The sequence below is a fragment of the Phyllostomus hastatus genome, unplaced genomic scaffold (assembly GCF_019186645.2).
Source record: "Phyllostomus hastatus isolate PE091 unplaced genomic scaffold, TTU_PhHast_1.1 phas_contig_17, whole genome shotgun sequence".
NCBI classification, from domain to species: Eukaryota; Metazoa; Chordata; class Mammalia; order Chiroptera; family Phyllostomidae; genus Phyllostomus; species Phyllostomus hastatus.
The window spans coordinates 15,291,257-15,363,345 of NW_025333664.1; positions in this window are offsets into that span (position 1 = coordinate 15,291,257).

Consider the following 72,089-nt stretch of genomic DNA (forward strand, 5'->3'; position numbering starts at 1 on the left):
AAAAGGGTTTTCTTTGATGTGGCAGCTACTTGAGTCCTAGGTCTTCCCAATGTCCCTGGATTCAGAAGCTTCTGATCTTTGTCAGTGTCACCAACCAGGGGAGCTTCCCTCACCTTCAACATTTCCAACTCCTAATTAGGAAAACTTAATGATTTCCCCAGGGTATCCTCAAGTTTTTTCCATAATGCACAAGTCCTCATCCTTTTCTTCTTTGTGTGGCCACCAGGCTAATCCTGGACTCTTGAAGTGCTGCTGTCACCATGCTGATCCTTGAAGTTCAAACAAAGCTCAAATTATGAGGTCAGTACCTGCCACATGGCCTATTCATGCACCTGGTTCTCACTTCTCCAGCTAAATGCATAGACCCCACTAGAACCCAGTGTTTTATTCCTGATGATAATATACTTTCTTAGGAAAGAGTTGTAAGTTGAACCCTTAATGTCTTCCTGAGTCTCACCATTTCTGCACTATGTCTACCAAAACGTTCCCAGTCTCTCACAGTTTTATTAGATTGGTCCCTAGTTTTCAGTTCTCCCCTGCCTACCCTTTCCCTTTGTGATTTTGCCAATGGGGTTTTATCTAGGGGTGGAGTAAAGAGTTTAAAAAGAGCTTAAGAAGAGATATATGCCTGTGCTCACACTGGCTTCTAATGCAAACATGTGGCACTTGGGTTGCTGTGATACATTTTGCTGTACCTTTGCTTGCATCACACCTGTTTTAAGGTGACAGGACTTGCAGGTGAGCACCTGTGCAAGCTGTATGGACTAACACATCATTCAGTGTGGTCAGATGAACATATGGAAGATCTCCCCTCCAATATGCAGACTTACTGAACAAACACAAAAACTACCAAACTTAAGAAAAATAATCCCACTTGGAGCCCATGTAAGCAATTAAATTTTCTTTTTCACTGTACATTTACATAGCATATGAATCAAATATTTAAGGATTTGAAAGTACATAGAGAAACTAGGGATGACTTCAAAAAGGTTTAAAACTACCAAAGGACTCTTTAGAGACTATTGAAATGTATGCCAAAGTAAAAACTTAAATAGCACATTTTAAAGATCTTTATTCTCCTCCTGTGTTGTTCTTTTTCACCAAGTAGGGGTGTCAGAGGCAGAAAAGTTAAACAGATTTTTATTGTTTCTGTGGTTTAAGTTTTTTCTACAATAAGCAAGCATATATAATTGTAATAAGTATAAAACAGGAAGAAAAAATAAGAATGAGAGACCTTAGTGCCCACCCAATAGGATAACTGAATTACTGATCAAATAAAAAGAAACCATATTTTCACCTATTTCAAGGCTAAATACTCAAAATGTTCTTACCCCACCTCCTCCTCTGTTGTGTTCTGGAAACATGTAATAAGAAAATTGGGGCCCATGGATTAGTCCATGATGAATCCCCGGTCAATGTGACCATGAACCTGGAAGAACAGCCAATTTGACTCAACAACAGAGAAGTAATAATTAATGTGTAACATCTGTAAAAGAGTCATGGTGACATTCACAAGTGGCAGAGCCACACTGGGCCCTCCATGTGTTATTTTATCAAGGGACATGCCGTTTGCTGTCACAACGAGTTTCCATCATTCTTTCAGATCCCAGCTCTTACAAAATATTGAGTATAGAAGTGTAGACAATATTCTAGGACAGAGATGTACACTGCAGAATGAGGGCAGTGATAAATATCTGATGGAGTTGTGTTTTCATGTGATTGATAAAACCTGACTCTTGGTGCAGAGATGAGTCGGTGGTGGAAGTCTTAGTTTTATTTTCTCTAAAGTAGGAATATGAAATGTTTCCCACTTGATTATCTTATCCAGGAAGCAGGCATGCAATGGACACACTATCTTGATGTTTTGACTGAAAAACAAACATTAAAAAATAAACTATTATAGCCCTGGCTGTCGTAGCTCAGTGGATTGAGCGTGGGCTGCGAACCAGGCATCGCAGGTTCGATTCCCAGTCAGGGCACATGCCTGGGTTGCAAACCATGGCCCCCAGCAACCGCACATTGATGTTTCTCTCCCTCTCCCTCCCTCCCTCTCTCCCTCCCTCTCTCTCTCTCTCTCTCTCCCTTTCCTCTCTAAAAATAAATAAATAAAATCTTTAAATAAATAAATACATAAATAAACTAGTACAAACAAACAAAAAAATCAGTTTTGCCTTCTCCCACACCAAAATGGGTAGTTGTCAAAATGGTGGTTTAGTTTCTGCTGAAACATTTGAGTTCCTCATTGTCGCTCCATTGAAAACCCTCCTTCTTCCAGAAAGCGACTGCTTCTGTGCTGTGTGGGAAACTGTGATCATCTTTTCCATCCTCCATGGGCTGGGCTGTGGGAAGTTAGTGCTCAGAAGGAGCGGGGTCCTGCCCACCTCCAGTCATTCATTCAGCTCGGGTAATGATTATTTATTTACAAGAGCTAATACAATTGGTAGTGAGGACTTCATAGGCAACCTCTAAGTGCAGGCAAGATGAAAAATTTACTAAATTGGAGAATAAAAATGCATAAGAAAATGTACAGAATCAATATTTCATGGCCTTGGCGTTACCTTGCTGTTCACAAATCTATTCCGGAGTTCGCATTAAAATTTAAAGCAACGTCAAGCGACAAGTTCAAGCCCTGGGTTATTTCGCGTTAGTTTAGCTTTAGAGGAGCTTTGCTGTTGCTTGTTTCATAAAGTCAGGAGGATCCAAGAAGAGAGGACATGTAGGAAATCATTTTTTCCAGGTGACTCTGGTTTTACTTTTTTTTTTTTAATACAGGAAGGCAGGATTGTGCCTGACATACATAGAAAGGTTGAGTCATTTCATTTCTGAATGACTTTAGCTGTCGTCTTGCCCAAACTTGTACCAGATTACAAAGATCGTTTTTAAAAATCTTTAAAAGCCAAACTACTATTTTTTAAGAAGTCAAGCATTTACTGAATAGCCACTATGGGCTAACCACTAAGTAAGACATATAAAACTTGATTGCACTGAAGGAGGGTTATAATTCTTAAATTCTCCATGTTTTCCTGAATTTATGAAATGACACCACAAAAGAATGAACAGCTAAAGGGACAGGTACATAATATCTGCTCTTTTCTCTATGCTTTACTGATATTTAAAGAGATATTAGATAACAGGATACAAGTTTATAAAATCTATAAAAAAGTATAACTATACCCAATATTTCTTCTAGTTGGTTTATTTGTTTTGTTTGGGACAGTACACAAGGAATTTGGAATTTATTAGTATAACATCCATCATTTCAACTACTTAGTGCTATTCTGAGGTTCCTAAACTATCTCAGTTTATTACTTTGTTGAGATATGGGTTTGGATTGCCACTAGGAACAACTAGAATGAGAGACAGAGGTAGTTTCTGCTGCTAGCAAGATCATCTTGATGACTACCCAGGAACTGCTTCTCGATGAAGCTTTATTTTTCAGAGCATCGGCATGGGGCAAAAGTATGTTTACAGTTGTTTGTGTGGAAAGTAATACAATAATCAATAGTAATACAACAATAAACTGTTTTTCACACTCACTACTGTAAAGCTACTTTTGTCTCACCCTGTAGGTGAAGGATTTGGGTCAATATGAAGGGATTATCTTATGCATGAATCCCTTGCATCCTGTAGAGGAACCCAAGTTTGACCAGTGCATTAAGCAAGAGCACGCAATGGTCATCAACTTTTCTGTTTGGTCCTGAGTTATTTCTAATCCCCATGGGTCAAAAAGTATTCATTATGTTGCGTCAATACTTCCCACCCCATATTTTCATTGTATTCTAATCATACCTGAAATGGATGTTTTAGACAAAGGTGAGAATCTGTTCAAAGACTTAGAGTAATAGTATGATAACCTCAGTGCAGTGTTGATACTTGTCCCGTGTGCTTCCGACTAAAGCTCAAGGCAGTGTCATAACAAAGAGGTGAGAGGGTGTGACTTTTAAAGTATTTTACTCTACATATATCCATGTCATTGCTCATATTCTGGAGACAGGTATTGGAGGAAGTTCCCTATTGAAGATCTTTATTTTCTTGTTTCTTTTTGGCCAACATTAGTAGGAATAACACTGTTATCATCTATTGAGTATGTTCTGTTCCACACACAGTGCTGAGTACTTTACATGCATTATTTCACTGAGCATTTAAACAATCCCATGAGGTGGTATTTTATGAGGTAGTATTTTTGTTTACAAATGAGCACATTGTGGTTCAGAGAGATGAAATAAGTTTCTTTTTTATTAATTTTTTAAAAGATTTTATTTATTTATATTTAGGGAGGGGAAGGAGGGAGAAAGAGAGAGAGAGAGACATCAATGTGTGGTTGTTGGGGGCCGTGGCCTGCAACCCAGGCATATGCTCTGACTGGGAATCGAACCTGCGACATTTTGGTTCGCAGCCCGCGCTCAATCCACTGAGCTACGCCAGCCAGGGTGAAATAAGTTTCTTTAGATGGCACTATAAGAAGGACCATATTTGGGAATCAAGTGTTTCTGATTCCAAAAACTGAGGTTCAATCTTTGTTAAATCCCTCAATTCCAGAGCATTTTTAGCTTTCAATTACCTGACCAAATTAGAGCAATAGCTTTAGTTCTCAGTTTCTTCTTATCTTGATATAGGTTTAACATTTGAAGAAAATGATTTATTTCCATAATAACAAAAGACATTTGCTTAGTACTTAGTTTTTAAATTCCTGTCCTTCATTTGTTTTCACTGATTTTTAACGTCCACCCCTCAAGGTGATATGCAGAGAAGCTGAGCCCCACACCACCGACATCAGATTTGGAAACCCTGGGGAGGTCGTTCAAAATGCAGATTTCTGGGTCCTGTGGACTGGAATGAGAATCTGGATGGTAGGATGGGACTGGAGAAATTACCTTTTCTCTTAATTTTTATTGAATTTATTGGGGTGACATCAGTTAACAAAATTAGGTAAGTTTCAGGTACACAATTATATATATTGTATTGTGTGTTCACCACCACAAGTCACATCTGCTGTCACCATTTGTCCCACCTTCACCCTCCTCTACTTCCACCACCTCCCTTTCTCTGGGGTAATCACCATACCGTTGTCTGTGTCATTTCTTCTTCTTCTCCCCCTCCTTCTCCTTCTCTTTTTCCTTTACTTAACCCTTCAACTTTCACCCAGCCCCCGCAACACCCCGCTTTCTGACAGCTGTCAGTCTGTTCTATGTATCTATGAGTCTGTTTCTATTTTATTTGTTAATTTTGTTCATTAGATTCCATGTATGAGTGAAATCACATGGTATTTGTCTTTCTCTGTCTGGTTTATTTCACTTAGCATTATACTCTCCAGGTCCATCCCCACTGTCACAAAAGTAAGATTTTCTTCTTTTTTTTACAGCCACGTAATATACTATTGTGTAAAGATACCACAGCTTTGAAGATCTTTATTTTCTTAGCAAAAAAGGAACCAAATCTGCCTGCTGCAAATGGAGGAGGTAAAGAGGGGATAACTTAGAGCCTTCCTCCTCAAAATGTAATCCTCCAACCAGAGGCTTTGCAGCAACTGGGAGCTGATTAGGAATGTAGGCTTGCCTGCCCAACCCAGACTTGTGAATCAGAATCTGCTTTTTATCCTTTTATCAACTTAACTGAGGAATGATTTATATATAACAAACTACATCCATTGGAAGTGCAAAATCAGATGAATTGTGGTGGTCATCTACACACATGAGACCACCATGACAATCAAAATGCCGAGGGTTCTGTCACCCCAAAAGATATGCTGTGCCCCCTGGCTGTCCACCCCTCCCTCTGCCCCGGTGCAGGTAACCACTGATCTGCTTTCTGTCCCTATAGATTAGGTTACACTCTATGTAAATGGAATCCTGTAGTATATTCTCCACTGGGTTTGTCTTCTTTCACTCAGAGTAATGCTTTTGAGATTCATTCACATTGAGGTGAGTTTCATAGACACTGAGTATATCCATAGGTCATTCCTTTTAGTTGCTGGGTTCTACTCCATCACGTTGGCCAGTCAATGACTATTTAGGTAGTTTCTAGATTTTGACCACTGTGAATAAAGCTTCTATAAACATTCCTATTTAAGTTGTTGTGAGGACATACCCTTTGATTTCTTTAGGATAAATATCTGGGAGTGGAATGGTCCCATCGTATGATATCTGTATGTCTAACTTTTTAAGAAAATGCTGGTTCCATTAGGTGACTTTACCATTCCCCACTCCTACTCACAGTGGATGTGAGTTCACGTTGAACCACATCTTCAGTAGCCCTTGGTATTATTAGTCTTTGTAACTGCAATTATTCCAACAGGGTTTTAGCTTGCACTTTCCTGATGACTAACGATGTTGAGAGAATTGCATTTAAACAAGATGCCCCATGTTTTATGTGCTTTGTAAAGTTTGAGAAGCATTCATGTAGAGCACTTGAGCAGACACAGAGGGGCTGGCCAGGCCATGGTAGAGCCGGGATCCATGGTAAACTCAGTGATGGGGAATGACCACGCATTAGTGGTGACTTCAATCCACATGGCTCGGGTTTTCTACAACAGTGCAGGAACAGAACTGGCATGTGGTGAGCATCTGCAGTTGATCACTTATTTTTTAAACTCACATTTTCCTTCTTAATTTGGAAAACAGAGACAGTTTAGAGAAGAGAACCAAAACTTCCTGTAAGTTCATGAGAGACAGACTCTTTTTAAGCTATAGCTTTGAAGCCATATTCATGTCTTATTGCTGCTATAACAACTTACCACACATTCATTCTGGAGTTCAGAAACCTGAAAGTGAGCCTCATCAGGCTAAAATTAAGATGCTGGGAAGGCTGTATTGCTTTTGGAAGCTCCAGGGGAAAATCCCTACCTTGCCTTTTCCAGCTTCAAGAAGCTGTCCACATTCCTTAGCTCACGGCGTCACCCCGACCTCTACTTCCTTCTCTGCCACACCCTCTCCTCTGACTCTGAGAGGCCTACCTTTCCCTTTCACTTACACGGACCCTCTGAGTACACGGGGCCACCTGGACAATCCAGGATAACAACCCATCTCAGAAATCTTAGCTTAATCCCACCTGCAATGCCCCTTTTGCCACATAAGGTAGCATATTCCCAGGCTCCAGGAACTAGAATATGGACATTTGTGGGGAGAGCCTTATTCTGCTTACCACACATGCATTTCTTTCCAGGCATTTTTTTCTGTCTTACATAACAATATTTAAGTAGATGTTAAATTAGAATGATTTGCAAATCCTCTCTCCCCTCCTTTGTAAGAAGAGAAGCAACCCTTTTTATGGCTAGAAAGAGAGTTTGAAGAAGTTGAGGGAAGGTCAATTAATCCACATGACAACAGTAACTAACAACAATAATAGAAATAATGATGATGATGATGGTTAACTTTTATTCACTTCTTAAACCAACTGATGTTCTATGTAATTCATATATACTCACATATTTACCCTTTAAAGTAACCTTGCCATGGTCTGAAGTTTGTGTTACCCCAAACTTTGTATGTTGAAATCCTACCCCCAAATTTGATGGCATTAGTCAGTAGCACCTTTGGGAGGTGTTTGGGTCTTGAGAGTGGGTAATTTATGAATGAGATTAGTGCCCTCAGAAGAAGAGACCTCACAGAACTCCCTAGTTCATTCCACAATATGAGGACACAGCAAGAAGGTGGTGTCTGTGAACCAGGAAGTGGGTCCTCACCAGACACTAAATCTGCCAGTGTCTTTATCTTGGACTTCTAGCTTCTAGAACTGTGAGAAATAAATTCTTATTGTTTATAAACCACCCAGTCTGTGATATTTTGTTAGAGCAGCCCACACAGACTAAGACAAACCTCATGTGCCTGTGTGTTACTGTCTTCACTCTCATCTACAGGTGTGGAACTGAGGCACAGAGAGATTAAGAAACTCACCCAGGCCCTGGCTGGTGTGGTTCATGGATTGAGTGCTGGTCTGTGAACCCAAAGGTTACTGGTTTGATTCCCAGTCAAAGTATATGCCTGGGTTGTGGGCCAAGTCCCCAGTTGGTGGTGTGTGAGAAGCAACAGATTGAATTATCTCTCACACATTGATATATCTCTCCCCATCTTTCTTCTTTCCTTTTTCTCTAAAAATAAATAAATAAAATCTTTAAAAAAGATGTAGTGATGAACCTGTAGCCCCAATTATTATATGGAGCTGCTGTACCATCCCTGGACAGCCAATCTGTGAAAAAGGAAGGAAGGAAGGAAGGAAGGAAGGAAGGAAGGGAGGGAGGAAGAAAGGGAGAGGAAGAAACTCATCCAAGATTGTACAGCTAGGCAATCTCAGAAGCAGAATTCAAACTCAGTCTCTGCGGCTCAAATGTACATTTTTTGTGCACTGGGCTAGTCAAGGTTCTCCAGAGAAACAGATCTCTCTTTCACACACTCACACACACACACTCACACACACAGGGATTCATCATGAGGAACTGGCTCACGTGATTACGGAGGCTGGGAAGTCCTATGATTTACCTCTGTAAGCTGGTGGCCCAGGAAAGCCTGGGAAACTGGCATAAATCCCAGTCTGCAGGCTGGAGAAGACAAGATGAGATGTCCTGACTCAAGCAGGCAGGCAGGAAGCAAAAAGGGACAAATTCCTCTTTTTTCCACCTTTTTGGTGGATCAGATGAACTCACCCACAATAGAGAGACCCATCTGCTTTTTATGGAGTCCATGGATTCAAATGCTAATCTCATGTGGAAAAACCCTCACACACACACACACCCAGAAACAATATTTAACCTGGGCACCTTTTGTTTTACCCTGACTGGTAACACAAAAATTAACCATCATAGCTAGATGTGAAGATAACCAAAAGAAAAAGGGAAAGGGTGAATGTCAGGAAAGAAGAAAGAGGTTAGCAGGAGAGTAAATGCAGTCATGGACAGAGAAGCTAATACAAATCAGAATAGTTTAGAGGCAAAAAGAAAGAGAGAAGAGGGGGAGAGAGAGAGAGAATAAATAAGTACAAGTGAATTACATAACAGATTGTTTGGTTTAAGAACGGAATAAAAGGTAACCATTATTATTCTTATTGCTAGTATTAGTAGTAGTAGTAGTAGTAGTAGTAGTAGTAGTTATAATTTTGTCATGTGCTGTTTAGCCAGTGACTGGAGGCCATCAGACTTGGGGAGGAAGCTATTAAAAAGGAGGGCTTTAGGAATTTTTCCCATGTCATGAGCAGTGGAACTCTCTTCTTTGTACCCAAAGAAACCATCACAAAGACCCATATTGCCTGTCAAGTCAGTGCGTTTGGAGTCAGCTGGATCTGTCTCTTTTTTCCCCTTTCTTTGATATTTTGCTGAGGCGAGCCTTAGGAAGGCCTCGTTTAACTCAAGAATCTACACCAGTTATTGTCTCTGCTGCTTTTGATTTACCTCCTGGGATTTTTTTCTTCTTTTTTAATGCTACATCATGAGCATTTTCCTGTAATAAAAATATTTTTCAAGAACGTGACTTGAATGGTTGCCTAAGACTTGTCATTTGAATGTCTCATCACTGTTAGTGTTAGCGACAGTAATTGTGTAGGGTGGGGTTGCATGGTCTCACTGAGGAGCGGGGATGTCCTTGGGAACTGGGGTGGTGCTTGCACCCCTGTGCCCCAGGGAGGGGATCCTCTCCTGTCTTGCATTATGTATTTGGAACAAGGTGTTTCCGGACCAGGATGTTGGAGAAGTATCAATTGTCATACAGCAGTCACTTCTTGTCCCCTGGATTTTCTGGGGGAACAGACTGGACTTTGTCTTTCTCGGGGTCTTAATGTGAATGTTGTTCACAGTGTCCCTGTCATCATGAAAGGCACACGGGCCCTTTTCATGGGACTTGTACAAGCTTCAGGACAATTATGACTGCACTGACTGCCATTAGTCCCCAAACCTGACACCTTCTCAGAAACAGAAATAAGGTGACCTTGTCACCATTTATATTTTAATGATCGTTATCACTTACCCTAACTAAAAATAATGGCACTTACTGAATGTGTGCCATTTGGCAAGCATCATATTGCATGTTTTAAATAAATCCTCTTTTTCAGTCTTTGTAAGAAACGCCTGGGGGAGATACTATCCCTATAATGCAAATAAGGAAACTGACACTCAGAAGTTGTGGCTTACGTTTGCTCACAGGACAAAGATATAACAAGTTGGGTCTCAAACTCAGGACTGTTTGATCCCAAATTCCATGCTCTTGACCTTGGGTCCAGTGCTGCTGGCGTTTGGGCCAGACATGTATACACAATTTATGATGTGCCAGAGACGGCTGCTTAGGAGCCCCATTCTGCTCAGATCAAGACCCCCCACCATTTCTTACCATCCCCTCAAACCTCCACTTCCACAGGCTGCATCTTTGCTCTCTGTACCCCCTACTGAGGACCAGTGGAATGGCACTCCATGAACCCTGCTATCCAGGTATCTACAGCTAGTCCACCCCAGCTCCACATGATACTGTCAGGCAGTATCAGATAGCAAAGCCTGGATAAGCAAACCTGGGGTCTGCCCTATACATGCAGAGGGACAGTGAGAACCTGGAAGAGCTAGACCCCAAGTCAAGCCCCGTCAGCTCATGTTTTATGCCTGTTAATCCACATTCTGTCTTGGTGTTTAGAAATGGCTGGCAGGGGAAGTGATGGGACGTGGTAAGGTACTAGGAATAAACACCAAATATTAGGCATTTATTACAGGTAACATTTTAATTAGTGCTTGCTTAGTTTTTAAGTGAAAATCCTTATTATTTACCTGTTCTCTAAAGCTGTATGCATTTCAATATTATTTTTTTATTTTTAGAATTGACTATACATTTTGTTCTTTTTTGCTCAGCAAGGTAACTGATGCTCGTTAAGAAGGTTTGAGTCTATCTATGATGAATCATAAATAGGACAAGAAAAAATCTACTATTGCTGCATCAGAAGCCAAGAGCCAAGATCTCAGAAAAAAGTGGTAATCACTTATTACTTATTATAATTCATTAAGCTTGTAGGAAATATTTAGATACTTAATTGGCATTTAACAAGATAGCTATAGAGAGTAAATGAGACATTAAATTCTCTTCTTAAATGCCCATTAGGTTTGCTTTAGAAATTAATTGATATGTAATTCATTTGCTATCAACGATTTTATCCTTTGCCAGCTAGAAGTTCAACATATTAATGATAAATAAAGGCAAGAGAAGAGAGAACTTATCTTTAATGCACTCTGTGTCAGTCTAATTGAAAAGATCAAGGTCCCCATGGGGCTTTTGTCCCATCAAAGGGGCGCAGTCATCGGATTTAGAGGGAGATGAACTCGGACCACATGCCCATTTGGACCGTCCAAACCCTCAACACCAAAGTCCCATATAATGGTGGTGAACAGCCCATGAGGGAACCAGGAATCTTCCATGAGGTCCAGGTGAGATACCTGCACATGTTCAAACTAAACTCATGTACATAAATGGCCCCCGGGAGTGTTTATGAATACAATGGAGTGGGCATGTTTATTGTTTTTAAATGCCTAAGAGTCTGTCCTTGGGAACATAGAGGAGATATGCTTTGTTACTCTAGACAGTAGAATACTGAACTAAAATTACAGTGAGGGGTTGGGAAGATGAGGTCCCCAGATTCCCCTGCAAGGAAGGACTCATTGCCCGGAACACTGGGACACTTTAGCATTTGTCTCAGCTACAGAAGTTTTCCCCCAAAGAGCACATTTTTCCTAGGGCAGCTCCCAGACAGAGAATGATTACAGGAGGTATGATTTCAGCCCACCATGGGACAACTCTGATGGGCCATATATACTTCAAAAGTACCCATGGAATTGACCAAGTCTTTGTGAATGCATTACAGTTCAAGCCTTCCCTTTGCCCAATCTTGCTTCCTTTCCTTTCATGGATATTTGTTCCTTATCAATAGTCTACATGGCAACCTGTCTCACCATCTTCTTTGGATAACTTAGTCCATGACATACAGGGAAGGATAAGGGTGTGTTTGCCCATTGTAGGTGATGTTATGAACCCTGACCCAATATGATGGACCACTAGGGTCCTTCAAACCACCCACAAAGACTTGTAGAAGTCATAAGTGACATTCCCCAGACATTCCTGGTGGGAATGGTAGGGCTTCAGCTCTTTTTAACCTTTCATGCTCTGTCTTTCTTCTTGTTGCCTCTGCCCCAAGTTAAGTTGCCTACTTTTGGCAACGTTTTCTCATGTGGCAGAAAGTGCCACTGATGACCTAATCTGCTTTTCTTCTTTCTGGGAAAATAACTAGACTACTATACTCCCCAGCCTGCCTTGTAGTCAACTGTGGTCTAGGTCTAGGTAACAGAAGGCGAGCAGAGGTGATGTGTACCTTCTTCAGTCCTAGACACATCTCACATGTGACCCCCTTCCACTGGCAGAATGAAGATCACTCTCAGACTCAAGGTGGAAGAAGCCTGGGTCTCAACATTTGGCCAACATGGAAGGCCTCTCTCAGGTTGGAAATGCCCATTTTCTTAGGTGAGAGATGAATGCCTATTGTCTTAAGTCACCAAGACTTGATGGTTTACCAGTTCTAAGAGCTAGTGCTCACAGAACTAAGATGGCTCTCATCAGACACTACTACCTACTATCAGACACTCCTGCTACTTCTCCAGACACCTGCATTTCCTACCAATCACCACTCCTGCCACAGACAAGATGCCGTATACCTAAAGCTTCAAAAACTTCTCAAAGCACAGAAGTCAGGAACAGTTTTTTTAAGAATGTGGAGAGAATGTGTCTCCCTCCTCCCTCTGCAAAATGTCAATAGCCATGTCCTTTGAAATGACCATTTGTAAGCAACATTCAGGATAAGGGGATTTTGCATAAAGGACACAATAGGAACAAAGATACCACATCACAGAAGTTCTTAGAATGTTTAAGCTTCATAAATGTTTATCAAGGAATGAATGAGCAACTGTCTGGATGTTGTGGGAATGTTAATCTGCATAGAGATTATGAGGTTGGGGAAAAAGACATCTGAAGATGAGGGTGAGTCTTTAGGCTTTAGGTAGCAAATGGCACCATAGGGCTGCATCAGAAGGCCAGATGATGTGGGCCAAACTCCGAGAGGTTCTCAGGGAGTCTCATGCCCTGACCTACACCCTGAATCCTAATACCATCCAAGACCCTGAAGATAGCTATAGGGATCCCTGAGTATGTCTCCATTTTTGGTCCTGGGGCCTACACACGTTTTTAGAACTCAATCCGTCATCCATTAATGATCTGGTCTATTTTTGTCCTCAGTATCCCCCGAACACCTTCTCTAGTTTAGGCTTGATGAAAGTTGTAGGTGATATAGACACATGTATAGTTATGTAACACAGATAGTTCCTACACTCAAAGAGCTCACAATTTAGCAAAAGATGCTCTGTAGGAAACAGATATTCCCAGAAGAACCAACCCACCTTACCCCCAAACCAGTCAGATCCAGCTGAGAGAGGTGAATTCCACCTTTCCCAAGAGTGTAATTAAATGCTAAGAGTAACCTCAGAAAACTTGCTAGATGGTTGTATAACAAAGGGTGATATAGATAGCAGTAGATAGCACAATGGCTTCTTATTCCTATAGGCCAGAAGGGACAGGTTCTTTTTAATGGAGGCATTATAATTTACATACAGAAAAATGTACAGATCTTCAGTCTACAGTTCAATGAGTTTTCTTCAAAGGAATACATCTGTGTAACCAAAAGAGGAGATGCAATTTTAAAGGACTGAAGAAGAAAAATGAAAACAGGAAAGAGATTCTGCTTGGCGTAATGATGCAAGGTGCTGACAGGAAAGAATCAAAGAATGACTGTGAGATAGTTGGAGGCTGAGCCCAGGTGGAAGACGTAGTGGAAGGATAAGGGACTAGGATAAAGAACTGGGATATCTAATTTCCCATTTTACCCACTTGAATGCCTTTCCCATTGTATACATCTTCCATTTTAAAAATATTTAAAGAAGAAAAAGGAGGAGGAGAAGAAGGAGAAGGAAGAAGAAGAAGAAGAAGAGGAAGAGGAGGAGGGAGGAGGAGGAGGGAGGAGAAGGAGGAGGAGGAAAGAAGTCTCTTACCTGTGCAAAACTTATCATAGTAAGTTTAGGTGAATGTGTATGGTTCTGTTTAGGTACAAGGATATGTGTAAATAAAGGAGCTGAGTCCCATGTTCAGGCCAGCATCCAAGTGGGAGATAGAGAGACAATTTCTAAGTGTTGGTCTGGAAACAAGAATCCAGTGAACTTTCCTTTGAAAACACACAAAACACACAAAAACAAGTTCACATTTCTTGATATATTCAATGCTTTGCTCTCTGACTCACTGTTCAAAGTAGATTCTCTGGAAGCAGATGCTATGATGAAGTTTAGGGTACAAGATGTTTATTAGGGAACAGTAATAAACACCTGTGATGTGATACCAGCCCCATAAAGCCTATGCCAAACCTGCAGGGAGCTCCAGAACAAATGGTGCTGGGTCTGGAGGTAGGTGCCCCAGGAAGGGCATGACCTTGGCTGAGGCAGACACTGAGTTGGAAGTCCTCTGCTGACCACACTTCTCTCCTTCCTTGGAGGAATCTGGATGGTGTATCTCTGGGTGGTCTACCACACCTGCTATAGAGAATAAACCACAAGAGGATAAAAACCATGTTTGGTTTTGCTCACCACTGCATCTACAGTCCCTAGCAGAGCATACAACATGTAGCTGGTATGCAAAAAATCTCTGTGGTTGAATTAATTACTCCAAGCAAGAGATGGCCATGAGAACATGGTGCCTCCATGAATTCTCAGAAATGGAGACATCTGCTAGTCTTTCCTAGATCTTAAAGAGAGATCCCTTAGAAAACCAATTACATAAATTTAAGATAGAAATATGTACATTCTATGGAGGCAGAGCACTTAGACCCCAACGGCAGAGTGAAATACCTTAAAAGTCATGTCATAGTAAATTCCTATTGCAATGGCAGCTGAAGATGCCAGATTTTTCTTAAAACCTGATGTCCAGCTCATAACTGACTTTACCATCCACTCTTTACTTGGCAGAAAATGGGAGAGAGAGCTTATCCCACATGTAGACCGACAAATGAGTAAAGAGCTAGAGCCATTCGAGCTCAGTGCAAACCATAAATCTGGCTCGAACAAAGAAATAAAGTCCAATGGAGCGGCCAGAGCCAGGCCTGCATGTGTCACTGCACTATTAGAACTCAGTCTTAGGGCTGCTTTTCCTGGGGGAGTTCAGGGATCCCCATCCTGGGTCTTCAGTGTACCTAGTTCAATGGAAAAGGACTGATATGAGAACTTTGATTTGACAGCCAAAACCAGAGAGTTCTAGGCCCTGAGCCATTTTCTCTGTCTCACATCTTCCTCTTCCAAATCCCTTGTTCAGTAACAAGCAGTTGGTCTCCTTAATTGTGCTTCTAGAGAAGCCCTAAGAAGATAAACTAATCCATGTGGTGTGGAGAAGGAGTTGCTTAACAACTGAGAACCAGAGGAAGGTCCTGAGACTCAAAGATACAGAGAACAGACAGATGGCTGCCAGAAGGAAGGGGATTTGGAGGACTGAGTAAAAAAGGTGAAGGAATTAAGAAGAGCACACTGGGAGTTACAAACTAGTCACAAGGATGCTAAGTACAGCATAGGGAATATAGTCAGTACAATTTTAATAACTATGTACAGTGCCAGGTGGGTACTGGAAATATCTGGGGAGCACTTTGTAAAGTTATATGATTATCTAACCTCTATGCTGTACAACTGAAACTAATACAAAATAATATTGAATGTGAAAAGAAATGAGATTAAGAAGGATAAATGCTTTTATGGCTCTAAAAAACAAACAAACAAAAAACAAATAGCTAGAGGAAGGCCTTAGTGGTTCTGCAAGGATTAGGAGACACCATTCATTGGAGTAAGACCGCCCCCAGGAGCAAGAGTGTAGAGTCGGAAGCCCAGGAGGGAAAGAGGTGCATTAGCGCTGTTAAATAAGAAAGCCTCACTGAGGGCCAGATCTGGCTGGATTACTCACCTGGTGGCTGGTGGGTGTCCAGGCTGGTTGTTGTGGATTGCAGCAGGAGCTATCCTCTGGGGTAAATTCACAGCCAGTGGACAGGGTGGTAAAACGTCAGTGATACATCTAGTGCACTCAGGTGGGAAATCCCCCCTGAATACTAACACCTCCTCATCACTCATTCCTACTTCAGACTTCCTCCCCTGCCGCACTGGGATCCACAGAACTCAGCGCTGTTTTGCCTTGCACTGAGCTGTATGCATAAGAAAACCTTTGAAAGCCCTTCTCCCTGAGCCCCGCGGCACTGAGAGGGTTAATCCTGTCAAGTCAAGATACTCCTAAAATGCCAGACCAAGTCAGCATCAACTTGACACAGATTTCTTTGGGGGAATCTGGGTTAATCTTTCTGGGCGGGCTGCCCATTTGATGGACGGCAAACAGTTCCAGAGTCGGCCTGTGTACCTCTCACATGACCCCCACCACCAACCCCAGCCCTGTTTCTGAATTAAAAATTGAAAAGGGCAATTAAATTTTTAAAAAGCAATCTGATGTTTACAGGCCCTCATAGGTAATTTATAAAAGCTGCAGTCCAAGTCCCGTTTTGCTAAAAGAATTTAATTTGGAGAGAGGCTTCTGTGGGAATGCAGGGTGTGTCCCAGGTTGCCCATGGGAGACAACTGAAAAATGCAAAAGACTTGGCTGACGTGGGTGGCTGGGGCAGGCGGGCCTCCCCACTGCCTGAGAACGTCTTTGATCCGCGGCGCACTTGTGTCTGCGGACTAGCTGTGCCGACAGCACTGTGCTTTCCGCGCCTGCTTTTATATCTGTGTGCCAAATAAATCCGTGGAGGCATGACTGCTTAAGGATCCAAAGGATGCTGGACTAAATGCAATGTGCCATCCCTAACTGGCTCTTGGAACAGAAAAATGGACACTAGGTAAAAACCTGGTGAAATCCAAATAAAGTGTGCAGTTTAGTTATTAGTAATGCACCAGTGGTAGTCCCCTTGTTCTAACAAAAGTGCCGTGGTTATGTAAAATGTGGGGTCAAGGACACACGGGAGCCCTCTGCCCTTTGTTTTTGCTCCTTTTCTGTACATTTAGAATTATTCAAAGGGTTATGTATTTATTTAGTTAGTCAGTTAGTTATGTTTTAATGCTAGAGGTCCTCAATCTGGCGCTTCCCAACTCTTCTCTAGTGTGAAGCTCTGAATTTGCATCTGGCCCACCTCTAACAGTCACCACCTAGTGTAAGCAGAGCAGATTGCAGCCCCCATTGCTTTTATTCTCTCTTTCAGCCTTTTATATGCTTCACAATTTGCAGTTGCTCTAGGCATTACTCTGCTGAGCAATTTCATGTCTGTTTCTTCCAGTAGAATGCAAGGTGTCTGAGAGTAGTCGTGTGATTGACTTTGTCTCACTTCCCTCTCTCTGCCGTCCAGCAGTGTCCCTGGTATGCAGTGTACAGTAATAAAATCTTAAGTCTAAGAATAGAAGTTCCTACTTTTCATTTCCTTGCCCTTCTCCCAAGATCCTCCACTTCTGGGGTCTGAGGCTCTGGCAGTTGTTTAAACAGACAACAGACAACATTGAACCTAGAGGGGAAAGTGTGATGTCTCTCAGAGAATGAGCTCCATGGGGCTGGGCTCATGTGTTACTAAACACTCTGGGTTAAATATTGGGGAAACGAACCAATAAAACCAGGTGGATGGGGCTGCAGGATTCCATAAGAACTGAGGGAAGAATCTGGATGTCAGTGGGGGTGGAAGAGAAACAGCCATGGGGGCAGAATGGGGAAATTTCTGAAAACCTGGGCATCAGGTGTCCAAAAGGTAGATGAGGAAAGCGAGACACAGGAGTCTGGAGGATTCCAAACCAGTGATCGGGGGTGGGTGTGGGGGGTTACCTGGAATACCTATTGACAGCCTCTCTCCAGGCAGAACACACAAGGTGTGCCTCCCCTTCAGTTTATTCGTTCCCTGGTGTACTCTGTGTTTTAGGCTCCCATCTCCCACCACTCTCGCCTCAGAGAGGACAGCATCAAGCGTCCTCTCGGGTCCTGACCTTCCATCCCTGTGGTTCAGCTTCTCTTCAGTTCTTTCACTAATGATAATCAAGTAATTAAGATGGCAATGATTTGCTAAGGATCCATTATGTAAAATCGTCAGATACATTAATTATCATTTAATCTTCAGACATCATTAAGAAGCAAGAACTATTCTTATCTTTATTTTTACAGATAAGGATATTGAGATTCAGAGAAATCTGTAACTTGCCTAAAGTTATACAATAAGGAAGCAAAGTGCAGAGCACAGGATTTGTGCCCATGTCACTGTGATTCTGAGGTCAGCATGATTAAAATGCTTCTGCTGACCATGACCAAGGAATCAACTACCTCCTCTAAGAAGGTGGTGCTTGGATCTATGACCACCTTCTTCAGGTATCGCTTACCTATTGTCTTACTGCCACTAACTTAATTCAACTGGTTATGGTCTTTCACCTGAACCATGACATTTGTTTCTACCAGTTGAAACTCCATATTCCATCAGATCCTCATTCTAAATCATAGCTCCAGTCCTGTTATTCCCCTTTCTGAATCCTTTCATGGGTCTCAAGTATCAATGAAATAAGCAAAATGTCCACGTGTCTTAGCATTTCATTTCTGCTCTTACCTGTGCAATCTTTGACCTGCCCTGTGAAACCCAGCTTCTTGCAATCTAAAATGGAAATGATAATCCCTGTGTAATTGCAAAGAGCAAACAAAATAACATAAAAATTGCCTAGTGAATTGGCTGTTTCAGAAGTGACATAATGAATTTATCGTCATTCTTCTATAAGGTCAGTTACCAAAGACCTCTCTGGGACAGAGAGGGAAAGAGGCACAGGAGGAAGCATCAGGCAGGCTGGGACTTGGAGGTGTGCTCGAGACAGAAAGAACTCTTTCTCAGACGAGGATGATGTAAGAAAATGCAATGCCATTGGTGCAAAGATTGGCAATAGCCATCGAACAACCTTTTTAAATCAATATGTGGCATGGTGGGTCTCCATTGATTGATTCATTCATTCAGCAAGTACTTACTGAGAGTCTGTTCTACATCAAGCCTAGCAGTATGCATGTAGGACAAATAGCTCAAGTGTCGTGTCTCCAAAAATTCACATTTCAGGACACAACTAATTGCAGCGCTGTGCAACAAGCTTAAAAGTCCTCACCCATAATACATTCCGGGCCAGGAGCCTTATTCGGTAGAAATACTTTGAAAACATTTTTTACCTTGCTGCTGGATACATGTCCTTTCTGTCTAATTGTTCCTCAGTCAATATTGCTCTTCGTATCCACTAAATATTGCTCTTGGTATCCACTACACCAATTGTTATTTTCACTGAAATTTTAAAAGTTATTAATAAAAATGTACACAGTCTTCTCACCTTTAAAGTTGATGTGTAGCTGCACTACTATACAAATCTCAATCATGATTCTGCATATCTGTCTTTGTTTTTGATCAGGCTTGCACACAAGCTAAAAGATTTTCTTGTTTCTTGAATATTTTTTCAGAACTTTGTTTTTCATTTCTTTTCTTGTGCTACTCTTTTGCTGATTTTGCTAATCTTTAAATAACTTCTCTGGTGGAATACTTTGGTTTCATTCTTTATTATTGAATAATAATGCTATATTTTTGTTGCCTGTTATAGTTTTGACTATATCCCATAGGATTTGATATGCATTAAGTTAATTATTTCCTAAATAGTTAACAGTGCTAGTTTTTGATATTTTTATGATAATCCTGGAAAGAATTTCTTTTTGCACAGTTTCAAAGTGGTTTCTATTTAAACCTATTCTTTTCATTTCTAGAATTTATTATTCTCTAGTTGGAGAATATGAGCTGCTTAATTTATACTCATTAGAATAATTAATATAAAATGTAGAAGCTTCCATGGCAAGGAATATGTTAAATTTTAGTACATTTTTAAAAACATTGGAAATAAATGTTTTCCTTGTAGTGGAACCTAATGTTAAATATTCATATATTCAGCCTAATAAATTTTAATACCAAATTCCATATTTTTGTTTTCATGATCTATGAAAGAATGTTTCATTTTATCTCCCAAGTAATTCTATTTAAAGTTTCTTAGTTTATTTTTGAACAGTTTTCTATCATTTGATAAAATATATATGAACTATAGTGAATTAAAACTATTACAGCATCATTTAAGATAATGCATTTTATCAACATCAATACCCTTTATCTTATTTACTGTATTGAGCTTTAAACTACACTTTGGATGATACTAATTCTCTCCTCATTTTTTGTTTTTATATGCCTAGAATATATTTTCTAATACTTTGAGTTTTAATATTTGTCAGTGAACATTTAGATATAGTGTTGTAAGCTGCATAAAGTTAGATTATTCTTTAACTCAATTTATCTTTGAATAAAAGGATTTAAACCATTTGCATTTATTATAATAACTGATACATCTACTCTCATTTTTTTTAAATGCTTTCTTTCTGTTTGTGTTGGTGAGGCTGACAAATGAGATAATAAATGAAATTGCAGAGCTGCACCAGATGTTCATCTTAAATAATGACAAATCTGCTATGGTTAAAATTTCTCTTCCTTTAGTCTTTGGACTAGACAAAGTTTTGACCTCCTCACTATTTACGTGGCCCTCCCTGGGGTTATTTTTTTTTTATCAGTTTAATGGACTGCGCATTAACAAAAGAAACTAACTCAATATCTTACGCTGTTTTTAACTCTCCCCTGAAGACATACAAAAACACATATAATTTTGGAATTACACTGATCTATTGTGCTGGATTGAGAAATGATAAAAAGCCATATAATTGCTGTGAGGTATCTTATAAAATCAGAATGCTTCAGTTTATGAGAGAATGGCAACTCTCACTAGGAGCCAGAAAATCATGAGGAAAAGACAAATGCAGACTTTCTGGCATAGACATCCCCAAATTCAAGCTGCCACCTCTGCTGGTGTCTTCTGATGAGGTTGCTTCTAACACCATCACGTGTTTCGTATGGAAGGTTGATGAGCGAAGGAAGCTGCTATCAGGAATGTATCATAAAATGTTGCATGGAGAGAATTTCCTGTGACCTAAATAAGTCCACTTGAAACATGTACACATCTGAGACAGTCTGGACGAGTCTACATTCTTTTCTTCTCATTTATATCCAGGTTTGATTGATGTACCTGGGATTTTCAGACTGTTAACATACATCTTTGACACTATTTCTTTATTTTTACAGGTACACTATATTATAACCAGAGTAACAAGAATTATCTGTACAGTTTTAGTTGTTTTCTTCCAATTCTTTAATACCATGATTTCTTCAATACTATGACCTCCCATTCATGGGTTTTGTTTGTTTGTTTATGTTGAGTCTTCTCTATCAGATTGCTTACATGAGAAATTTTCCTTTTAAGTGAGTGTCAACATTCTGAATATGCCATTCTGAAAATGAATTTCTTTTGCTCTTGAACAGGCACATCACATCCACCTTAGCCAAATGACGAATTTTTAAATCTAAGTATTTCTTCCTCAGAACTTTAGAGCCATTGTCTAAAGCACCCAAAGTCTCCAAAAGATCTGAGATCATTCTGGTGGTTGCTTCTTTCCAAATAACTTATTTATATCCATGCATGGGTGCTTGTAGCAAAATTTACTTTAACTTTCATATTCAAAGTAATTGAATCAGGCTATGTCTCTGCATTGCTGTCTTCTTGTTATGTTTTGGTACTACTAGCACGATGAGTTGATCCATTTCTTCAGATATAAAATGTTTCTTTTTCTTTTCTCCCTTGATTATCTCCCCTCTGTCTCCCCTTCCCAACCTCTCAGGATTCCTCTGGGATTTGTCCTCTTTTCCAGTTTTGGGGAGAATAGACCTCAGAGTGGAGTTTCTGGGCAACATGCTCCTTTTATGCTTAAGTTCTTGAGGACAGCCAAACCCTCTTCCACGGAGGCCTTCCCGCCTTACATTCCCCCCAGCAGTGTATGAAAGCTCCAGTGTTCCCACATCCCCACCCACACTCATTATTTCCCTTTCCCCCCAAGTATAACCATTCTAGTGGATGCAAAGTGATATCCATGGACTACTTTTGTACCTCCCACAGGCTAATAATGTTTTTATAATATTTTAAAGATTTGTAAAAGGAATGAAAAATATACAAGGGATTGTCGATGGCCCTCCAGGACAACAGTGCTTACTATCTGGCCCTTTACATAAAGAGTTTGCCTACCCTATGGAGCATTGTTCCCATTGCAGAAATACCTAGTGATGCTCAGACAATGCTCTGGGTGTCGAATGGGCTAGTTATGGACTCAACTGTACTGTTAAATTCAACACTCTTATGTTTCATTTGCATCCTTTCTTTACTTGTCTTATATTGTTTCCTGCTTTCTCACACTTTTCAGATGTAATATTCTTTTAAATATTGTTGAAGATGCAAATTCTAACTTTTTAAACTCTTTTTATAATAATTATTTAACTTAGAGATGTTGGTTCTGATTATTCAAATCAACCCCTGACTTTTGACATGCTCTGCTCTCTCAAATGATTGAAGAATTGTTCTCCTTTTGCTCATTTTAAGACAAAGAATTAGAGCTCATGCAGATTTCGGCAGATGGTGTAGATTCCTATCTGGCTCTTTCAAATAGAGAACAATTTAGATTTACTGTTCTTTAACATTGCTAATTCAGAAACCCAGTAGCCTGGTAGAAGTGGAAATGAAGCCCAAGTAAGATAAGTTTCATCATTCCACCATTAGTTCAGTAGTTCCCCTCCTTTTTGGGAAATGACCAGAAGTTAGTTACACAACGCCCACTCGCTTTGACAGACACAGCTACATAATCAACTGTTAGCAGTGGCAAAGATAATGTTCTTTGTCCAGCCTCCTGGCCAAGAATTAGTGTACAGTGCCTGGTATGACTACCCAGAGGTACTGGTGAGGCCCAGATGTACCTTCCAGTATAACCACAGTTTTTCTTTCCAATCATCTCTTGTCAATTGAGAATGTCATTCTACCAGTGTCTTTTCCAGGTACTGCTTAGGTGAACTCTTGGTTTCCATGTAGGAAGCAACTGCTCAGGTAGGTTCATCCTTCAATCCATGCTCCTCTGAGTTGTATCTGGCAGGAACTCTTTGATAATTCTGACACATAAGTGGTGACTTATTGCTGACTTACAATCTACCATTACCGCTGCTGGCAAGCAGTTGGGCTCTGGGTACTGTGGTAACTATTCACACTCACAATGCCACTTATCCATAAACCCCAAATTAGATTTACTCTTTAGAGTTTGGAAAATAATCTTTATAAATTTAGACAAATGATGTGTGACCCTCATTAGCTACACCTTTAGAAGTCTTGGAGCTGAGAAACGCAAGGACGGAAACCAGACATCACCATCCTTCTGGCAAGAGCTTAGCCCGATTCCTTGCAAAAGTGCCCCCCAGAAAACCGAAACCTGTAAACTAATCCCAGACGTTGCAGATGTTAGAAGGAGCATTGTGTTTTCTCGGTACCCGGATTCCTCGATGAATTATGGAAAACAATCCGTCTTTCATCTCCATGTTTGACAGCGTGTAGAGGAAACATCCGTCTAGGACAGTAGGCACTAAGCAAATAGATGGTGAAAAATATCTGGCTGGCTGACTTGCTGAAAGACGAGATTTTTCACTCCTCATCCAGATGTTTGGGCTTCGTGGAGGCACAGGCAGAGTCTGCCAAGCTGATTTGTGATCTCCGAGCGAAGGGTGATACATGAGCGCGGAGCATTATACCAGCAAATGAGTACACGGCACCGTCGGATGTGAAATGAGGTCTCACCGGCTGCAACCAAGGCGTGTGACAGACCCGCCGGGCCACTTCCAAGTGCTTCTGACAGACAAGCCCTCCATTTGCATACATCTCATGGTAACACATGCTGAAACTGTTAAGTTATTATTAGTACTGATAATGGAGTCTTCATCAGGAATGTATGCGTGTATCTAATGTTGTCACTGCAGATTGTTCTGCTGCTAAGGAGAGAGCCTATCAGGCATAAATATTTATGCTTGGATGGATGTCAGATTCTTTAGTCAAGGAACTGGATTGGTCTTAATTGGATCTTGGGGACAAATTTAGGCTCCGTGTTGATAGGACAGCTTTTTCGCTCTATTTGAACAGATCCTCCCACAGCCTGTGCCCAGGATTCCGGGACGTGAGCCTCTGTTACACGAACAGGTAGGTTCTCTCCTAAGGTGTGTTGGAAGCTTACATACGTTGGGGAACAGTTGTTTTGAAGGAGAAGGGCAGGGCTTTCTAGGACCAGACACAGAAAACGCCAGCTTTGCGCTGGTCTCCCAAAGGCATTTTACAATTTTACTTATTTTAAGCAGGCATGGAGACAGGGACCACATCTTGATCACTGTGGTTCTTTCAGTGTCTGTCTGCTCCTCTCCTGGAACAAGACGACCTCACAATATGTGCAGGATAAGCAAATACACTGATGGTAAGAGGCTCCAGTGGGGAAAACCCACCCAGCAGTCAACTCTCAGTTTCACATGACCCTTGTGATGTGACCTCTACTTTGTGGGTGTGGACATTGTGCGCCAGGTCCTGTGCTCAACAATGATCAACGTGTGAGGAAGACTAAGAGATTGAGAAGAGACAACTCTTGTCTTCAATTCACTCCGAGTCCAGTGGGGTCTGGACAGAGGGAAAAGAGGTCCATAGGGCAGGGAGAGAGGCTGGCACAAGCTAGGTCAAGTGCAGGAAACTGGGTCCTTGGGAAAGGACCTGAGGCTCTGCCTGAGATAGGTGACTGGACCAACATCCTGGGCAGGAAGAGTGAAGAGGGGCCTTTAAGCTGGTCCACAGAAGGCTGCTTACTTGCCAGCAGGAAAGGGGAAGTCCTTGAGGCAGGTGGCACAGTGAAATAAAATGCATGTATTGGGTTCTTTAACCTGTACACAGGACAGAATAATACCCACCTGAAAGAGGTGCCCTGAAGATTGTTTAAAAATCAAGTATGTAAAGTGCTAGGCACATAGCAAGTGTTCTGTAAATGTGGCCTCTTCACTTCCCTGTAATGGTGCTGGGTGCCCCGTGTGAAGTATAGAACAGAGACTCAGGTAATGTGTATGATCTGATTTAGGGATCTGGATGGAGGCATCAGAAGTGGACGCTCTCCTCTGTGTGCTCACAAGACATGGCGCACCCACCTACTTATCAAGTGCCGTGTTGACTTGGCCTGCCTCTATAAACATCTCACTCAAGACCCCATGAACTGTTTGAAGGTTCTTACTCATGTTTCTTTGGCACCAAGTACAGAACCTAGTGTATAGCAGGTGCTCATTAAAGGCTCTTGGTTTGAATGCATGAAGGGTGGAGTAATGAATGAGCAGATAGGTGAGGAGGTGGATGAGTCAACAAGTGAATCCCCAGAGAAGGAACAGGTCTCTAGCTCTAGTTAATTCAGCTTTCCGAAGAATAGCCTTCTCCCTAAATTGGCACATCTCAGGCCCTCCTCACTGAAGCAGAGATGCCAGCCCTCCAAGCTTGACCTATTTGCTGAGGGGCCTGGACCCAGGCTGACCAGGTCCATTTGAAGTATAGACTTTAGGTGGAGGATGTCCTGACCAAAAGGAACCAAGGAGAACCGAGGTCCCCTTCCATTTCAAGGAAAAACAACGGTCACTAACGCAAATACAACTCATCACACGATAAACAATGCGCCATAGCCTGCACCAGGCCCCAAACTGAGCCTTACATTTTCCCTGTAGTTCAGCCTCTTCTTTTTTCTTTTTTTGGTAAAACATTCTAAGAAACATCCTCGGGGAAAAAAGAAACTCATCACGTGTACTTACAGGTACAAATAAGATAAAGTAAAGCACCATTTTGGGAAAGCCCCTCCCAAAGTCATGTTTACAAGCCAACCGGCCTTGGGGTTGACGGCAACCTTGGGACCAGCCCAGGCCAGCTGGTCTGTACCCTCCGATGTCACAGCCCCACAGTTGGATTATTCAGAGTTGGACAGGAATATGTGTTCACCGCTTTCTTCTCATTTCCCAGCCCGTTGGTGCTTCCAGATGTTTTAATTACTGAGGAAAGGGAGCGGATGATTCTGGCCATATGTCTCCATTCCACACAGATAAATCTCCTCACCGTCCCGAGCAGCTCTGCGGGGCCGCGACTGTCCCACCGAAACGGATGCTGTCGGGCCTAATCACCATCTTCAATCCTTCAGTGAGTATGTTAATTCAGGGAACACCGGCTGGGCTGCTGTCCCAGGGAAATACTCAATCTAGAAACAATTAGTCTCATGTCGTAGCAAGATGCTGCCCCCTCCTCTGGGGAGCTGGGTGCCCACTCAGTCTGAGCTGGGGGAAGCCCACCCACCAGGAAGACCTGGACAGGGTGGGGTCAGAACACGGGCAGTAATTTTCAGCCGGTACTTTGGCATGTCCCCACAGCACTGAGTGTAGCTCAGGCACTGGGCCATTGGTATCAGGCAATGTCCATGTGGAGGTAAATTATAGGAAATATGCAACAAATAATGATATTATGAATATTGTGATTAAATTGTTCATTGTGTTACATTATCTTTCAACAAAAGTGTGTCTTTGAGGGTTTGGGGGATTACTATTTTGGAACAAGGATGAAGAATTAGAAACTGAGCTTGGGTGGAGAAGGATTATGAGAAACTCCCCCAAACATTCAGGTGAGACCACCAGGAACGTTTGCTATGGGACATGTTTTGGGGTTCATTCACTCAGCAGTTGTTGGATGCCAGCTTACAACGTGCCAGATACTGAAAATAAATCAGTGAGCATGAGAAGAAAGTTCCTGACCTTCAAGAGGAGACAGGAAATGAACAAGCCACACATCAGTGAGTGAGACAATTTCAGACAACAGCAAATGCTTTGAAGTTAATAAATCAGGGCAATTGGATAGAGTGGTGGGAGAGAGAGAGAGAAGCTGCCTCCAGAGGAGTGTCCAGAGAGGGTCTCCTGGGAGAGCAATATTTAGGCTGATCTCTAAGTAGTGAGAAGGCACCAGTCACGTGAGAATCTAGGCGAGAGCATTCTACACAAAAGGGACTGAAAGTGCGAAGTTCTGGAGGCAGAAACAAGCATTTCCATGTTGGAGGAATTGAAATCTTGAGCTTCTCAAAGAGCTGGCTGCAGGTGCCAAGAGAATAGGAAGTGTGGTCATCTTGAGGGCAGCAAACGTTCCATCAAACGTTCCATCAAACGTTCGTTCATTCCCAGAGCTTCCTGCACGACAGCTCCTGGAGGAGCTCACAGATGAAGGGTCCTGACCTTGGGAAGCACAGTGTGTGGTGCTGGGAGGGACGGTGGAGGAGTGATGGGTAAGGCAGCCGAGGGGAAGCTGGAACTTGAATGACAGCATGGGCACTTGGCCTTGGGAATCAATGCACTCAGCTGAGAAGCAGCTCTGGCAAAGGCACGGTGTGGGTGGAAGTTCTGGGAGGCAGCCATGAGCAACTCCTCTAGGCCTGAATGCAGGGTGAGGGAGCAGACCCAGTATGAAATCAAGCTCAGATGAACAAGGGCACCCTTTATGCTGTAGGCATTGCCAAGCCACTGACCCTTTGAGGGCATGGGATCATGTAATTCAAGGTTTTCAAGAAGATGGATCCATCAGCACCCTCTCTGACCTTTGGAGGAGTTAACACCACAAAAGGAAAAGATAAAGGCCATGATAATAATACAGATAAGATGAGGAATGGCGTAAATTCCATGAATTCATTATCTGCTGTTATGTAACAGATTACCAGAAAGTTGGTGGTTTCGAAAACCACAAATATATTAGCTCATTGTTTCCATGGATCAGGAGTCTGGCACACTTTGGCTGAGTCATGTGTTCAGAGGCTCACAAGGCTGGAAATCGAAGTGCTGGGCAGCTGCACCCTTATCTGCAAGTTCTACTGGGGCGAGTTCAAGTCTGACCTCCCTGAGGCTGTCTACTTCCTTGTGGTTGTAGTACTGAAGTCCCCATCTCCTTGCAGGTGGCCAGCCAGAGACCACCTCAGCTCCCAGAGGCCTCTCACAGAGCCGTGACACACGGTTTCCTCCACAGTTTCGCCACTTGTTCCTTCAAGACCAACAAAGAGATCATGTGCTACATCTTGAGATCTCTCTGACTTTGTTTCTGAACTCTATATCTTTTTTAAAAAGGACTCACCTGATGCCCTGCCTGGGTAGCTCAGTTGGTTGGAGCATTGTCCCATACACCAAAAAGCTGCAGGTTCAATTCCAGGTCAGGACACATCCCTAGGTTGTGGATTCAATCCTAGGCCATGACACATACGGGAGGCAACCAATCGATTTTTCTCTCTTGCATTGATGTTTCTCTTTCTCTCTCTTTTCCTCCCTGCTCCTTCCTCTCTCTCTAAAAAAAAATCAGTAAATATATCCTCAGGTAAGGATTAAAACAAACAAACAAAAAAACAAAAATAAAAGACTCACCTGATTAGGTCAGGCCCACCACGCTCATGGGGAGGATACTATACAGGGTCTACACACGGGGAGGGGAGGTAGAAATCTTACCATCTTAGAATTCTGCTTATGAGAACATAAACCCAGAGTTAATTACTGAGCTGTGAGGCCAGAGATGTCTCTAGAAGTTTCACTTGGAAGAGTCCTGGAGGTGGCCACTAGGGTTTCTCCCTTCTGAAACATCCGACTTCATCTGCTCCAAGCTGCTCCCCACGGTCTCAGGAGCCTCCTCACCACACAGGACAATAAAAATACTCAAAAGCATAATTTTCACTTTAGCCAGTGACCTGATTCTACATGACATCACAACCTCTCTCTCAAGCTGCCAGGTTTTTAAAAAGCCTTTACTGTCTGTTACAAATTTACTTACTTCTGTGCAGAAAAGACAAAGAGGACCAAGCTAAGCAATCCCGCCGGGTGGGCGGCGGCAGACAGCAAACATCAGGGGTGTGGCCCAGAAACAGTTCCCTGTGGGACTCCGGCCCCAAGTTCCTGGCCAGCCTGCGAGGCCGGGCAGCGCTGGTTCTTTCTGCAAAGGCCAGCCTGCGAGGCCAGCGCTGGTTCTTTCTGCAAAGACGAGGGATGCATCCGGCTATGAGCCCCCGCCCTCCAGGACAGTCTTCCTTTCCGTCCAGACTGACCGCCTCCCCAGTTTCCTGCATGCATTACAGAGAATGTATGGGTGCAAGAGCCTCGCATTCAACAGCTCATAACTACAATTAGCCACCATTAATTAATGACTGTGAGATAAATGAGCCATGCGATCCGTTTATTCCTGGGTTGTAAGTATTTAAATTCACAGTAGGACGCAAACCCATTTTTCACCACCGTGAATTTAAAACGAGTTTGAATCAGGGCTGCCTGTTGTGGAGGCCGGCAACAATTTCCCCTCGGAGCAGTTTACACTGTAGGTGAATGGAGGCCACGGAGGCAAAGAATCTCACGCAGAGGAACAGTGCGCTGGGGGCAGGGGGACGCGGGGGGGGGGGCGGGGGGCGGGGTGCTGTCTGGAATCTGAGCACAAGCCTTCCTAAAATAATCAGAATTGCCATGTGATGTGACTGATTTTGTGCGGGGCTAGGAAATGTCGAGGCAGTGTCTGGTGTTCACTTTCACCGTATCCCTATGAAGGACACTGCTATCTTCATTCTATGTGCAAAGAAATGGTGCTCATGCTGGTTAGGGACTGCTGTAGAAACCAAGCTTTTCTTCTCGATTTCTAGATTTCATCCAGGGTGACTTTGCCCCTAATTTTTATGCATCGTTCATGGCCCGTGTCCTGACTTATCAAATCTTTCCAAGTAATAACGGAATATTCTGGTTGTCCTAAGGCTATCGATCCATCAACTGAAAATAGATAAGATTCAAAACAAGGAAAAAAAGAAAGGGGAAGATTTTGATCTCACTTAATAGAAAACAAGGTGAACAAGAGTTCTTATTTTCCCCACCAAAATGTTTATTAATTATGAAGGGGAAGAGAAAAAGAATAACTTCACAGTGAAGACATCCGGCAGCCATGGTCTTGTCTTCACCAGTGGTCAAGGTCAACATCACCAGTGAGGAGAGTTATCGATATCATGTATCCTGATTCAAAAGAGGACAAAACATCACTTCTGTGGTATTCATGCCCCAAATATCCAACTTTAATCTGATCATAAGGGAAAACATTAGATACACTCAAATTGAGGGACATTCTACAAAATAACTGACTGATACTCTTCCAAAGTGTCAAGGTCATGGAAGGCGAGGAAAGACTAAGGAATGACCACGGATTGAGGAGCCTGAGGAGACACGGCAACCAAAGGCCACGTGGAGTCCTGGGTTATTCCTGGAACGGAGAAAGGATAAGAGTGGAAAAACTACGGAAAAGCAGATAAAGTGTTTATTTAGTTCAGCTAATACTATTGTTAATTTTCTGGTTTTTATAATTATGCTATGGTTATAAAAGATGTAAATATTAGGAAAAACTGAATGGAGGGTATATGGGGACTCTCCTATTTTGCCACTTTTTTCAAAATAAAAACTTTTCAAGAAAGTGGGGTCTCAAAAGAAAATTTTGGGAAATGTCCAACCAGATGATTTTTCTGAAAAAGTGGTTTTTTTTTTATGTATGCACATGAAGAAACCACTCTATTTTAAAATGTTTCATTCAGCGACACTCCCTCAACTTAAAAGATCAGAAGGAAATACGTCCTATGGATTCAGGACAACTTGAAGACAACTCTACTGGAGAATCTGTGGGGGTGGCGTGCAGTCAGTCAGTCGGTAATACATGCTCTCGTGCTCTGTAACCTGGCACTCGTGGCACTGTTCTGCTTGGTACAAAGCTACCATCAGATCGGAGAGGGAAAAAATTAAACAGCATATGAGATCCTTATGACTTGGGAGAGAAGAGATTGAAGACTAGACGGTCTGAGGTCTTTGCCATAAGAAAGGAACAGAATTTGCCCATTCTGTCCACTGTCTAAGTCACCATCTCTCTGTCAAATGGCATTTTAATTGTTTACTCTTGCACAGTAACTCGAGGAACACACACTGAAAAAAATAATCTGCATGTTGACATTTTGAGGATAAATTCAAGGAAACAGAAATAGAGTCGTGATTTTTTAAAATCTTTTCGAGTTAGAGAAACTGGAGTGTGTCAGCAGTGAGGAAGGAGCACGTGCAGGGGGAGAGAGAGTGAAGGGAAGATACACACAAGATGAGCTACAATCACAAAACGAGTCCCAGCCTCCCAACCATTCAGCCGCATGCACTCAGGTTCTCACAGGACCAGACTCGCTGAGATCACAGGCCTGCAGAAAGTTATCAGCTCCTTCCTAACCTAACCAGGCTAGCAAGGAATCCTTTCTTTCTTTCTTATTTTTTTTTTTTTTGGCTCAGCACTGCAGGAGCAAAGAAGTTGGCTCAGCCAGAGGGTCAAGTGATGGCTGCAGTTTTCACCTGCTTCTGCCTGGCCCCATAGGACAGGTGCCGCTTCCTCTGCTAGCCTGGAAGTGCCTTGATGGGCCTGCCACCCCTTTTCTAGCCTGGGAGGCCCTCCTGCTGTGCATTGCCTCTCTGGTGTCCCTGGTAATGCATCAGATGTGATGTGAATGGTGCATTGGAAGTTGAGCAGCATGGGGGATGCTGCACTTCTGCCGTTCTAGATAGCTTCACTGTGAACTCCCAAATGCTGCTGCATCCTGAGTAGACCCTCGAGGCTTCCCTTGATTTCCCCAAAGCTACACTCAAGCTTGTCCTATGCATTAAACAGACATATGTGATGAGTGCCGCACCTCTGTTCTGCCGTGGAGAGCTTGGTGTGCATGTGTGTTTGCCTGGCCCACAGTGTGGCTGGTTCCCCTTGGATCTCCTTCCTGGTCCAATCACAGCGAGTAACATCAGTAACACCTCTTAGCACAGGCTCTCATCCAACAGGGACATGCCTGATTCAACGGTAAACACCACTGGTCTCACTGTACATAAACCTGGACCCCGAAACATCTTTAGATCATTTGGCAAAACTTGAAAAATTTATTCAAGGAACATAATCATTTTTTTAAAAAATAGGTAAAAGCACTGTATATGAAGATATTTATCTCTGTGTTAGTTAATGTATTATTAAAAACAATTATAAATAGCATAAACATCCAACAACAAAGAAATGGTTCATTAAATAAATCATATCAACCTGATGGAATAGTGTGCAGCCAATGAAATGTTACTTAGTACTAGGACCGAGCAACTCAACATTCACTTACAGTACGTTCAGTGGACAAAGCAGAGCACAAAATCATATGAACTTGGGGAGGAGAACTGTAAAGTCATGTCTGCGTGTGGACAGGGTCTGGAGTAAACATGAAAAATGGAAACAGCTTTGTTTGGGGCTTTTGTTATTGTCCTTGCAATGTGGTTGCACTGGAAGTAAAATAAATAAATACAAATAAAAGATGAAAGAGCTGAACCAAAAATGGAGCAATTTTCATGGGAAAACAAAAACTTATTTTGAGTACATCTTCTGTTTATTGTTTCCGGGGTAAAATACTACATTTGGGAAATGGATAATGTTTAGGATAATAAATAAAATATCTAAAGAAACATCCCAAGCTTTGCTCCTTCAGCATGATACCCCCAAATACTACAGCGTGAGGTTTCCCTGCAGGACACTCTGTTCCGGTGGGCTCAGTGGATGGGGGAAGGGCGTCGAAGCGGCAGGCACAGTAAGGATGAGTCTGAAACTCCCGGGGTCCTTTCCACAAACACAAGAGGCACACCCCTCCAGCCACTGAAGAATCTAGAGCCCAGTCTCTACACTTGGGGAAAGCTCCCCAAATAATCCACTCTCCTCCTGACCTCCCACCTAGGGCCACACATCTGTGGCCTTCCGTCATCTCATCTACCCGACACGAGGGCCGGCCATCAAGGCCAAGTCAGGAATGCTTAGTGAGCAAGGCTCCATCCCACCCAGGAGAAGGCAGATCCAGTGTTCTCTTGGCATTGTCTTGCTCTCATGCCTGGACGCGGCAGGGGCAGAAACAGACAGAAAACAGAGGACGGTGAAGGCTCCTTCCCCTTTACACAAAGGCTTAAGCCTGACTGAGCGAGGACAAATCCAGGGGCTTTACAGTCAGAGAAATTAGGATCTGGCTCTTCTCAGCAGGTGGCCTTGAGATTCAGAGGACATAGATTCACTTATTTCTTTTAAAAAAGTATCAGATAGCCTATCCTCCCAATTTTCATGTTTCTCTCCCATTGTATTTCTTCATGGGTTTGCTTAATGAACTGTGTCTTCTTCCTGGAATGACTTCTTCCCAATTCCTCGCCTACAAAACTCCCATTTCTTCTCTGAGAGGGCAGTGTGATTCCCCCCATACTACAGAGGACAAAGTCAAAGTGGGAAGACTTGCTCGAGGTTACACAGGACTGCAGAGCTGAGATTGAAACAGAGAACTGTTTAACTTAAAACCCCAACTTCCTTCCATGCCCCTGTTTCACACAATACAAATGTTAATACAGAGTCACAGAGTTTTCCAAACCACTTTATTGTCATTAGTTGTTTACATGCTAGTCTTCCCTGCCGGGCTGTTAGTTCACACTGTAAACCTCCTATCTGCTGAATGGATACTAAAGCTACTCAGTATACTCATATATACTCATTCACAGGCACACACAATGTCCAATTCAAAACCACTCCTATTATCTTCACCACAGAATGAGGCTCATGCTCTGGCAGGGAGGATGTTTTTCTTTTCTTTTTTTTAACTTTTCATTTTGAATGAATTTTGGAGTCATGGAAACATTGCAACTATCCAAAGAAAAGAAAAGCACTACTTGGAAGAGACACATGCACGCCTATGCTCATCGCAGCATCCTTGACAATAGCCAAGATACAGGAGCGACCTAAGTGCCCGTGGACAGATGTGCCGGTAAAGAAGATGTGGTCTATCTAGACAACAGAATATTACTCATCCATAAAAAAGAACGAAGTCTTGCCACTTGTGACAACAGGGATGGACCTAAGTCAAATAAGTCAGAGAAAAAAATACCACATGGTTCCACTTCCATGTGAAATCTAAAAGCAAGACAAAACTAAAGAACCAAGGGAGGGTATTTGATCTGCCCATTCATTGTGAGTGTCGGCATTCACATAGCAGGCCGCCTTTCCTTCCCTCTCGGCAAAATGGCGAGACAATAGCTCCAAAATATTCAAATATTCTGGAAGGGAAAAAATGCCAGTTGCAAATATTGTTTTATTTATCTCATGAAATATGTATTTCTGAGTGCAGGATGACCAGACACATTCTTTTTTAATGCAAGGACAGACTTGCTGGCAGAGGGAAAAGCCTTCACGAATGGGATGCGGGTCAGGATGGAGAGAGTGTAAGAAGCAATCCCAATTCAGACACGTCCATGGCAATCCTGCTGCTCACACAGCCGACACATCAGGGATGAGCAGCACCGGGTGGGTAGACCAAGGGCTCGGGCACCACTCGGTGTGCTGGTGGTTAGCATGTGGCTCTCTCGGGAAGGAACCAGGAAGCTGTGTCAAATCAAATTTTGCTACAGGAGTCAGCAGACTATAGCCATGGTCAAATCCACCCACCACCTGTTTTTGTAAATAAAGTTTTATTGGAACACAGCTGTGCACAGTCATTTACATAATGTCTATGGCTGCTTGTGTGCTGCAGGGGTACGTTGCTTAGTTGCGACAAGGATGAAGGGACCTGCAAAGCCTAAAATGCTGAACATCTGGTCCTCTGCAGAAGAAGTTTGTGAACCCTGTTACACTAGGTCTGGCGGCACTCACAGATGAGTATTTGAGAAGTGTGCAAATTCTGTGAGTTCTTTCTCAACCTGTGCTTCCCCCAAGTCTTCAGAAAGGTGTGAACAAAAACCCTGTATGAGAGATGCCACATGAAACCAGTCAGATCCTCAGATTGTAGGCAGGGCATAGTTCAGGCTTTGCCTGGGGGACCAGGTCGCAGGGAAAGGGCCAGCCAGGAGGCTGCAGGAGGTGAAGTGCCCCCACCTCTCTATAGAAGCGTGTGTCGTCTAAATGTTCTCCTGGAAGATACCAAGACTGCAGGCCTCTGGAGGTCAGGCTGTGGACAAGGTCTGGCCCAGAACACATGCTTCCAAAGTGGATCTTAGAAAAGGAAGGAAGGAAAGGAGGATGGAGGGAAGGCAGAAAAGAGTAAAGGAGGAAGGAAGAGCTGAAGGAAAAGAAAAGAAATAGGGGAGAAAAAGAGTAAAAGTAAAATTACACTGTTTGTTTAGCCGCCTTGCTGCTACAATAACTGACTCCCAGGGCTCAGTGTGGCCTCGTCTCCAACCCAGGATGCAGTACAACAACCAGAGGTGACCTCAGAGCCCTGCAAGCATATCTGACTTTCCTCTCAAACTTTCCATCACAAGGCCAGGTAATTTTCAGCCATGCTTCTTAAAATGTCCCTTTTATTCTCCTGCATCCTCAGGTTTCCCACGCTGAAGCTGCAGTCTAGCTCTCCAAGCAGCCTCCTGCACCCCAAACAAAGCCCCATCTGCCCCAGCTCAGCACCCCCTCCTGGCCCTTCTCTCCTGACCCTGGGCTCCAAGTCCCAGACCCCACCCTGCCCAATAGCAGGCCCTTGAGGAATGAGGGGTGAGGCCCAGCACAGGGCGGAATCCTGCTTCGTGGGCACACAAAGGACAAGCGCACCTCAGAGCTCTGGGTTTGCTTCTACACGAGGGAATTTCCGCCAGCACGGGAACGGCTGATAACACAGATACTGGGGACAGACTCCCAGGGCTGCATGACCTTGGGCTCTTTTACTTAAACTCTCTTTCTACTCCAATGTCCTCATCTGTAAAATGGGAATGATAACATTGTCCATCTTAAGGCTTCTCATAGGATGAAATGAGTTAATTTCTGTAAAGCACTTAGATCCACACTGAGTACATGAATCTCCATATGTTCGTTAAATAAAATCTAATCTTTCCAAGCTCTACTGGGTCTTATCCCTGAGGTCATGCCTGCTGGAATGGAAAGTTTCTAAACTCTAAAATGATTTTTTAAAAAAGTAATAAGATATTCCAAAGTTATTGATATCTTCAAAAAAAATGTGCGGAGGAAAAAATATGCTAAAATACTATAGTAAAACTTAATGGGGTGGTGGAATGATAAAGCAAACATGGTCTTAAAGAATCAGGTGTGGTTTTAAAATCTGAGGATGCCCCACGAATATGGCTGCGGTTCCAATGCAACGCTCCAGGGAGCACGGAAGAGCAGTTAAGCACATCTCCCTGCTGAAATAACTGTGCCCTGAGTTGGCCTCTGCTGCTGGGGAGTGTCTGAGGGTGGGGGAGGCAGTAGAGGATGCTAAGTGGTGCCATGTGTGAGGGCAGATATTAATTGCCCGTGAGCAGGCTAAGCTGTCACTCCCCAATGTCAGCTGTCGGTGATAGTTGCCAAGATGGTTGAGGTCCCGAATGACTTCCCAGGGCACAGCTCAGCACGCACCATAAGCCCACCACAACCAGCCCCAAACCTCCCTCCACAACCAACCCATCTTTTTCCAATCTCTGTCACCCCTAGTGGGCTCTGCCCATCCTAGACTTGCACCTTGAACGTGCAGGGCTCATCCCTCCCACTGGGGCCTTGGTGCACATTGCCCTCTTGGCAGGGAGCTCCTCTCCCCCACATGAACTCTCTCTCAATCCTAGAGACTTTGGTCTTCCCTGACTCTCCTCGCTGTCACAGGAGCCCTGCAGTTTCTTCATTAAATTATATTGTTACTGTAAATTTTGTAACTATAAATTTTCTTAACTACTTTTAGATTTTTGATGATGTTTGTCTTGCCCTACTAAAAACGTGTCTTTGATGAGAGACAGTATCATGTCTTACGATTGGCAGTTGGATTCTTTGTGTTCTGAGCACTTCCTTTAGGGTCTGACATGCAGTAAGAGCTCAATAAGTACTCATTAAGTGAATGAATGAGTGATAAATGAATGAATGAATGAATGGTTCAAAGAAAGTTATAGCAAACAGAGGTCTGAAATCAACTCAACTCTAACACTCAGTCTATTACTTTGGCCAACTATGTCTCCATTTCTTTAGTTAATACATATGAAACGTGATTAGAGCAGAGCTTTGTACGTTATTGTGTAATAGACATTATTAGTAGTAGTAGTAATAATGTCAGTGGTTCTAGTACTATGTCTCAATTTCATCTTCTAATAATAGAAAAAAATAATCAGTCTTACCTGTCTGTTGTAGAATGTCCCTAAGTAAGCAAATCACAATAACTCATATTGACAGGGGCATATATGTAGCTCTCCTTACCTACAAGAAGAGCTCCAGGATCTCACCCGAAGGGTGTGTTCAAATGCCAGGAGGGTGTGTGGCAGATCCAGCTCCCTGCACATTACAGCAGACATGCAGCCTCCACACAGGCAAAGGGGGCAACCAGCCCACACAGCATATGGACCTGCAGTGAAGCATATGGGTCTGATCCTAGAGATAGGGCCCCCATATGCTCCCTGAACTGGGCCCGCCTTGCCCACTCCCAGGCTCCCCACTCTTTTGGCTGGTTCATAAATCAGCCACTTCCCACCATCCCAGTGCACCGGCTGATCCATGTGTGATTAATGCACACATTTGCCTGCAGCCTGGAGAGAACTCCAGGTACAGGTGGAGAGGAAGGAAAAAGACTTAATTGGAGTAGGGGGGGCAGAGGAGGGAAGAGGAGGTCATTCCTCATTGCCATGGAGCCAGCACTCTTTAGAAGTCCTGGCTTTGTGAGAATGAGCTTTCCTGGAAATCTTTTTTACAGACTCTCCAGGAACCTCGTGGTAACCTAGGATATTGCCTGGCTCTTACCCGCGAAGACTCGGAAAGACGCTCGCTCCGTTCCATTAAGTCCCACCCTCCATGATCCTCCTGGGCCTCTTCATTGGGGCTTAAACATACATTCAGGCCCTGTCAGGAACCAACAGGCTGGGGTCCCTGGAGACAGTGAGATTAGATGTGCCAGGCAGCAAATCCACTCAACTGTGTTGTAGACCAATATTTTCCCACTGTGCTCAACAGAGGGCAAAAGGTTTCCTGCCGTTGCCACAGGAAGGGAGGGCTCGCGGGCCCCAGGGGCTGGTGCAATCAGAGCAACTCTGCTTTGACTTTGTTTTACATGGTAAGCTTTTCAACTAGGACCTAGTTTTGATTTGGTTAAAGACTACATGGCTGAAAAAAGTTGAGACCCGCTCAAATTAAAAATGCTGCGGATACAGTGAGGAGTGTTTCCTTTAAAAAGCACGATGATAAAATGAATGATGGTTGCTATTCTCTGGACAGGAGACAGAGGAGAACCATACTGGAGACTCCAGGTCACTTTCCCATTTGGTGGTTGAGTGACCTTGGGTGAGGGATTTTCCTCCCAAAGCCTCAATGTCTTCTTCTATGAAGTGGAGGTAATAAGTGGTACCTGACTGAGAGGGACACCAGGAAGACTGACAGAGATTAATACATGCGCTGTATTCGTAGGATGCCCGGAACATAATAACTACCCAATACCTATTTGCTATTGTTTTTCTTCTTATTCTGTGTGTCACTTACTGTGCTGAACATCTTATTTGCATTATCTTCAATACTCACACCTAACACTAGTACATGAAGGTTTATCCTAATTTCATAGATTAAGAAACTAAGGGGAAAACCTTGGCCTTCAACGATTCCAGAACATCTACTCACATTAGAGAGAACATTGGTGTTCTGGGAAACCTAGTTTGATAACCATCCATCTAGCTGTGATTAGGCTTTCTGTTCCCTTTCCTTGCATTTATTCTCCTATATTCATCCATCCATCCTTCCATCCATCCTTCCATCCATCTATCCAACCATCAAATTACCTATCCAAGCCAATGAACACTTACTGAATGTCAAGAACCTTAGAAAAGTCTCTTCACTTCTCCAAAGACCAAAGCTTTGTTCAGTCAATGGGGATGTTAAGATAAACTACACTGAAGAATTTTTATGTAGAATGAAATAAATTATCTAAAAAGGTTTAGTAGACTGCAAAGTGCACTCTGCACATTAGGGGTAAATTAACCATACATCTCAGCTTGCTTAGAAATTCCTGGCATGGTTATTAGTAGCACCCCTTTTATTACAAAACATGTTCCATTTGAAGGATAAATCCTATAGTCACCCTAATTATGAAGATTTATGAATGGTAGCAGTGTATTTATCTGTCTACAAGGAGGGGCTCCTTTTCTCTCTGCAGAAGTCTGGAGGCCAGGTGAGGGGCACTAATGGCTCTGAGCACGTGTTGAAGTATGAGCTACTCTCTTCTATTGGCCAGGAGCACACACAAAACAAGTGCAGCGAATGACCAGGTTTGAGAAATCAGTGTGTGGTGGTGATGGCAATGGAGGTGGGAGAAGCTGGGAAGGGCTGCCTGTGGAATTTGATTGTGTATTTACTTACAACCCTGAAATTGTACAACAATTGTATTTTAAGAAATAAGGAATGGCTTTATGTTATAACTGATGTCCAGAATTTAGTTGGAGTAACTAATAATAATAACAACTAACAATCAATGCAATTGTACAGCTTTAGAAGGCTGCCTGTAAATTGCCATGAGCTCCAGTTATTGTTCTGCAATTAATTGGCTCTGGCATCTTGGGGAAGTCCTCTGAAGTACTTAATTTTCTCCTCTGAATAGTGGATTTATAATATTTGCCCTCCCTGATTTTGCAGCATTGTTATAAGGCATGTATGGGTTAGCTTTTGCTGTGTAACAAAATGTGCCACAGCCTACTGGCTTCAATCAATCACTTTATTTATCTCATAACTCTGTGGTTTGGCTGGGCTTCTGGACTGTGATCACCTTGGGGGTAGGCCAGGAGCTGGTTGATTTAGGGGGGCCTCACACCTGTCTGGCCCATCTCAACCAGGCTATTGGCTGGATAACCTCAGTTTTCCTTTATATGGCTTCTCGTTCTTCAGCAGCATAGCTCAGGCTCATACATGATGGTTTCAGCTTTCCAAACTCAAGAGAGTAAGCCCCAGTGCTCCCTGTATGAACACTTCCTTGTTACCATCTGTAGTCCTCATACCTCTGTTACACATAGGTGATTTTTCAGTGAGGAACCTGAGTGTAAGGCCATGTAAGTCTTTCAGGTTTCACTGTGGAGGGCATGGTTTTCTAGCACGAGTGCTGTACCTCTGAAACTAACACAGAATAATGTTGAATGTAAACTTTTTGAAAAATAAAAATATATATATTAAAAAAATCACATTTACCAACATCTCACTGGCCAAAACAAGCCACACCCAGATTAAAGAGATGGGAAACTGACTCTGGCTCTTGTTGGGAGCACAGCCACCTCACAGCGCTAGGGCTTGGAAGCAGGGAGGAGGAGAATTTGTGATCATGAGAGCAAGTGGGATATCTAGGAAAACTTCTTATGAATCCATGTTAAGTTGATATTAGAAAACCAATGTATCACTCTGACTGGGTGGCTCAGTTAGAGCATCGATCTATACACCAAAATGTTGTGGGTTCAATCCCAGGTCAGAGAACACACCTAGGTTGCAGGTTCGATCCCTGGTCGGGTCGTGTGTGGGAGGCAACCAATTGACTGGCTGATGTTTCTCCGTCACATTGACGTTTCTCTCTTCTCCTCTCTGTCTCTCTGTCTCTGTCTCTTTCTCTCTTTCCCTTCCTCTCTCTCTGAAATCAATAAACATATCCTCAGGTGAGGATTAAAAGAAAACTAATGTTGCCTGAAAAGAAGACCCCCCTCCAAAGTATTTTGGGGCACCAACAAGAAAGTGTCTCTTATCTGCTATTTAAATGACAGCATCAGCTACTGCACATGCATTTGTCTCCCCTGGCCCTGTCTTCCCCCCCACATCCTGTCTGCGCTGTCCTCAGTGCCTGCTACTTCCCACTGAGCCACAATGCTTCTGTCAGCAGGACATGCACTTCGGCCAGACACGATGCCCTCCCCAGGGCCCTTTCATCTACCACAGCCCCATGAGGGTCTACTCTGATATCCTGGGTCCCAGAGCATACAAGTGGGAGCAAATGTCTCTTTTTATTGTCAACTTCTTTCCTGGGAACCTCATAATAACTTTTCTTAGGCTCTCTGTACCTCCTGGCATTTTCTAGAAAAACAATTCCTCCTGTTCATAGTCATCATAGGTTCCCAGCAAATATTACAGAGATGAGCCTGGAAACGAATCTGAAACACTAACACTGGGATGCACTCTCAAATAATCGCCCTATTCAAAACTCCTTAGGGTTTTATGGGGCAAAGCCTGATGAACCTGATATCCTGTTTCTATGGAATGAGACCATTCCCAGGAGGTTCCTTGGAATCTCATTCAAACAGATTTGAGCCCGTTTCTTGGCTCTGTAAATCACGGCTTTAAATACAGACTCTGGGGGCAGATCTATATGAATCCAATTCCAGGCTGGACTTCTTGTTAACTGTGGTCTTGAGCAAATGGTGAGCACCTCTAAGCCTCAGTCCCTTCATTCGTGGAATGGAAATAATAAAAGCACCAATCTCTTAGGAGTATCATGATGGCTAGATAACATAATGCCTTAAAATCCTAGAACAACTGTAGTAAAACAATGAAAGCTAATCTTGATTTTTAGTGTCTTCATTATTGTTAGCCCCACCAGGAGCTAAGCTCCTTTGGGAGACAATAAGGGCTTCTCCTGTGACAGGTAGAACAAAGGTGAGTATAATTTCAATCTTGGTCTTAGGCCTCATATCCCACCCTGAAGTCAAAAACAAGTTCTTATCAATAACCCACATTTCTCAGGATCAAAGCAGAATACCTGCCTCCTTCCGTCTTTCTGCTGAAAGTCCATTTTGCAGGGGAGTTAAGGTGCCCCAGTCCATCTAAATATTTCAGCTTCGGCCTGAATGTTTGCCAACCTGTTAGGAGTGTTGGTAACAATGAAGATATTTTAAAAATGTATTTAGGAAGAATGTGAGTGAGTGTGTGTAGATGTGTAGTGTTCTTAAAAGTCTGCATACGTGAACTCCTGATTCAGGATATGTCTGTGCTGGGGGCAAAGGCCGTCTTGCTCAAGTCTCGTTAGGAGAGTGACTGCTTGAAAGCCAGACCTGGATTATCACAAATGGATGCAGAGGGAGGCTGGAAATCAGGCCTCCTGCCCACTCAGCAGTTCTTGGCGCTGGCCCCATCTCCACCATCTAATGCTGTCTCTGCATTAGATGCTGCAAACACAATTGACTTCTATTACTTATAAAACCAACCACTTTACTTCATTTAAACATTTAGGATGGACTTCAGAGAGTTCTGAGAGGCTGGCCGGCACAACCAGCCCCAACCAGCCCCAACCAGCCCGTTGCCCCAGCCACCACTCAGACTGCATAACAAGAGGAGAAGATGCCTTCATTCTACATTCAGCATCCAGGCTCCATTAGCAGATGGTTTTTAAAGATTGTTATTTCTTCATTTGAGAGGTCTGATCCAAATACCCATATCCCAAAATATTCTGTTCTTGTCATTTATTTATCAGATCCATATTCAATGCATCATCTCCACAGGAGGCCCAGGAATATAAAGATAGATTATAGATCAACCAAACCCTCAGGAGGCTCAGTGCCTGTTGTGGGAAACAGAGGCAAAAAAAAGTAGGAGTGACATAATGGAACTTATGCTGCGATGATTAAAAGAAAATTGTACTACAGCTCAACACGGAAGGTGTGAGAGAATGGAGAATGGCTTCCAAGTTAAAATATTTGAAGTAAATCCTAAAGGAGCTTAGGTTTTTAGGAGAACAAATGGGATGAAGAATGTTCTGGCAGGAGAATGTTGGAGAAGAGGCATAGAGAAGTTGAAATCAGGCAGCTCTTTGGTGACGTTCCATGCCTACTTGCTTGGCCCTGGGCCAGTTACTCCATCTTCCTGAATCTTAGCGGCCTCTTCTACAAAACGGAGCTAACTGAGCTTCCTGAGATTATGGCGGGGACCAAGTAGCTCACATAAGCAAATGGGCTGAGGGGAAAGGGAGCAATGGTGGACTGTCATTACAGGTTCCCTGTCCCTATTGGTTTAGTGTGGCTAGAGCTGCAGGACAGGCAAACCACAGAAGGCCTTGGGAGGGGGTGGCCACATGGGCTTCCACTGAATGTTTTAAGGCAAAGAGTGACACAGCCATGTTTAGGTTTCCAACACATGCTGCTAATGATGAGGTTAGAGATGATGTAAGTCATGAGGAAGAGGAGGGTGTCTTTCTACTCACAGGGTTTTACGCACGCAGCTTCCTTGCCCCCAGCCCTGCCCAAAGGCATGCTAACAATGCGGATTGAGAGAAAGGGTATTTCTCTGGCATTTCCTTCTTTACCTTCAAAAGCTCCAGTGGCAGAATCAAGAAACACTGTTCTCTCGACATGGCCCCCAAGTGCTTCCTCCATGCAGAGAAAATGTAAATTCTAAGGGCAGCATGCGTGTGAATGAAATGGCCCTCCATCGTGGAGCTCAAATGTCACCTCCTTGGGAACAGTCTGAACCAGAGCTCCGATGACCACTCCCTCCCCTGTGGCCACTATGAGCACCTCCCACCTCATTTGTTCATAGCGCTGCAATTAATTCCCAGTTGATGCCTGTCTCCCCAACTAGAGCTCTTCCAAGTCTGATGCAAGATGTTATCCATATGCTTATTTGTGCCACGAAGCACAACGCCTGGCACCTAGTAGATAGGAGACAGGGTTTGTTGAGTGAATACACTTGGGTCTAATCTATTTCAAATCTCCCAGCTTCCAGTTTTCACCAGAGTAAGCTGAGGTCTTACACACCAGCAGGGATATGAGTATATAAGTCAGGGGCCCTCAAAGGCCAGTATAGTCTTCTAATTACTCCATCCTCTGCTGTCAGCACACATGAATAAGAGTGCTGTTCACTCACAGAGCCCGTGTGGATTAGTCAAGATTAGATATGTGTAGATTCTGCTCCTGGCAGAAACTTGGAGCTGTGGGAGGGGAGCGGGAGATGCCCATTCTTCATGTCATCAGTCTCCTCGGTGAGGGGATGTTAGTTGAATCTGAATTTGCCGGGCTCATCTGGGCTAGGGCTGCAGTGGGTGGGAACCTGAGCTTCCCTTGAATCAAGGCATATTTGTACCTTCACTCTCTCTGTGGAGAGCAGGTTTCTCAACTTTTGCTCTTTCTAAGGCAGGCATCAGCAAACTATGGCCTACAGGTCAAATCTACTGTACGATCTGCTTCTATAAATAAAGTTTTTTAAAAGAATTTATTCATTTATTTTTAGAAAGATAGGAAGGGAGGGAGAAAGAGAGGGAGAGAAATGTCAGTGTGCAAAAGATACATTGACTGGTTGCCTCTGGCATACCCCTCAGCTGGGGACCTGGTCTGCAACCCAGGCATGTGCCTTGTCTGGGAATTGAACCAGCAGCCTTCTGGCTCCCAGACCAGTACTCAATCCACTGTGCCATACCAGCCAGGGTTATAAATAAAGTTTTATAACTTTATTAATAAAACAAATAAACTCAGCAACATTCATTTATTTATATATTGTCTTTGTCCACTTTCACTGCAGAACAGTAAGTTCAATAACTGCAGTCGAGACTGCATGGGCGGCAAGGCCTAAGATACTTACAGAGCCTTTGCAGACGGCGTTTGCAGACCTCTGCTCCAGTGCTTGACTCCGCCGTAGTGGCTGTAGTGACGTGTGCAAGCTCAGGGCTGAGCACTTGCTGCCCACTGCTTTATTTAATCCTCACTAGGAGGTGGCCACTCTGATGAGGCCCATTCCACTGATTAACTCATTTACTGAGCACCGACTATGTGCTGGTCTCTGCACTAAGTGCTGGCGCCATCGAGGCAAGACAAACACAGTCCCTGCCCTAAGTCACCTCCTAGTCTTGGTTCATGGAGTCAAGGCTTCAAGGCTTCTGAGGTGTGGCCAGAACTACTCTCACCTGTCTCCTTTCAGAAGCTCCTCCAAGTGACCCCCATACTCTTTTTCTGAAAGCCTGTGCCCCGCCCTCCCCACTGCAGAGCCTACAGCAAAATCATGTGGTCAAGGCAGACCCTTGGCATTCCAAACTTCCACCAGGAGTGGCTAGAGGCCACCAGGGAAACATTCTCTCCCTTGGCAAGCCACAGCCACACCACTCACCCCATTTCATCCGTGAGTGCTGGCCACACCCAGCTTGATCAGCCAGAATCAGAGCTGGGGGGCATCTCCTACCGATGACCCTCTGGGACGAGGGGACTGAGAAAGAGCCAGGCTGTGTCCTCCCAGCAGCATCTGGATGTCTGGGGTCCACTCTGGGCAGGACCTTCCTCTGGCTCCTGACAGCCGAGGAGGTAAACGAGGTCTGTCCCCTCCCACAAAGGGTGGCTGGGTCTCCTTCCGTCAGCGGTGCTGTCATCAGCCTTGGCGGCCTTTCCCTTTGCACAGCTCCTCCAGAGGAGCCCGCTTTACTTTCCCCTTTGTTTTAAGTGGCCCACAATGAAAAATGCTCACAGTGCTAAATTGCTGTGTGGAAGGAAGACTGCAGAGGCAGGGGAGGCCAGAGAAAAGGCCTGAGCAGCCTGGGCCCGGCTGCTCTGAGCAGATCCTAATTAGAGGCTGGCAGAGCGGCCCTCCGCAGGACACCGGATCGTTAGCGCTGGCACCACACACACTCCAACTGCAGCGCGCGGCCACGCGGCCGTGCTGGCACCACGCGGACCCTGCTCTTGGCTTCCGCAGCTAAACAGATGTCCAGAGAGGGCTTTTGTTTTTGTTTTTTGTTTTTGTGTTTTGGGGAAAAAATTTTTTTGAACCATTCTGTGACCTTGTGCCAGAGATTTCTTGTGCCAAGATAAAGGGTTTCAATGGGTCAAGAAAGCAAGACAAGTCAAGAGAGACATAAACGGGCTTATGAGGACTCTCAGGGTGAAAAACAGAGAGGAGATGTCAAAAGAAGCCTAGAAAATTAGAAGCTGACCAAGAGGTCCCTTTCAACACTGCCCTTATTCGTAGCGGGAACACTCCAGAATCAGCCCACCCCAGAGCCCGCGCATCCATGGGCACTGACAATGGCCTTCTGAGCATCTCACAAAGTTGTCCATGTCTCCATGTGTTTACTGCGAGGACCCTGATCCAGGCACTGCAATCGTTCATCTGCATCAGGGATTAGCGAATTCATCAGAACAGGGTGTCCTGAATTTTTGCATTCGCGTATCCATAAAACATCGCACATTTCCGCAGAACACCTTCTTCCCTTGTGCCATGAAATGCAAATTGACTCCTCCATTTTACTGATGGGAAACTTGAGATAAAAACGTGTTAAATGTGCCACTAGATATTTCAGAGGAAACGCAACGATGTCTAGCATGTCAACGTGGGCTTCGTACATTTTGTCCAGGACTCCACGCAAATGCTGACTGTATGGCCTCACAAAAGAACTGGGGCATGTCCACTGACCAACAAAAGAATGGAATTAAAAAAGGAAAATCGGGGCCATGGTGAAAAAATCGAAAGGTCCCCTCTCTGTATCTATAACGTTAGAATGCAGTGCATTTTCTAACAGTGAATCGATAGAGCAAACCCAGCCCACACACTTTGGCACTCAAAGGAAAGGTGCATAACTTGTACTTGGGGATTGGTTGTGAAACGGAGACCACATGACATCAAAACATTCAATCAAAATTTTATTTGTCCAGATGTTGGACCATGGAATGCCAACTACTGGTTTGACGAATGTTTTAAATTTAATTGACCAGATGTTTTGGTGGTAGGTGTCTTAATGAGGAGGAGGAGTGTTGGCGGGATTGAATCAAATTTCCTTGGGAATAACCAGCCTCGCTGGGAACAGCAACTCGAGTGCCGTTACCGTAATTAACCAGAGCTTGCCAGGAGCTCCGAAATTATCTCACCTTCAAGCCTAGACCTCTGGGAAGCGTGCTCTTCCACTGGTTAAGCTCAGAGAAGACGGACCATGCCTTAGTTATGATTCCCCCAGAAGCTGACCCAGAAACAAAAGCCAAGAGCAAATTTAGAAGCCATCAGTAAAACCAAACACAGGTTAAGTACAGACAAAACTATTTCTCAGAGAGTGGAAAGTGAGTGAGTTTCAGGACAGAGGTCTCAGCTTCAATGTGAGGCATGTCACTTACTTTAACGTGATAAAGAAAACTGAAACTTACACAGAGGGCTTACTAGGTATGTGCTCAGCGCTTTACATGGATTCGTTTCATTGAACTCACAGAACAACCTTTGTCTATTTCACGGATGAGAAAGTCTCAAGTCACCAAGCTAGGACATGTCAAAGGTGACGTTAGTTCCCAGGCACCCTGGCTCAGAGCCTGAGCTGCCAGCCATCGTCTTACATTGTGTGATCCCCAGCTTGTTAGAACCCCCGTTTCCTTCTCTCTGGATGCAATGTCTGTCTTAGGGGATGGCCATAAGGGGGCACTAAACAGGATACATTAGAAGATGGTGTGGAGTTGCTGTGGCGTTCTGTGCTCTGTGAGTTGAGTGTCCCACTAGTGTTGGTTACTATACCCTTGTAAGTGCTGACTGTCAGTGCTGTGTGCTCCTGTCCGCTCTCTAGGGACTCTCCAAGCCAACGAGATGACCTGGGTCCCTGAGGTCCTGTGGCTTTCCCTTTAACACAAGAACACCCTGCCCTTTGCTGCTCCACCCTGTGGTAGAGGCGGCCAGTGGTCACCTAGCATGTTTCCTTTCTTAGCATCACCTCCCACCTTTCCCACAACGTTAGTCTTTCTCAGGGGCGGAGCAGTCTCTAGGACAAAGCTGGGGTCCTCAGGTGTGGCTGTGAGGACCAGGCTTCAAGGTTGGTCCCCCCCAGAGGTACCCGCCAGATGTGGCCGGGAAGTGACTGAGGATGGAGGTGACACCATGGGGAGGGGCAGCTCGTGCCTGCTTGGCCCCTGAGGTCCTTCCAAGCCCAAGATTCACATGTGTACAATATATACTTATGAAATACCCTCCTAAAAGTCATCATCCCATCAAAGCTCTAGATATTGCACACTCACATGAATAACAGCAATAAAACCAAGAGAGAAAAAAATTGTAACAGAAGGAAAACAAAATTTTTGCTCTGTTTCTGGATTATTTTAGTGGACGTGTAAATAGCAAAGCTATTGTAACAGAACATCTACACATAGAATAAAATGAAAGCAATTAATTAAATAATCCACCATTAGAGGGCATTTTCTTAGAATCATAATGCTTCCAGGGTTTCATTTGAGCCATTAAATAATTATTTTGTAGCAATAAAACTAAGAAAAAAATAAAAGCGGTTTCAGTTGAGAGAGAAACCATCTTGCTGTGCTTCAGGGTCTTCAGAAATCAGCTCGCTGGGGGTGGGGTCAGCTGGGAGGTGACTCGCTTCTGCCCTCAGGCTGTGTAAGCTGCGCTGGGTGCAGAGGCCTGTCGTGCGGCCCGGCAGAGAATGTGCAGGGCCCCGGGAGCCCCTCGGTGGGGAAGGGCCCTCAGCAGACCCCTCCTCACCTGGAATACTTGGAATATCTAACACCGGACAAGGAGGCTGAGGGATAAGGTCAGAGCCAGGGCCGGCGCACCCTGTTCTGGTGGGAGAGATGAATCAGAAGCACCAGGACGCCCTCTCTTGTGCTCTTGATGAGGAGTTTGTGTGTCACGTTGGAGTTCACCTTTGAGGCCCTGGTCCTGGGAAGGTAGGCTCTGCCCCACACCAGGGACTGGGCCCTGGGTCCCCACTGCAGCACAGCCTGATGCTCCTCCTTCTGGGGCATTCGCTCCTCCAGAGGATGCCCTGGTGATCCTAGTGGCCTTCTGCCAAGTGCCCCATTTGCATTATCCAAAACCTAAGGATAATTTTCAAAAGCTTTAAATCTTTCTCAATATATGTATTTTTTTCCTCTGGGATGCATTGCCTGTTCTTAGGTTACTAAGGTGTCTTTCAGGCAACAGAGCTCTCAGCGTCGTGAGCTTCCCTCTCATGGGAAATAAGCCGGCTTCCTTAGGAGCCTGTGACTCTTCTGAATTTTTCTGGAAAAAAAACGTGACTTGTATTTTATACGTGTCCAGCTCATCACATGCATGGCTGGTCCGGTCATCTGCTTTTGAAGAGTTTATTTCTACAGGTAAATTCCCTCTAAATCAGGTATCTGGTAAGAAGTCTTGTAATGCATACAAAATGATCCACTACTAGTACTGATGTCTCAGTCCTATTTAGTAATGTAAAACAAGTGATGTAAAGCCCCCAGCAAAGAAGTTTAAGAAGGTAGATATGGCCTCAGGCATGGCTAGATCTAGGGTCAAGTAACTTTATTCCAGCACCCTCTCCTGTGCCACACCTCATCTCCCTTTCCCTGAAGACTTGCCTTCACACAAAGGGCTAATCATGAATGTTCACGGCAGACATATTTGTAAATAGCCCGAAACTGGTACAAGTCTAAATAAATGCCCTTCAATAGGGAATCATTAGATACATCATACATGCACACCATGGAATACTATTCGGCGATAAAAAAGAACAAACTATGGATACATCCAACAACTCCAGAGAAGTATGCTGAGTCAAAACAGTCAATCCCCAAAGGTTATTATTCACTGTATGATTTCATTTATTTAGCTTTTTGAAATGATAACATTTTATAAGTGGAGGGCAGATTACTAGTTACCAGGGAGTAGAGACGGGAGGAAGGGAGTTTCAGGGGCACAGGAGAGAGGTGGTTATAAAACGACAAGAGGGGTCTTTGTAGTGATGGAAATGTTTAGTGTCTTAATTGTGACAACGGGCCCACAGACTTCCACAGGGGATAAATTGTACACAACTTCCACACGTGTGTACACGTGCACATATACATGAACAGGTATAAGTAAAACTGCGGAAGTCTGAATAAGATTGATAAATTGTATCAATACCCAGGTCCTGGCTATGATATGATGCTGTAGTTTCCCAAATGTCACCACTGGGGACACTGAACAAACTTTACAAAGGATCTTCTTCTGTATTATTTTTATAACAATTAAATCTACAATTACGATCTAATTCTATAATTCTACAATCTAAAAATAAAATTTTTATCAGTAAGTCATATTTTTCTGGGGTTTCTTCTGTCCTTGGACTTCTGCCAGGTGGAAGTAGAAGCTCAGGGGCCCCTGATGGATGCTGGGCAGGGATGGGAGTCCGGCCTCCCCACGTGGTCTCCACTGAGATCCTCGTGGAGGGCAGGGTGCCTGTAATTGGCTAACAGGGGTGGGAGTACCAGGTCTCTGCTCGTCTCTCTGACATCACTCCCATGGAGGCGTTGGGGCACCTCATTCCAGCCTCCCATGTATGGAAGCTTAGGTCCCCCCATCAGCCTTTGCTGGGTTAGATGAGTGTGTCGTCACAGCTTTTCCTGTGGTGCTGGTCTGGAGTGGAGCAGTTATTGTCTGAAAGTTTCATTCTTGACAGGTTGCCTTTCCCCTCGTCCTTCGACCAGAGAGAGCAGGTGTTGGTGTTTCCAGGTGGCGGCCAGCGTCCTTGGTGCCGTGTCTAGGATACAGGAAACAGAAGAGAAACTCAAAGGAAGTCACTACGGTGCCATTCCTCAAGTCCTCAGGTCCTCCGAGTCAGTTGACCCTCACTCCTCCTTTCAGAACATTCTTTCCTTTTTCCCCTCTTAATCCTCACCCAAGGACATGTTTACTGATTTCAGAAAGAGGGGAAAGGAGAGAGAGAAAGGGAGAAACATCGATGTGAGAAACATCAGTCAGTTGCCTCTCGAACACGCCCCAACCAGGGACCAAACCTGCAACCTTTCAGTTTACAGAACGATGCCCAACCAGCTGAGTCACACTGGCCAAGCTCAGAATATTCTCATATCTGTTATATACAAGGTTTTCCAGGATTTGTTGTTGTGCTTCGTGGGAGGAATGGGGACTAGCACACCCACTTCATCTTCCTGCTGCCGTAGTGTCCTTCCGCACAGGACGGGACAAGGGTGCCAAGAAACTAACACCTCAGGAGCAGCCCTCAACCAATGATGGACCGAACTGGTAGATAAGTACCCTAGAGTCCTCAGTCCTGGGTGCTCTGAGGCATGAGCTACACAGCCTCCGGGAGACTTCCAGTGAAAATGAGCCCAGGTGGCCACAAGAGCCACCTGTTCATCATCGATAGATTCTATACTGACCTCCTACTCTTCCCTTCTAACTCCCCACTCCCCTGGCCCTGTTTCCCAAGACCCTGCGCCAAATCAACTACCTGCACTCATATTCTTGTCTCAGGGTTTTCCCCGGGGGGAGCCCCACCTAAGACGATTGGTTAAATAGCGTACGGACAGATGGCAGGCCTAGCCCTCCCAGTGGAGAGTGTGAAGGGAAGACACAGGCAGGAGATAAAGAGGAAAGCTAACGATGATTAGCAATGCTTCTTGCTTCACATGTAATCAGTCGCTTATCCTCACATTCCCCCAAAGAATTTCAGACAGTGGGACTGTTGGTATTGCCGAGTCCTTACGTGACATCTGCGCAACCAACAACTCCCAAATCAGTATTGTCTGCAGACTTCATTAGGGAGCCACAGGCTCCCTCCCCCGTCCTCCCATTTGACGCATGCTTTGTGAAAGCAAAGCAGGGGCAGGAACCCCCACCTCCCTCCCAGTAACCTGGACTTGGCCCTGGGGGCTGGGGCCCGGGTGTTGGAGGCATCTGCATGTGCTGTGACCGACTTTTAATGAACATTAATGCGGAGGAGGAGATTGTGTAGAGCAAAATTTGCTTCAAATTAGAGCTGGCAAAGCAGGATCCAGTTATCCACGGGAAAGAGCGACTTGTGAGCAGGCCAAGATTATCACGCCATCATCAATCAGGGAGAAAGAAAAACACGCCTTCCCTCGCCTCCACCCCCACCCCCGCCCCGCTCCTCCTCCTACTGTCACTAATGCTTTCCAGCCCCGACCGTGGAATGTTTTGTTTAAGGAAAAAGTTGTTGGACATAATTAGTAATTCTATTATAGCAATATATCTTTTATCTAAATAAACACGACCTGCATTCCCACCATGAGAAATTATGTGGTGGGGATGGAGGGGAGGCTGAGGTTTGGGGGCAGCTCGTGGACTCTGCCCTCTGGTTTCACGTGAGTCCCGGAGTCAGGGCTGCTGTCCCGGGGCAGCCTGTGGGATTGGCCAGTGGGCTGATAGGAGATGTCTTATCAGAGGCTGAGTCAGCTCAGCTGCTTGGCTCTCACTCCTGGCAGCAACCCAGTGCGACATCTCTCCGCTGCCCTCTCGGGGACAGATGCTTCCTCCCTCCTGGTAGAGAAAGAACCCCAGAGAATGTGCGAGAGCAGACACTGATGCTGGTTCGCAGCCCACCTTCTTTAGGGAGAGCAGGACAGGAAGCGTGGAAAGAAATTCCAAACCCCGCACTCAGGCCTGGGGTTTGTAGTCCCACACCATTTCCATACTTAGGATTTCATGAACCTGCCTAGCAACCTCTGTCATTTGCCCCCAGAGTCCCTCTGCTGGTGAGAGGGGTACAGGGTTCTGGGATATCGGTCAGAGAGGTCAACCGCAACATTCTCGAAAGATTAAGCCAACCAGAGGAGCTCTGGGAGCAAAATGTTGGCAGGTACCTCTGCTTCTCCCTACCTCTTTCTTTCAGGAGGTGCATTTTCTTCCGGGCCATGGGAGGCAACTGCACTTTATTTCAACTAACACATGTTTATTTCACACATAAAGATACTTTTAAAATACTATAACTATAGTACAGATTCATGTTAGAAATTTTTAGGGAAATAAACAAAATTGTAAGGGTGTTTATAAAGCAATTCTCGGTCACAGTGAACTGTAGATAGTAACTTTGCTGTGTTTCCTTCCAGTCTTCTTTCAATGCAAACGGTTTTGGTGTATTTGTTTTATCCAGTTATGATCAAACCATATAGACAATGTTTGTTGACTGCCTATCATGTCAGGCCTTATGCTTGACCAAGAGGAACCAGGACCCTGGTGCCCCCTAAAGGGCAGACAGTGTCCCCAAGTCTGTAGTCCCCTTCATCTCCCCACTCCCATCAGGCTAGGACAAGAAACAATGCTCTGGCCACGGCAAGTTTTATGATCTCGTGGTTATTTGAGTGTCTGTGCAAAAACAATTTTGGAAGATGAACAGGGCAGAGATTACATGAATGCAATAAATGTTTACAAACACAACAATAAGATAACAATAATGAAGAGCAACAGAGATTCTTCTCGGTGGATACTACACCCTGCAGCCTTGGTTGGGAGGGAAGGCATCCACCACTCATCCCTGTAGGAACTGAAGACCAGGAGGATGGAGTTTTTTTTCACATCAACACAGGGGGAAGCCAAGATAGATTTGTAATTTGAATTCCTCCCATCTTGCTAGCTCATCTTCCTTTTTGCTCTTTTACCCCTAAAGCAGTAACAGTAGCCAAGATTGTTGAGCACTTTCTCTATGCTAGGCTGTGTAGGTTTTAGTGCCAATTTAATTTCAGTGGGGTGTGGGGGGAAAAAACCCACACCAACAAGTCATTCTTGGGACAGCTGCTGGGCCTCCTGCAATTCAACTCAATTCTGACGCTTCTACCTGGAGATAGAATTGGAATGGAACCCAGATGTCCTCCGTGGAGTTGAAAGGCAGCCTTTAAGATGGGCTCCAGAGCCAGTTCCCAGCCCCTTTTTGCTGTTCATCATTTGATAATGTGTATGTGATTGACACGTTTATGATCATTTCACTCTCCCCAACTAGAATGTCCCTTCTTATCACAGATTTTCTTGTGTAATATTGTGTAATATTAGCCTGCAGGTGTGTGGCAGGTGGCAGAAACTCAGTGAACAGTCACTGAATATGTGTCCCCAGTGGGCAGAGAGGATGGCACTCAAATCCTTCTTTGTACCCAGCTCAGAGCAGACCCCGATCAGTGTTCAGAGAATACTGGCTCGTGTACTCTGCATGTTCTGTCCCCTGCAGTAGTTGCCACAGGTCTCCCTAAATCCTATCCTCCTTTAAGACCAATTCAACTTTTGTCTTCTCTAGAAAGTGGTTCATAGGCATGGCATGGCATGGAAAGAACAGTTTTGACACCAACAAGCGTGGGTTGGAATCCCACTTCACCACACAGTTCGTAGTATAGCCTTAGCCAGGGCACCTAATTCTCTCAGACTCAATGATCACACCTGTGAAGTGGGGTAAGGTTGGTCCCCATCACAAAGGGTGATTACATATGCAAAGTACTCACAGCGTATCTGGCATATAGTAGGTGCTCACTTAAAGCAAGCTGTTATTATTCAAACTCTTAATGAATTGCCTGAATTACTATCATACGCTTAGTTTTAGTGTTTCAAATAAATTATACGGTCCTTCTAGGTAAGTCCTGAACATGCCTTGTGACTTCTTTCTCTGTCCTTTAGTGCCACATAAAGGGTCATAATCTTATGGCAGGTATTCAACAACTGTGTGGACACTTTCTGAGGTTTTATGTATTATTTGCCTTGGTTTGCTAGAGAATTTAGGAAATGTGTAAAAATAAAAAGAGTAAGAAAAAGTATCCATAATTTTCCCTACCACTCAGAAATGGCCTACGCCCTTCCCTTATCATCCTCCCAAACGTATGTGCGAGCACACTGTGTAAACCACCTCATGACCTGTATTTGCTTATGCATTTACTGTTCACTTTCCCTGTAATGTTACAAAAGTAATAAACATCATTTTAAGTGACTATTAGTATGCCGCAAGAATTTGACGTAATTTATTTAACAATTCTCCTGTGGTTGTGCATTTCAGTTATTTCCAACTTCTTGATAGTATGAGTAATACGGTAATTAGCAGCTCTGCACATAAAATCTCCCTGCATTTTAGACTAAAATAGATACAACAGTGCATCTTATATGAAAATATTAATGGTACCATTTTTTACCCCCATTTATTGTTCTTTCTTCTATGTGTTTACAGTAGACTCCTCTGCCTGTCCTTGGGACCACACCCACGGTGACTTGTTGAAGCTTTCTCTTCCCTGATGGCTCGGTAACAGCAGATACTCCCACGGCTGACACAATGACCTCCTCACTTCTTAAAAATTTTAAAAGCTCCCCATATCACTTAGTGTTATGTGCTGAACTCTGCCTCCACCCCCCAAAAGATAAGTAAAGATCCCAACCCCTAGTACCTGTGAATGTGGCATCAGTTTATTCGGAAACAGGTTGTTTCTAGATTTAATCAAGCTAAGATGAGGTCATTAGGTGGGGCCTTCGTCTAACATGATTGGAGTCTTGAGAAGAAACAGGAAATGTGGACACAGACTCAGACACAGGAGGAAGACAAGCTACGGGAAGACACAGGCGGAGGCTGGAGTTCGGCAACAATAAGCCAAGACACGCCTGGGGCTCACAGAAGCTGGGAGAGTCGAGGCTGGATCCTCCCCTAGAGGCTTCGGAGGCAGGACGACCCTGCGGACGCCTGATTTCAGGCTGCTCTCCTCCAGGACTGCCAGACCGTAAATTTCTATTGTTAGGAGCCACGCGGTTTACTGTGCTTGGTTACGGCAGCCTCAGGAAACTAACGCACTTGGGATACAGTTCAAACCCCTGACCTGACCTGCACAGTCACACATGACCTGGCACTTGACACCCCATCTTTGTCTCTTGACATTTAAAAAAGAAGGAAGGGAAGGAAGGGAAGGAAGGGAGGAAGGAAGGAAGGAAGGAAGGAAGGAAGGAAGGAAGGAAGGAAGGAAGGAGGGAAGGAAGGAAGGAAGGAAGGAAGGAAGGAAGGATGCTGGCTGGTGTGGCTCAGTGGATTGAGCACCAGCCCGTAAACCAAAGTGTCATTGGTTCAATTCCCAGTCAGGGCACATGCCTAGGTTGCGGGCCAGGTCCCCAGCTGGGGGCATGAGAGAGGCAACCACACATTGATGTTTCTCCCCCTCTCTTTCTCTCTCCGCTTCTCTAAAAATAAATAAATAAAATCTTTTTTAAAAAATTAAAAGAGAGAGAAAATAAGCAAAATAAATGCTCCGGTTTTCCTGGAGTATAGGGGTGTCTTTCCCCTTCAGCTTCTTAGAATCACCCGCCCCTCTGCCCACTCTTCTTGTACATCTTCTGTCTACCACTTCCCCATCCTTCATGTCTCCATTGAAGTGGCTCTGGCTCTAAAAGACCATCCCTCACTTCCTAGTTGGATTCCCCCACCCCAAGTCTACGTGTTATTGATGTATTCCACGACACATACCAGGATCTGTGTTTCTTCATGTCTTTATCTGTTGACTTTGTTTTAGTGGTGTACCTCCTCATGGAAATGTCAGCTGCAGGAGAGCAAGCTCCTCCTCTGTCAGACCCCGCCCCCCAACTCCTTCCCTTGCCCGAACAGGACCCGGCACAAAGCATCCTCCAAGTGAGTGTTTGTTAAGAGAATGAAAGCATGTGGTGCTCAGGGGGTCCAGTGTGAGCATAGCCATGGAGACCAGCAGAGTACCTGTGTCTTCTCAGAGTGCTGAGTGTGGATGTGTGGAAGGAGGGGGGACAGTGGGCACTCTGCTGGGAGACATGTAGTGGACATTACCTGCTGGAAAGGGGCCTCATTGTGGATGTCTTAGAATACCCACTGGGCCATTTGGACTGAATGCCGTATTAAAATGGGAGTTATCAAAGATTTTTGAGCAGCAGTGACCCAAGATAACCTATGCTTAAGGACATCTCTCAAGTAAGAACATGGAGAATGGATTAGAAAGGTGGGTAACTGAAGCCAGGGAGACCAGTGAGATAGCTGTAAAAATGTTCCAGGTGAGAGGCGAAGGAAACGTGACCCAGGGCAGGAGCTGTGGGGACGCGGAGGCTGAACTGACAGAGGTCAGCAGATTGCACGCCGGAGTGAAGGGATCGGGAGGGTGGGACACGGCTCGTTTCTCTGGCAGGAGCGACTGGATGTGGGAAGAAGGCCCTCAGTACCTGTGGGAGGTAGTTTTCATGGAAATGAGTCAAAAACTAAGTAGATGTTCTCATAGGTTCTTAGTCAATTAAATGGCTCAAGCTTAACGAGCATGGCCAGTTGCAATTTGAAGCGTTTGTTGTTCAGAATGCAAAAAATAAGACTTGATTCTTCTACATGTCCTCCCTCTTTTCGGCAGCACTTGGCCATCTGGACCACAGGGGAAGCCACCAGGCTTCAGCCAGGCAGGCAGGGCCGGCAAGGACCAGCCCGACTCTTGAGCCAAAACCACTGCACTCAGGACTGCTCAGAGACCTCTCCCCTCCCACTGAGTCAGGATGAATTTTTAACTCGCTATTGATCAGGCAATTTTAAAATCAATTTTAATTAAATGAAAGATTTCTATCAGGATTGCTTCTTTCTGGGCAGTAAATTGGACCTTGTAATAACACTTACATTGGAACATCTCTCATTCAAGTAACAGAGTCCATCATAAATAAGTGAAGACCCTTCTCCTTATTATGCATTGGGGAAAACTGGGGCTGAGGTTTGGCTTGAGGTCCCTGCAGCCATGGGGACAGAAATCGGAAACTTGCATCACAGGAATTGAGACATCAGATCCCACGACACAGCTCTCAGCCTCCCAAGTCCCTCTTCTTATACACAGAGGAGAAGATGGAGCCTTGTCGGTTACAAGGAAGGCTACACTGGGAGTATTTAGCAGACAATGAAAAAGCCAGTGCACGGAAGGGTGCGCCCTGTTCATTACCCAAAGATATTTTCCTGGGTAGACATGGTCATACTTGGTTGGCTTGTCAGTAGAAATATTGCCCCAACAGGGCGAGCCCCTGCTGCGCTCACCCCGTCACGTGAGTCACTGAGACAGCCCTGTTCCTTATCTCCCAGCACTGCTTGTACATTATAGTGGGGAGACTGCGCGACAGAGGCCCTTGGTCAGAACATCTGCTGTCAGAACATCTGCTGTTGGAACATCTGTTTCAGCTGGACTTTCTCACATCTTCCATCAGCAGACACAGCCCTTTCCATTCCTAAATCAGCCTCACCTGGGCCTCTACCAGCTACCTGTGGGGTGCAAATTTTACCTTATTCTCTCCAGAGGACCAATGTCCTCAACTATGCAACTCCTTCAGATTAGGTCCCAGGAGATGGACCTTTGTCTTGTATCCCAGCTGCTGCCAGACTTGACTTTAGTCAAGTTTATTGAGATATATTGTATATATGGCAAAATGTACCCATGTGTGTACAATTCTATGAAATCTGACAAATGTATAGTTGTGTAACCACCACCACAGTCAAGACATAGAACACCTCCATCACCCACCCCATCCCCCAAAATGCCTCACGTCCCTTTGGAGACAACCTACTCCCAGCCCTGGCAATCACCAATCTGTTTTTGGTTCTTATAGCTTTATCTTTTCCAGGTTGTCATATAGTGAAAATCATACAGTGCTTCACTTTTTGAGTTTGGCTCTTTGTACTCATCAAAATGCATTTGAGATTCGTCTATGCTGTTGCGTCTACAGGTGTTCATTTCTTTTCACTGCTGAACAGTATTTCATTGCATGGATGTGCCACAGGATGCTTATCCATGTACCAGTGGAAGGGTATCTGAGTGCTTTCCAATTTGGCATGACAATGAACAAAGCTGATTTAAACGTTCATACGCCATTTCTTGTATTAACATACCTTGTATATTTTCATAACTTTAGGTAAATATGTAGTAGTGGGATTCGTGGGTATTGTGATTCAGTGTGCAACTGTCTAAGGAACAGCCACACTGTTCACTAGAGCAGCTGTACCAATTCTGCATTCCCACCAGCAATGTACATGAGTTCCGATTGCTCCACATTCTCACGGCACCTGATATTAATTTTTTTCTGTTTTCCATTTTTAATAAAGCTGATGCCTGAGATTTTAATTTAAACAAATGGATGTCACAGAGCTTCTCGCCTTCAGCAAAACTGACGGTCATCCACCACTAGCTCTTCCTCCTAGTTCCTTCGAACACAAGCCAGATTTGGGTCACCCTCATTCTACTGTCCCTGTCCTTCAGGGTTAGTTGGGCATTCTCCCAGTCTCAGTCAGGGGGCAGTCCTGGTTTTCTCCCCTTGAACAGTTACAATGGGTCTATTCTCTTGCTGTGCTGTCTCAGTAAAATGGTTTGTCAACTAGAAATGTTTTAGGATCAAGAGCCAGAATGTCTGAACTTAAACCATGGCTCCAATGCTTACCAGCTAGTGACCCCTGTGTAGCTACTTAAACTTTCAGAGCCTCTCGTCCTTCTCTGCAAAAAGGAGGTGATTGTAGAAACTACGTTGAGGGCTACTATAAGAGCTGAATAAATTAGTGCAGGGCAGTTCTTAGCCTTGTGCCCGGCAAATAAAAGTTATCCTCATTGTATTATCAAATGATTTTGCACTCCCTGCATTTCCCTGATTATGTGCAGTATTGAAGAGGCTTATAACCCCCAGGCAAGATGTATTTAAAGACAATTATCCAGATTAAAATCTCGCGCAGATATTTCAGAACCATTTACTTGTCTCTTAAACAAATAAGCAAACACATCTAAGGAGGCTCCATTCCCTAAAAGAGAAGTGACTCCTTGGAGAGGGCCATTCTAACAGGCTCATTGAAGAGGTGCCTGACTCGGGTCTTTGGATTCGGCGTTTGTCTGATGTGGGTCTGCACAATTCTGCACATGTGGCAGCCACATCAGACTCTGGCATCGGTGGACAAGGCTTGGTCTGCAGTGGTTTCTTCTCTGGGCACAAGCCCAGCCTGTGCCCAGCCATGGCCACCAGGACTTTGGTTGCCTGTTAAAGAGTCTCCTCTTGACCATAAAGCTAAAGCTGTATAATTTCAATTTTGGACCATTTATCCTTTACCTTAGGTGGGTGATGAGACATCTGTCTTCTTGAAAAGATTGCCTAGCTCTCCCATTTAATTTAACTTCTAGTAACATATGGCTGCCCCAGACACCATCCAAATGAAGGGGAAACGTATTTATGCCAGGGTAAGTAAGGCGTCAAGAGATCCTGACCTCTGCTTATCCAGGCTCTTGCCCATACTGTAAGGACGGTTTCTAGAAGAGTTGCAGATACCTTCAAGAGTAATTCTTCAAGATATTATGGAAGCGTTTCTCAAAAAAAGGACCACTATCTCTATTAGGGCCATCTGGAAGTGTGCTCAAGAATCTAAAACTTAGTAAGTTCACGGGGCCATTATTGTACCATCTCAAGTCTGAAAGCCACTTTTTTTGAGCAGTTGGCAAACTAAGGTCCATGTGTCAAATCTTGCCAGCCGCCTGTTTTTGTAAATAAAGCTGTATTGCAACACAGCCACACCCATGTACTTGCATATGGTCTATGGCTGCTTTCACTTTAAAACAGCAGAGTTGAGTAGCTGTGACAAAGACTGGATGGTCCTCTGGCTGCTGTGGCTCAGTGAATTGAGTATTGGCCTGTGAACCAAAGGATTGCTGGTTCAATTCCCAGCCAGGGCACATGCCTAGATCTCGGCACCGGGGGTATAGGGGGCTCACAAGAGGCAACCACACATTGATGTTTCTCTCCCTCTCTTTATCCCTGTCTCCCTCTCTTCACTTCTGTCTAAAAATAAAATAAATAAAGTATTTTTAAAGAGACTATACGGTCCACAAAACCTAAAATATTTACTACAGGGTCCTTTATAGAAAAAGTTTACCAATCTTTCCTTCCAGAAAATGCCCCATGATGTTTGCAATTAAAGCCATGTGTAAGAAATAGGAAAATATTCTAGGTCTCTTACAGGTGTATTGTTATTTCTCCCTTCATTCTTGTGTACATATTATTTTAAACAATATTTATATAATAATGACAGATATCTGACACATATATATGGTGTGTCTACGGCAGACCAAGCCCTATGCTCTGTGTTGAAAGCGGTGGTCCCCAGAGGGCCCTTGTGATGTTTGCAGATAAGACTTATTTCAGCAACTAAGTCACCGTTGATTAAAGACATCATTTTTATTCACTATCCAGAGAGGGGGAAAAATGTAACCACTTAAATCATGAGACCATATTTTCTTAAGCCTTAGAAATTTTATTTTCCAATTATTAAAAACTCTTTTAGATTTATTTTATCGCTCTTGGCACACATAAAAAATTATATGCGATATTACTGGTTAAGAGCTACAGCCTCTGGGGTATTCTTCTAGGTTTCTGACCCCTATTCTGCAAGTTTCTTGCAGACACTCTCTTGATCTTATCAGAAAATATCAACAAAAGTTTTTCAGAACAAGCTCACTCATGGGAAGGAAACGACAACAACTATGTCACAACTGTCGCCTAGCCAATAGTGCTTGTAAGAGGCCATCAATCCTAACCCATTTTCAGATAGGTTAAATAGCTTTTAAAATATGTGCATCATAGAATTGATAAGATACGGCTCATTGCTGGATGAATAAGAAGTCCAGGGATATAAGCTGGATCCTAGCACAATGGCCTCCCGAAGATGAGCCGAGGTGGGTCTGGCCAGAAGGAGCAGGAAGGTATAGAACTCCCTCTCAATGACAGGAAGAACTGAGAATGACCCCTAGCTATCCCCAAGCCCTCGTTACACGCACCACAGATACACCAGTCAGTTGTCTGTCTCTGCTGAAGACGATGAGCCCCCTCGGCACTCGGGCATGGCCTCATTCACCTGTCCTCTCTCAGAGATCGAACAGAGTGCCGGGGAAAAGAGCACACAGCAGCAACTCTTGTCTCTTAAGTGAACAAGTGAAAAAACTTAAAAGGGTGAAGGGGAGAAGGGGCTTCTGCACCAGGAGTTCCAGGGACAAATACTTAGAGCGACTACAGGTGACCAAGGTTAGCTGAAAGTCACAGGTAGAAAGACGAGCCCCTCCAGAAGCTCGACCCAAGCCGGAGTCTCCTCAAGGGATGGGTGTGGAGGAATTTCTAAGAAAGCTTTGGGCCTGTGACACAGCAGGACTGTCTGTGTCTGCACCTGGATTGTGGACTCCAGCCACTGAGGAACCCTTAATGACTCACAGTGGAAGTCTCCTGATTTTTCCTGTTCAGTGTCACCATGTCAGGGAAGCAGGCCTTCACGTGATCCTGTTGGGAATACCAATCACCAGCCTTGTCTATTCCCTGAATGACCTTGAAAATGGGGATGGCCGAATTCCCCATTAACCACAACAGGCACTGTGCCTAGTGTCCACAACCCCTTCAGGAGCCCAGGGGACACTTTTGATGTCTGCGAGAATCAGAAGGAAAAAAATGAATACACACCAGCCTATATTCTATTCATCTTTATACCAATGCGATAGTAAAATATAATTTCAATACCTTTTTAATGGAGAACCAGACTCATGAAGGCAAAATCGCCTCAGGTCCCTGAAAGTCATAATGTAGCCCTGACCATAGGCCTGTGACACAAAGCTTGCCCATCAGACCCTCTCCCAGGAGCACACCTCTAGGGGAGTGAGTTACAAAGACACCAGGGTCAGCACAGAGGCCGTCTGGTTACGGAGACACGTGTCCATCAGGAACCCTGCAGGGATGCACAAACTCACGGAGTTGCTCACCTCTGGCCAGTGGAGAAGGGACGGGCAGTGGAGCCTGAGAAGTCTATTCGCTTTTGTGTCACATATTTATTTAGCCAATCAAAATAAGAGTAAAGAACAAACTCCAAAACCAAAACAATAATGAAACATAAACTCCCAGAAGCAAATATAGCAAAATAAACAACTTTATTCTGTTATATCTGGGCAGAGGGAGATTAATGCCTGACTTATTGTTTCTGTTTATGCATATAAGTTTTTAATTTCTCAAAAAAAATTAATGACAGCCCATTCATCCCTAAACCAAAGATCACAGGAACCACTATGGTCTCCTCCGTTTCATAGGCTTGGTGGCTTCGTTTTTCCATTGAGTCTGCGAACTACCTTTATAATTACGTTCTTTCCCCACTTCCTGCCACTTAATCAAGTCATTGTTTCTGTTGTTTACAGCCAAGGAAACTTAATTCATTCCGGTGCGCTGCCAACTGCTGATGATGGAGCTGCACAATTTTCTAGGGTGGCAGAGGCCCATTAACTTGGCTCTCACCCAGTCTGGAGACCCTGAAAATGCCAGCTGCACATGGCACAGGTGGGCCGGAATGAGCACTGGCCCAGTCTTCCTGGTCTACCTTGATGCATCCTGGGCAAAGGGTTCCTCCTGACAACTGAGCCTGCCTGACCAAGGGAGTTGGGGTGGGGAAGGGGAAGGGGCAGGCAAAAGGGGCAGTCGCCCTTGCTAAGTACCATTTAGTGTGGTGGGTGCTTCTCCAGTGTCCCCTGAAAACCCTGAGCATCTTGTGATTTAGGTCTGAAAGTAAGAATAGTAGCCATGTAACTTATCATCTAAATCAGGATACTTAGCAGTGAAAGAGGGTGCTCTTGTGCTTACACTGGGACAACAGAAGTAAACAGGGAAGTCCCCGGCAAACTGAAACATAGGGTCACTCTACTTGTGAAGCTTTGCTGTGTGCCTTGCCTACCAAGGTCATGCAATTCTAATCGGTGTCTGAACTGGGGTCCTGGTCCAATTGGTGTCACCACTAAGGAGAGAGCAATTCTTGGGAATTCTGAGAATCTCTTGTGTAATGGGCTGAGTTATGTGGCCTCCAAAATTCACAAGTTGAAGCCCTAACCCCAAATACCTCAGACTATACCCACATATGGCGATGAGGGTTAAAAGGGTGATTAAGTTAAACTGAAGTCTTCACAAGGGTCTTAATCCAACCTGACCAGTGTCCTAATAAGAAGAAGAAATCAGAACCCACTGAGAGATACCAGGGTGCACGTACCCAGAGGAAAAACCTCAGAGAGAAGGTGGCCATCTGCCAGCCATGGAGAGATGCCTCAGGAGAAACCAGACTTGATGACACCTTGATCTTGGCATTCTAGCCTTCAGAACAGTGAGAAGTAACTTTCTGTTGTTTGAGCCACTCAGCCTGCGGTGCTGGGTTATGGCAGCCCTGGCAAATGCATACGCCATGGTGCGAGAGTTAGAAATGAAGGGTGATGCTGCTGAGAAGCCTGGGATTCTGGACCTAGGCCCTCCATCCTGGCCTGCATCCCTGCAGAGGTCAGCAGGGCGGCCCATTTCACCAGAGTCCTGTGTGCTTATATCCTTGGACAGCCAGGCAAAGGGCATGTGCACCCGACATTGGAGCTGTATCGGGGGCCAGAAACATGCACAGGGACAGGATGAGTGGTGTCAGTCCTAAAGGGGAAAGGGGAGGAAGTTGGGTCCACAGGTGGAAAGAAATGCTGAAGGAGCTGCCTGCTCAGCCTGGAGCAGCAACCCCCCCCCATTCCTTCCCTCCATCCTCCACCCCACCCCACAGACTTGAAAGTCAGAAGGTCTGTGCCCCATCCCCCGCCCCCCACCAGACACCAGGGAGATTCAATTACATTTAGAGACACAATGTCTGCCTCCCCTGGATTAATTTCCGGATCCTGCCAAAGCTTGTCCTTATCTCTTTTTTTTCTTGCTGAGAGTAAGAACCCTATAAAACCATCTCTCTCAGGGACCAAAAAATGAGCCAGGGCAGGGCAGACACAGGATTGGGCCCTCGTGTCTCTCTGGGCTCAAAAATGTATGTGTCTCCTCCTATAGGTTTGGGAGGGTCCCTAGACAATTTGCCTCGGAACTCACACACCTTCCCATCTAACAGGATCCATTCTGTCAAGGCAGTGGGTAGGAGCTAATATTCTGGGGCAGGAGTTACATAATAATATGACCTCAAAGTCCCCCGCATGCCAGGCGCTATGCCATGCTGCTCTCACAGACCTTTCTAGTGACAATAATAGTAACAGCAAGAGCTAGCATCTACAGCGTGCTTACAAAGTGTTAACCCTTTCACATAGCTTGTCTTATTTAATCCTCACCATGGGCCTGCGAGACGGGCTACCTATTGACCTATGAGATAGATAACATTTCCACCCCTGTTTTGCAGGTTGGTAAAGTGTGGTTTAGAGAAATCAAGCAACTTGGCCACCGCGGTGCAGCCGATAAGGAGAAAAGCAAGGAGCCCTTCGATGCAGACACCAGCATATTAACAACTGTCTCCAAAATCAGAGTAGGAGGTACTTACTCCATGGGTCATTAAGTCAGGTCCAAACTTGGGCTGATGTTCTGAGTTTTAAGAAAAAGAAAACAAAACGTTAACTGAGTAAATATTACGTGCTCACAGTTTTCAGGCCCTATCCACATAATCCACCCAGGAGCCCTGTGACACAGGCACTTTTATCACAGCCACCACTTTACAAAAAGTGGCACTTGCCAAGGAGCCCTGCAAGGAAGTGGAAGAACCTAAGTCTGAACCAAGGTATCCTGAGTTCAGAACTCTCCCTCCAAGCACCACACTCTACCACCCTTCCTGTGACGGAGATGTTTTGCTGGCTGAGCACTGAGCTCAGAGTGTGAGGCAAGAGATATATGATGTGGCACAACCAGAGCCGTAAGTGGTAACTTGTACTCCGGGGACTTGCTTCAGGGCCTGACATACTCCAACCCCAACTGAAGAAGGATGTCTCCCCCACCCAGCTCAAATTCCTCACGCAGGCTGGATGGTGTTGGATTTCTCGGATGTTGTAGTGTTTAATGTGCTTTCAAAGTGTGTTAGACCCTATCGCCCGCGATTACTCCCAGGTGCAAAATTCTATGCACACACAGTTGCAGCAGCAATTTACTGACTGTGAGCTCAATCAGCCAATTGTGAGCACAATTAGCTGCTCCCTGCTCATTTGGAAGGAGCCAGGGCGATGATTGCCTCTGCAATTAGCCAGTTGTGGGCAGCTCGGTTTGCTTGTGCAATTTTGCACCCGCAAACATGGAATGTGCAAAAGTGGTGCATGCCCAGAAACTTTATATGCTGGGCCCCAAACATTCAACCTGATGTCCATGCAGCAGTCTCCATACATGCGGACTCATCTCCTGAATCAGTGTGGAGGCTGCAGCCTGAGAGAGAGAGAGAGAGAGAGAGAGAGAGAGAGAGAGAGAGAGAGAGAGAGAGAGAGAGAGAGAGAAGATGCAATGACTGAGCTAAAACCTTATGGAATGCTACACTAATCAAGGAAACAACAAATCTTTCCATATTTGGCAGAGGAGTGAGGGAGACAGATGAGATGCTAACTTGGGGTGGCATAGGAAAACGTGCTCGGATTTGGGAGGATGTAAATATTAATAATTTGGGTCCAAGAAAGACTCATCCAAAAATTCATCAACTCAGAGTGAGGATCTTTTTGCATGATCAGAATGACCTGTGTTCAGGAGTTGTTAGAAACCGAAAACTGGATGATATGAGGGCATTGAAATGACATTTAACTCACTAGTGCAGTCAACAATTTTCTTTTCCTTCTTCCTATATCCTGCTTTAAAAAAAAAAAAGAACAACGTCTCCCACTAGGGTTGCACAGATTCCTAACCACCTGAGGTTTTTATTACACAAAAGGAGCTGCCTGATTGGATTTGTTCTAGTTTTCCTTTAGCTATGAGTTGATTAAAAAGAAAAGTTCACCATATTTTAAGTAAGATTTTGCTGCATTAAGCCCTTCTACCTAGAAGCAAAACCTTTGTAAGTTTGTAGAGGAAATTAAAAAAAAAATGACTCACTGGGTTACCCCAGCTGTCCTCTGAGTCTTCTGTAAACTGAGGGGTACCTGTTCACTCTAACTACTCTGAACCTGTTAAAACACTGCAGGGTTATTCATAACAGCCAAAATGTGGAAATAACCCAAAGGTTCATCAAGAATGAATGGGTAAACAAAATGTGGTATATCCATCCATAGGATGGCATAGTATTCAGTCATTAAAAGAAGTAGAGTGCTGATATATGCATGGTGCGACATGGATAAACTTTGAAAACATTAGGCTAAGTGAATGATTCCATTTACATAAAAGTGTTCAGAAGAGGCAAATCCACAGATGAAAAATAGGTTAGTGGCTGCCACCCAGGGAAAGGTAGGGATCAGGAGTGACTGATAATGAATTTGAGGGCCCTTCTCAGGATAATGGAGATTTGCTGCACTTAGTCATTAGATGGTTACGTAACTTTTTGAATATATCGAAGCCACAGAAGTGTACATAAAAAATTGAATTTTATGGTATGTGAATTATAGCTATTTTTAAAAAAAACTATTAGATAAGAGAAAAACTTTCCTTTGAGATGTTGAGAGTGGATTGAACCAGTGTGAGGACATCCTTGCATTACTCAGAGAACCCCTGAGAAACAGCCAGAGCAGGGAAGAGAAAGCTGCAAGGATATTTCTGATTCAGGCCACAAGCTATTGATTCATTCATTAAAATAATTATGGAACACCTACTATATATCAGATTATCTATTAAGCACTGAGGGAAAAACTGGATGCTTTTGAGGTCTAGTGTTGGGAACAGGGTGTGTGTATGGAGGGAGAAAAGGGGAATTTCACGTAAAGAAGTAAGCTGCTCCCTGGGAAAATATTTCCAAATTTCCATTCCAAGTTTTGAGTCACATAAGACAACATTCTCTGACCAGAGAGGATAGCAAGGGTTTACAAGGGAATTTTCCTGAGCCACTGTATTTTAGCCAGGACTAAGCTGACCACGCCAAGAATATAGTGTGATTCTTAGTCTTTCTTCTATTGAGTACACTGAGCATTTCATTCTTCAACTACAATTTTTGTTCTTCAACATAATTGACATGACGTGAATTTTAAGCCAAGCAGGCATGCAGATAGACAGGTGAGCCAGCCAGGAGGCATGAGTTAAGTATAAAGAGAGACCATGGTGCTCCAATACTAACCTCCTCCTTCTCCCATGTGAGTGGTAGCCCAAGGAGCTATATACAAAAAGAGCAGTAATCAAGTTGGAAGCAAAAATTGAATTATTAATAGCTGGACAAGTCAATACCCCCAGTTCTACAACTTCCCACATCATTCTAAGACAAAGTTATTTTTAAAAAACAAAAAATATTTATTTAATATTTTTAGGGAGAGGGGAAGGAAGGGAGAAAGAGAGGGAGAGAAACACTGATGTGGGAGAGAAACATCATTGATTGGTTGCCTCTTTCCATGCCAACCAAGGACCTAACCTGCAACCCAGGCACATGCCCTGACCAGGTATCAAACCAGTGACCTTTCACTTTGCAGGATGACACCCAAGCAGCTGAGCCACATTGGTCAGGGCCTGAGACATACTTCTTAAAAGTGGAATCTAGGTGCATTTTTTTCCCATTACTTCTCTCATTCACCCCATCTCTCTACCTGTCTACATCTGGCTGTTTATGCAAGAAAAATGAGTCGTGATGAAGGCCTCTCATTCCCACTGTTCAATTGACAGTCAGCCTATAATCCCATGGCTTCAATCTCCCAAATTTCTCTCAAATACATCTCTACCTGTATCACTTTAATCCAGGCCACAGCCGTCTTATCTTGGATGGCCTCGGAGACCACCTGCCTGGCTTGCTCCCATCCACACTTGCTCCACATCATAGCTGATTCAAATTAAAATAATGTGATCATATCCATGGTTAAAATTCTTCATTTGCTGCCCAATGTTCTTATAATAAAGATTAGAATCCTTCACTGGGGGTCCTACTTCAAATATGAGTGAGACCAGAATGAAAAGCAAGTACTTCTGAAAAGCCATAAAAATCCACTTCTTTCCTTACTTCCACTACTGCCCCAGACCAGGGTTTTATGATATTATTAGAGTGGGATTACATTTATGTGTTGAGGAGGGGGAGGTACATTCTGAAGTTAACATGAAACAACAAAGGCATCAGACACAATGATAGAGCTGTGGCAATTCCTCTTTTAATCCCCTTCCTGGGCACATAGGAAGACTACATTTCCCAAGCTCCCTTAGTGTTAGATCAAGGGCATGTGTTTCAGTCTGGCCAATGGAGTGCGAGCAGAAGTGATATAAGCTACTGAGTCTTAAATTCAGCTCACATGGGCATCACCCAAAGAAGTTTAAATCATACTGATGTACAGGTCTCAGCCCCAGAAATTCTGATTTAATCAGTTTGGGGCATTAAAATTTTCAAAAGCTCCCCTGATGATCTTAAGGTATAGCAAAGTCTGACAGCTAATGTAAGCCACTTTCAGACCTGTTCCTTAAAGAAGCCTTCTGTTCTCTCATACCCTTCTGTGATGACCTCAGAGGCCAGCCAGTTCTGACATAGGAAACTGTCAGCCTAGAAATCTAAGTGATGAGTGGATTTCTATTGGACTTGTAACCTGAATAAGAAGTTCATCTTCATTAATTTTAAAATTAATTTGTTATCACGGCATAGCCTCTCCTATTATGACTAAAGCCATAATAATCACATAAAGTCAAAATTACTTTCAATACACCTTTAGAATTGTCCTCACTGGAATGACTATTTTTCCTCCAGCACTGAACCAGATCACCGTTTCCTCAGAAAAGTAAGAGATGGAATTGTCAGCTTCTGTTTAAAGTATATGAAAATATGAATTATAAATGCTAAACTCATAGCATCAGAAACAGGTGGAAATTGCAAAATGTTTTGAAGGGGGCATTTGAATACTTTTATCCTCTTTGTGTTATTTAAAAGCTACAATCTCTAATTCTTACTCCAAAGTAGCTCTTACTCCTGTCAGGAAATTATTACAATGAACTTGTTCTCAGGGGATGTCTACAGACAGCCAGAGTGAAGGACCGCTAGGAAAGGATTCTGAGAGATGAACTGTGCTGTGTTCACAGCATTACTAACACTAATGATGCCTCGGAATTTTTAGTAAACCATAGCTGGTCATAAGACACTATATTTTTAATACAGAATCTTATTCATTAACATTAAACATTACTGCAGCATCAGTCACAAATTGTATTGTCCCATGCCTTTCCTTATCTTGATTAGGTTAGTTCAAATATTATTTTAATCTACTGGAGGTAAAAATAGTAGCTAATACACACCGAGGACTCCCTCCCTGAGTGCCAGGCTGTCTTCATGCATTTGAAGCCCTTTACACACTCTCCTCTCAGCATTGACTCCAATGCTTACAACAGCCCTATAAATTCTATTGTTACACCCATTTCAAAGATCGAGAAATGCCTCAGAGGATTAGACTTCAATTCTGATGAGATATTTAAGGTGGTTTCATTGTATGTGGAATACACATGAGTTGGTTCAGCTGCTAATACATTTTTAGGCAGGTCTACATATCACAAAGTCCCAGCAATCTTGAAGAAGTTAGTAGAATACCATTATCCTAATGCCCAGCAGCCAGGGAAGGATTTTGAAAGCACTTACGCCCCTGTCATGGCAAAAGATAGAAGCTGGCCAACAATTCAGTTTCTCCTGTGGTTGAAGACTACAGTGAATTAGAGATGCCCAAATGCCCCAGCTAAATGAAGGGACAGAGGACAGGGCATAACCTGAATCCACAGATCTCATTTGTTATAAACACTTGCTCCCTACAGTATATTCTACAAATATCAGCCAAAATAAAATTTTTATAAGCAAATAAATCATGCTTGCTTTGACTGAAAACATCCTTACCTCACATTAAAATGCAGAGCTGTGCTGTGGTTTACAAGAGCCTATAGGGTCTGGCACCCACTTACCTTCCTAATCTCTCATGGTCCTGTCTCTCACTCGCACCATGGACTCCATTCAGAGTCCTCCTTGTGCTTCTTCAATGGACCATCTCTGTTCCTGCCTCAAGGTCTTGGCTTTTGCTGTTCCCTCTGCCAAGGGCATTCTTCTCCAGCTTTACTTAAAGCTCATTACTTCTCTCCACACAAGGCTCAAGTCTAATACAACCTACTCGGAGAACCTATTCCTGGCTGTACCATCTTAAGATATCTATCTATCTATCTATCTATCTATCTATCCATGTATCATCTATTTACCATCTATCTATCCCACCACTCAGGCACTCACTAATGTTCTCATCACATCAACAAATTTTTATATTCTAAATAACATGTCATTATTTTCAATTATCTTATTCACCCATTTATTTACTTATGTACTGTGAATCACCTTGTTTACAGGTGTATCTTTACTAAATATGTACCTGATAAATATTTGTTGAGCAAATAAATGGCTTTCTGAAATGTATTTGAGAAATTAGATTGGAAATTTGATAAAGGAAGATAATAATGACAACCCTTAAGAATAATAAAATTCTTAAATGTCAGACACACTGTGGAGTGGGCGTGGGGTAGGAGATAGAGGGGTGACAGAGCAGGAAGCGTCTGCAGGAGAGATCACTAGGAAAAATCAAGCAAGGTCAGACTTTGTGCTTCATTCTTCCAAGATCTCTTTGCCTCCAGGGGCTGGTCAAAGTCAAGAACGGTGAACTGAGAAAAAGAGGGTTATTATTTTAATCTAAAGAAGCAAAAATGGCAGGTCAAAGAATTTGAGCCCCACACCAGAAAAAAAAACCCTGATATAAAAGAGACAATCAGATTAAAACACATGTTTTATATTTGAAGATGTATTTTGGTCACTAATAAGATCAAACTGATCCTGCTGTTTGGTTGGCAAGAGTCGAGAGCAGTATGAATAGTAGAGACCAAACAGAGACACCACCCCCCATAGAGTACTGAGTTCCCATGCTCCTCCATGCTGCGTCTTCAGGTTGGTTTTTTACTGGCTTTGTTTAGAGCCCTTGGAGCTGGGTTTAGATTGATACGGAGCCCAAGGATGACAAGTCCCACATTGGGCTGCTGCATGAGTGCTTTGGCTGTTAGAAGCCCCATCCTCTGCCCACGGTTAAATAATGCTTGAAACAGCTCCTTTTTCCGATGTAATTTCTCTTTTAATCACTTTCAGATTCTGCAGAACTTTAAAAAGAGACATCTTTAGTTTGACTTTGAAGTATGCTGTTTGTTTTTGGCTAACTGCAAATTAGCAGGCATCTTAATTGTTGGTGTTTGTTATTATGATGGTGTTTGGTGGCCTGTGTGGTTGCCTCTGAGAGTGAGAAAAAATGCCCTGTGCACAAAATTCTGGTCTCTCAAGTGAGTGGAGGAGTTCGGGTGCAGTGTGGGTGCTATTTATGTCTCCAGCTCAGGTTCACCCATGCTTTGTCCTGGAAGACCCAAAGCACATTTGGCCCCGAGCTCTTTCTCTCCTGATTTTTAATCTTGCTAGCAATTTAAAGGAAATTTAATCCATATGTTTCTGATTCATTTA